The following is a 72,089-nucleotide window of genomic DNA, read 5'->3' on the forward strand; positions in this document are numbered from 1 at the left end:
ATCCTTAGAGAAGATAGAAATGACACCCGTGGCGGAGGTATACCAATCATAGCAAAATCTAGCCTTGCAATGAGATTAGCAACTCCATTGCATGTTAACCCTTGTGAATCCTTAACAGTCAAACTACCCGTTTCAGACTCACAAACCATTACTATTCATCTTATCCACAGACCTCCTGGCCCCATTGGCTCTTTTGAGGAGGATATTTCTACAATCATTTCTGACAACTTAAAAAATGCATCTCAGGCACATCTACTAGGAGACATGAACTTGGGTTATAATGATCCTAAAGATGCACATGCTACCTCCATAGGAAACTTCCTTTCGTAGCTCGGCTTCTCACAAAAAGTAACTCAGCCTACCCACGACAAGGGAAGAACCCTTGACTGGGAGGCTGACTATAATTGCAATATCACCATCACCACTATTAGTCCACAGGTTTGGACGGACCACTCGCTCATAGCCCTCACACTAAACTCCAAAATGAATCCAACTTCAAATAATATCATGGCAGCTCCCATGCTAACCAGAAACAAAAAATACATAACCACAGATAGGCTTCTACTTCTGATACTCCCCACCCTAAACACACTACCAGGCACCCTAGACCCTTCTACCCTAGTGAAAGAATTCAATAAAGTTATGTCTGAAGCATTGGATACCATTGCCCCTTTAAAAATGAGAAACAGCAAGCCAACAGCCCACCTAAATGCCTGGTTCACGCCTTACCTAAAATCACTGAGGATAGAAAAACAGGTAAGTGAATCTATTTGGAAGTTGACATCACCATCTGAGAAGAACAAAGCTAACCTCATTACAATCTCTACAAAATACAAAGTTGAGATAGGGAAAGCTAAAAAAGAAAGTTTCAAACAGGATATTACAAGCTAAATCAGGGACAAAGGAACTCTTTACAATATTAAAAGAAATAGAAAACCCCATCCCTGCACCTGATAACTGGACTAAGGATAAGACATGGCACTCTGACATTCAGAAAGCACTCACTGATAAAATTACCACTCTCCAAGCTAAACTTGACACAAAAACATTACATGTACCGACAACTACACCACAAACCAGTAACACACCTATCCCACCTAAACCAGCAATCCGATTCAACTTTAATAAAACTTCGATACTAGAGGTCGAAAAAATAATACTGTAACTCAAACTTCCAATTTTCGAGGACATCAATGCCCGGCCCAAATTATAAAAGACGCTGCAAGAGACCTTTCACCTTTTATCTCAAAGCTCATTAACGTATCATTTACCACAGGTACCATCCCAAGTAATGTTAAGGAAGCCTGGGTCCTCCCCCTCCTAAAGAAAGAAACACTTGACCCCACCGTACCCACAAACTACAGGCCCATTACAACGGTGCCATTCCTCCTCAAGATACTTGATAGGGTGGGATGTCTGCAGATTCAGAGCCTTCTGGAACACAATCAACTCCTTGGTACCCGGCAATCAGGTTTTAGACCCCAGCATGGGACCAAAACTGCACTTATATACCTTAAGGTCCAGATTGATGAGCTGAGAGATTAGGGAAAACGTGCCCTTTTTCTTCTTCTAGACCTCTCAGCAGCGTTTGATTTGATTTGGTGGACCATGCTGCTCTCTGTAACCATTTAGAATCAGCAGCACACTTCTCACAATAAGCCGAAGCTTGGATCCAATCTTTCTTAAGTGAAAGAACTATGAGAGTCTTCTCTACCACAGAAGCAGCCAACCCTATTCCTAACCTGTGTGGCATCCCCCAGGGCTCATATGTCTCCTCCACATTGTATAACATATTCACAAAGCCCTTTTTTGATGATCTGGATTGTCTTGGTGCCACCTACACTAACTATGCACATGACACTGAGATTCTCATCCATTTACAGGGGATCACAATCAGGATTTGGCCCTGGTGAATAGGTTATACCTCTTGATCCAGGCATGGATGGAACTTCATGGTCTATGCCTGAATGATGATAAAACGGAACTCATCATCCTGGGTACTACATCTAACATTAACAAACTGGGCCACAAATATACCTCCTTTGATAGAAGATGGCAAAACAAGGTGATGAAGGAGGTAAAAATACTTGGCTTCTACTTGGACTACTGCCTTATGCTTACAAAACAAGTAAATGCCATGGCATCATCTACAGCTTACACCTGTAAACTGATTAGATCTGACAAACCCACAAGTAGCTGTACCACACTGGCAAGAGCACTTGTGCTACCTAAGTTGGACTACTGTAATGCCCTTTACATCGGAGCTAACAAATACATTACCAAGAAAATCCAAATACTCCAAAATAACACCTTGAGAGCAGCGTTAGGAATGACCAAAAGAGACCATATATAAACAGCGAAGATTCAAACTAACTGTCTCTCTACCGTTGGCAAAATTAGACTTAAACTGCATTACCAACATTCAAGTCCCTCAACAATTCAGCAACCCACTACGTGTCAGAGAGATTTTACAAAAGACTAACACTTCGACCTACCAGAGCCGCTTAAGATAACTGCCTGACAGTCCCCCATTTCAAACGAGTCATCATTGGTGGGAATAGCTTCCCTGTCAAAGCTGCCCAACTATGGAACTCCCTCCCACCTATCCTAAGGGAGAACCAAACATACCCACACTTTAGACTCAACCTTATCAATTGGTTGAAAAACAATGATCAATAATCTAGATCAGACACTTGAGGCTCCACCTCAACCAGTGGAGTTACCATCAGCCACTATTACCTAGGATGTCCACTCTATACTATGATCTCTGATATCTATAATCCCTGCTATTTTCGCACGGTATTAATGCAATATGTTAAATGTCAAACGCCATGAACTGTAAAATCTGTCATCTGCTACACTGTACTTTCTATTATGTAAGCTAATAATTCTCATGTACTGTAATATGTAACCTGTAAGCTTCAAATGTTCTTCTCCTCGCACCCTGATACCTACGGGTCTGGTGCGTGTTACAAATAAAATAAACAAACAAACAAACTTTGTGACTAAAATAGCTATGTCATTTTGTCACTAATGACATCAGCACATTGCATCTCAGAATTAGACAACATCATCCATTGAGGAATTTGGGTCTGTGACCAGTGTTGTGGCACCTGTGTCCAGAAACACATTCGCTGGATAAGGTTTGAATGGTTGTCTAAGAGGGTATCTGTCCACCTATGTGGATGTCACTGGCCCTCCTTGAGGCTATCTGAATAGTGAGTTGTTTTGTGCATTTGTAACTCTTTGGGCCGTCATATTCATGGGGATGGGGAGGGGCATTCCAGAGACCCTCTCTTCAAGGCACAAAGGCAATCTCCCTCCTCCAGCAGATGCTGCTGCTGCAGAAGTTGTTGGTCAGATTGGTGAAGATGAGGTTGCTACTGGGAAAATGGCAGGAACAGTGTTGATTCTGACATAGAGGTGTGGCAGGAGCCTGGCCTGTGGCACAGCCAGGACCGTAGGAGTCAAAATAGGCAGTACCTTAGGGATCAAGAGGGGGATAGACAGTACCACAGGGATCAGTTGGAAAACCAGAACTGAAAGAGTCAGGAGAAGGCGTGAAGCCCGGTGAGAGTTCTACAAACTTCCAGGAGTACGGAGGGCAGGAATACAACCCCACTCTCTGTCACCATCCTCTCAAGCCTTAGGTAACTTTAAGGTGCCTGACGTGTTTTCATAATCAGAGGTTGAATCTGTGTAGTGCACCTTGTAGCATGGGTCAGAGACCACTAGAAGGGGAAGATAACTTCTACCCATTCACTGGGTGCCATGGCCCTACTAGATCACCTGCAGCACTGGAATCAGATTTCTATCACAATGCCACGCAAACCAAGTAATAATAATGAGACTGCAGCAGGAATATCCCAGGAGGATAGAGTGGAATGGAAAAGCCATCATTAGAAACAGACTTGTCTCAGCAGTCTGTGAGTCCTGCCAATGCAGTGACGGGTTGGTACCAACCTACGAAAGGGCAAGGCAGATGCCAGGCACCATTCCACAGAGTGTGGGAGACTGGATTAAAATTCTGTAGGGCACTGTCATAGGCAACATTGCGAGACAAATTTGGATATTGTGCCTTGTGTATGGGCACATCTTCAGCCAGAGAGAATTGGTGCGCGAGGTAATAATGGCCAGTGCACACTATCATTTTGAGGAGCACCACCCCAAATGCATTTAAAAATGCTGTGAGTTTTGCTGTGCTGATGCAGCACAGGGAAACATGTAAATAATGTTTGTTTTATTTTTAGAGTTGGAGTTTTTATGTTGTTTTAGTTTTCTTCTTCCCGCCCTAAAAAAAATGAACAAAACATTACAAAGGATTCTGGTTATGGCCCCCTTATAGTGATCACAGCACATAACTTGATAGCCTGCCTCATAGCGATGAAAATAAATTAGCGTTCTCCCTATTCAGTCCTCTTACACTCTTCATTCTAGCTGTAATCCGAAAGATAACAAAGTAGCATTTCAAGGGCAACATTAGCAGTCCATAAGAAGGGTACTTGTGTTCTAGCATAAGTACAGGACCAGTGGTCGAAGTGTACGAAAAGAAGTAGTGGTACGATGTTCCCTGCTGGCCTGCACCCACTCCTCACAAACCCCATCACCAAGTCCCCTCCCACACAATAACCACCCCCAAACACTTGCACCAGCTGTTTAAGGGAACATTCAGTGCAGGGCACTGAAAGTGCAAGTTTCAACTTCTTCCTACACTTTTATTTTAAAACGAAACCGTTCCAGAATGGTTTCTTTTTAAAATAAAAGTATAGGAGCTGTAAAAGGTAATTTAAAAAAGTACAGGAGCACCGGCCCGACCGCTCCCGCTCACTTCGACCACTGTACAGGACACGTTTCATCAATCTCAGCCACGAGGAAGGTACACCGGCCTTAGTATAAATGCATGACACAGATTGAATGAAAAAGGTACACAGAATCCAGAATAGACTGACAACTCAGATTAGCTGCCTCACAGAATGTAAAAGTGCTCAAGCATAGATGCAGGAGACCAATTGGAAGCATGGAGAAAACTACACATAGCATAGCACAGTTGATGAAGATTAAAAGCTACCTGGTAGGTGCCTGTATTCAGACAGACTGAGATTAGAAGAGGAACATGGTTTTCAAGTAGTGTTGTCATTAGAGAACAATGAACAGATGGCTGCGGTGTACAATATATCAATGTTCACTATTATTAAAGAAAAAGCAACACTAAAGCCAGTGAAATCGTGAGTGAGTTTTTTTTTTGTTGAGATCATACCCTGAGAACAAAATCACTCTGAATTATGACAATTCTGAAATTGTTTATGGACTCTCAATTTTGCCCAAGTTAGTCAATACAAGATTAAATGAGATGCCCAGGATCACACATTGTTTAAGAGGGGGCACTGGCATTTGCACCCACTCTGCACATTTTGAACTTTACCACTTTCTTTTCCAGTTCTTACCACAAACTAAAATAAACACATTTTATAGAAACCATTTTAAGATGTTAGCTTCATCGTCAACATCATGAAGAGAAGTAAACAACTAGTCGCATACTAATTGTTGTGATCTTATAAGATTTTATCTGGGTTTCTATACTGTATTTTAAAGCTTTAAATACACCCAAAACACAAATTGTTATATATACAATGCAGAAAAAGCTCTGAATTGTAAAACAATAAAACACAACTTATTTTGTGTCAAATGAGCAGATCTTAAAATATGCTTGCCAGGTGTCTGCAATATCTGATGCAGTTTCTTCTGTCCGGACCCCGTTCCATGCAAATGTCCAACATAAAATGAAAGATCATCTGAATTGCTAAACCATGCCACTAGCATAAGAGAAGGCAAACTCTTTCACAGAAGACAGCAACGTAATGTCAGTCATATGATGATTTGTCCAGGATCACTATATCGTCTATTGGCAAAGCCAGGAGACAAGCATGAACACTTTGGTTCCACAGTCTTGAATGTGGATGCCTAATCATCTTTCCGGACTACCACTTTATTGGAATTGGCTTCCTAGGTTTTACAACTCACCATCTGAACAAACCATTTCCTAGAACTTCAAAACACTGACCCAATGTTTGTTTTCATATCAACCACTATCTGGTGCAGGTACATTGCTGAAATTAGCACCTGTTGTGGTACAAAACTAAGTACATATACATGCAGGTTTATCAAATTCAGACATAGGAAAGGCTGAGTCAGCCTTTTTGGAATTTGGTATTGTAATCTTGCATGTAAACACAAATCTCTGCAAACGGTGCGTAACACACTGAGCTATCTTGTGAGCCATCATGACATTACCATTTGTCAATACGCATTCCAACTTTAACTTTTGCACATGATCATTATAATCCCAATAGAAAGCTGAGAATGCTACAGCAATTGTGCCGTAGTGAAAACACAAACTATGTATACCATAGAGAACACAGAACACATTAGAGGCTGAATTGATCAGTGCAGAATCTAGAATGTACTAGAGCATCAGCAGCATGCTATAGAATATCCTGACATGTGCTATTTAAGTAAAGTGAACAATGGGAACTGACATATTTTGCTCAGGCAGTCTTGCGGGGCCCCCCTCCAAGGTGGGGCCCTGGGGCAAGTGCTCCCTTTGCCCACTCAAAAATATATCTCTGGTTTCACCACTCACTTGTCTAGCAAAAGAGCCTGTAAATAGCGATAGTTATCTTTCCTAACACAACATACATTAATCAGGATGCCTCAGAGTCCACCCTTTGCTCAGATTTGCTAACAATGTTTTGGCACAAATCCCACAAGATGAAGACACTCAGCTCAGACTTGAGAGTTCTCCATCGAACAGCTCCTGAAAGGGGGAGAGAGAGAAAGAGAGAGACGTAAAAATTCAAGTTTTGCCCTCCACTCCTGCAAGACAGGAGGGATTTAAACATGTAGTGTGGGACCTGCCAGACAGAGGAGATATAAAAACTGCTCTTTGACAGGAGCAATGTCAAATTCAGGATGTACCCTCCCTCGTGCGGCAGGAGAGGCATGCACATTGAGCTGGAGCCCTCTCCCCTGTGAGGGAGGAGAGACATACAAAAGAGTGTGTGTCACCCTCCTGCTAGATAGGAGAGACACACATATTCGGGCTGTGGCCTCAGTACTGCAAGACAAGATGGACATACAAATCTGGTCTGTGTCGACAACCGAATTATACATGGGAGATGGAAAATGTAGGTTTTTTTCCACCACTTCAGTGAGAGAGGTGAGCCACACAAATTAAATCTGTGTGCTCTGTCCACAAAACAGCAGAGAGATGTAAAGATTCAGTGTCCGTCCTGACTCCTGCAAGACAAGATCTCTGCAAAAAATGGATTCTTTGCCCTCTTCCCTGTGAGACAGGTGAGATGTAAAAATGTAGCACTTGCCCTTGAATCCGAGTGATTTGCCCACGGCTGAAATTACCGCAGGCAAATCGTTTGCATGAGAAAGGTGAGAACTACCAAAAGTTTGCACCTTTCTCATGCCAACACACATACAAACTCACACCCACACACACAAAACACCCATAATACTCCCCCACCCACACCCTCAGTACACCCCGACCCACACCCCCAACATAAACAAACCACACTTACCTTGTCTTCACGCTGGGTTCCTGCAGCGCCAGTTCCCTTTCACTTCCGTGATTGGGAACCGGCGCTGCAGGGTCCTTTTCTTCTCATTTTTTTTGTTGAAACGGAAGGCTGCGGGGTGTCCCCCGCAGCTCCCGCTCACTATATCATGAAGTATAGTGAGCGGGGTGATGCGGGGGACACCCCCACAGCCCCTGTTTTTTTTTATATTGCTACCACCAAAGGTTCAAACTTTTGGTGTTCGAACCTTTGGTGGTAGCATTTTTATAACAAAAGGTTCATGCAAACGTTTTGATGCAGGAAAATCATCACAAACCCTTTCCCTCACCCTTGCATAAAAGGATAAATGCAAAAATAGTGTCTGTGCCTTTACAGCTGCGAGGCACGAGAGAGGTAAACATTCAGACTTCGGTCTCAACCCTCTGAGAACAGAGAAATGTGACCCAACCCTTGCAAATCAAGAGAATTGTAAGAATTCAGGTTGTGCCTCCTCTCTTGTGAGGCAGGAGAGACATACACATTGATTCTGTGCCCTCAACCCAGTGAGACAGTAGCAATGTACAACTTGAGTCTGTGGCATCACCCATGCAAGCCTGAAGAGACATACACAATGGGTGTGTGCCCCCATGCCTTTGAGACAGGAGAGATGTACAATTTGGGTCTGTGCCATCACCCCTGTGAGACAGAAGAGATGTACAAATTGAGTCTGTGTCCTCACCGCTGTGAGACAGGAGTGATGCACAAACTGAGTCCATGCCCCCACAACTGCGAGATAGGTGCGACATAGAAATAGAGTGTTTGTTCCCACTCCAGCAAGACAAGAGATAAATCAAATGCAGGCTATGCCCCCAATCATTTGAGACAGGACAGCTGTCAAAATGTAAGCAGTGCCCCCACCCATGTGTGAGAGAACAGAGGGATAAATTGAGTGTTTGCCCCCACCTGCAGGATGGGAGAGGTACACATTTATTCTGTGCTCCCTCCTCTGTGAGATGGGATAGATCTTCAAATTCAGAATGCGCCCCACCCTGCGAGACAGGAGAGATGTACAAATTGAGTGTATGACTGACTCTCTTTAATCATTGGGACGTATACAGTACATTGATCATGCAAACCTGAGTTATGCTCTGATGGCAGACCCTACGCTACACATTGTTGTAAATCATTACCATGGTCACCACCATCCATCACCACCAAAATACAATTAAAACTGAATTGTTTGAGCTAGAAGCGTCAATGTAAATCACAGTAGCTGCCAGCTGCTCTTCCACTGCCTAAGATACCCTGTCCACTTGGACATAGCAGGTTATCATGTGACTCAACAATGGTCTCTGTGGATCCTGTCACTTTGCTTGCAAAAGCAGCAGTAACTTGCCAAAGTTGAGTGAGATGTGGTACTCATTCATTTTAATCAACGTTAGTTGTTACACACGAGCTACAGAGAGGCTGTTACTGTGATCATAGACAAAAGTGCCTACAGTACTCAAAATATACTTAGACTGTATGATTATGCATGGGCAGCTTAGGGTTTCAATGTTTGCATGGACAAATGCTGATGGCCACAGTCGGTTTGGGTCATCATTCTTTCCAAGCTTGGATGTGTTGCTTAAATATGCATTCACCATCTGTGTTACTGTAGGCCCACTACTGCCTATTGTTACCCTCCCAGGCCCAGACACATTTGATGAATGCAGAATCTGGAAGTGAGTCTCAAAACGGTGCATGTTGGAGAGATGCACTCCCTATGTGGGGTGCTCCTGGATCTTACACAGTTGCAGTGAAGCGGGTGCTACCAGATGAAGAAACACTTCTTACTGGTTTTTGAGGATGCTCAACTGTTGTTGTTGCCTTCCCTTCAAGCCTCTGATCTGCAAGCAAGTTATTTTGCAAATGCCCATCAAAGGCAGTCTTGCACATTCTAAATATGTATTCTGCATGTGTCTTCCTACTGCCCACTGTCTGGAATGCAGCCACATTAATCTTAACATGGGAGCAATAAATGACTCTAAAATATGGAGAAAAAATAAAATTCATATGTTTTTTACGGTGGCCATTCTGAAAGCTTGCCAGCAGTTCTCTCAGCAACTGCACAATGTTTGACTCGACTTTTATCATGTTTAGTGCTGGGCAAATTCAGTTCCACCAGCCGCAAAAGCGAAATCTGTAAGATTTCAATCTGTTTCACTGCAATCTGTTGTTCCACCACCCCTGTGGATCGAAAACAGCAATGCAAAGTTTCTCAAGCTGTCTTGCGAAACGAAGCAAGCCGTGCATAGTTTCTCGTGCCAGTGTGTGATCCTAGCACAGATCAAAAAGAGCCACACAAAGTTTCTCATGCCGCTGCACGAACCTAGCACAAATCAAAAAGAGAGGCCTGGAGTTTCTCGTCCCACTTTGCAAACCTAGCACAAATTGAACAAAAAGTTGAAATACGTTTCCCATGCAACTGCATGCACCTAGTACGAATCTAAAAGAGCAGCATAAAGTGTTTCATGCCAATGCGTGAACCTAGCATGGTTTGAAGAAACCATGCAAAGTTTCTCGTGCTGCAATGCAAAACTAGTACAGATCCTCACAAACTTTATGTCTCTGCACAACCCTATCACAAACCTAAAAAACATGCAAACTTTCTCATGGCACTACCCAAAACAGGCACGCTTCGGAAAAACCTGGACACATTTTCTCATGTCATTGTACAAAATTAGCTTGGATTGTAAAAAAAGACGAGTGCAAAGTTTCTTGTTGAACTACACAGAACTAGTATGTGAACAAAACACCAGGCCCTGTGTGCATTTTGAATGTGCAGATGTGTGCTTTTAACTGTAAAAATGGATTTGCATCTTATATGTAAAAATCGTTTTTGACTGAATAGCCTGTCTTTACTTACATGTCCATGTTACTCTGGCAACACATATAGCAATGCACCACACCCATGTAGTGATGCTGCATAAAAAAATGCTACCTGTGCAGTAGTGCTGTACTCTGTGCTGTAACACGCCAAATATCCTTACAGCCCTCTGTGAAACTGCACAAAAAAAATAAGGTGAAATTTCAGTGGCAGTGGAACCATGATGCTGATTTCGTAGAACTGGTGGAAGCTTATTCCAATGGGGATTCCACACGTTCCGCTTAGAGGTTGAAAATGTCGCTCACCCCTAATTCGTGTTCTGTTGATCTTTTGGACAGGTTAATTTTGAACAAGGAGATTAGTGATACAGAGCTTTGGCTCACACACTGTGTGGATTCATCCAAGAGGCATAGTAAACAGCAGCAGATATTGCACATGAGCTGCAACTGAGTTGGGATGAAGAAGGACCTACCCAATGCTCGACTTTGACTGTAGCTGTAGTCACTCACAGTATTGCTCTGGTCACACAACTGGTCAAGTGAATGCATTGTTGAATTCCAGCAGGTTGGTATCTATCTATCTTTCTATTCTGGTTTTCATATAGCGCCCTATCGCCCCTAGGCCTCAGAGCACTCACAACAGAGACAGAAACAACGTGAAACACAAGACTACAAAGAGAACGAGACAGAGATTCTATTAGACTTCTCCTTCGTCTAACAGATATGTCTTAAGCAGTTTCTTAAAGATGGTAAGAGACTTGCTGTTTTTTATGGGAGATGGCATAGCATTCCAAATCATCGGAGCCCAATGAGTAAAGTTTGTGCCACCAACTCTTTCTAAGGTTTTCCATGGTTGTTGCAGATTATTTTTTCCATAAATTCGTAGAGTTCTTTGAGCAGGTATAGAACCTTTTAGCTGGTGGTGTGGGAGTTTGTGCTGCACATGCAACACTCAAAGCATTTCTGGTGCAGTCTGATTGGCAAAATGAGAGCAGATCTGCTGTGCCACAGCAAGCATATCACAGGCAGGGGAACAATTGCTGACAAAAAGTACATAAGATGTGCAAACCATAGTACTTGCATTGTGTTCCTGAGCTTTAGGACAGCAATGACATTTGAGTAATTGCCTGCTGCCACCAAGCCCAATAGTGGTCGCTTGGTAATTAACTATTCTACTACCACTTGCTATGCTTTATCCTAGATGTCTGCTCCTGAGTGACACCTACCACTAAAATCTTGCATACACAAAGTGTCTTGCTGGTGGACAACATGCAGCTCCTCATGTGACTTTCCTTGCTCAACAATAGAGGGGAAGGGACCCAATGGGTGGGCTGTTGCAGTCATTAAATCAATGCTTTGCCAACTTGTCCACATATTCATAGTGAAGTGGACCACCTTATGACCTTCCCATGCTTTTCCCACAGCAAGGACTACTGCATTATTCAGTGCAGGTGGAGCATTGCATGACACATAGGTTTGCCTGATCATTTGTTACCAGGCATCAGAATTTGCCACCAGATTTTTGAAACCTTTGCTTTTAACAAATGCTTAAGGTAGAGGTTAGCTGCCAGCATTATCACCAATTTAGCATTGAGAAGCTGTACTCCTGTATAGTTATGATGACATTTCTGACTGCGCTTAAATAACTTTCTGAAGCTGGGATTGTGCACAGCCATTGCTCCGCCTTCCCAAAGCTAAATGCACATTGACTAGAATGTACCTCAGAGCTACTGAATGTACTCATTCACTCCTTTGGAAGCGGGGAAGATTTAATGGGGCAATGTGATGTTGGCTTCCTTTTATACTAGCTAGCTAGGTCATGTTGTACTATGTTGAGATCTCATTGTAATACTAGGAAATCTGATCTGTTAACTAGAACATAAACCTCTGTTTTGACTTTCACAAGATTAGCAAGATACACTAACTACAGCCAAGGGTGAGACAGCTAGTTAAAGGTGGGATTATGGAAAGTAATTCCCATAATCACCCAGCCTTAGCCTAAGAGGATTCCTGCCTCACACGCCATTATAATAATCACCTTTAAAGCACTCTTAGGACTTGGGAACCTCCAGGAAGGATGGACTGGTGCTTCTGATCCCAAGAAGCAATGGTTGAAATCCCACCCTCATTCAAATGTGCCCGTATTTTCTTCCATATTTTCCATCTATGGAACCTGCCTGTTCGAGGCTCTGGAGAATGAACAGCAGGGTTTTGCATGTTTTGTTTTCTTGGGCATGGTTTCTACATGCCTTGGCTCACAATGATACTGTGGAAATCTGACCAGAGCTAGGCCATAGACAGGCTTGGTGTTCTCCAGCACTGTGTGCACAAGCCTAGGATTTTGGGAACCATGACATAAGTAAATGAGGAAAACAAGAAATGTGAGTTTTCTTGCTTGCTTTTCAGGGAGCCCCTGCAAAAATGGCAAATTTGGATGTCTGTCTTACTGCTCCTGCCAAATGGGATTCCTAGGGAAGTAAGTAGAAGAGCTTTGCTGCCTGTGTTTTCTTGGACATAACTTCCACATGCCAAGGCTCCCCAAGCAATGAGTACATTCCAGACATATCCTCTAGCACAGCAAACATCTCTTTGCCAGCTATCTCTCCTTTTGGTGCTGTGCACCATAGAACACTGTTGAGTCCCATGATAAATGTGGTCCAATTGTACACATTGCTCCTTCTCATGCCTTCCTGAGCAACCTATCTTATCCCTCGTCCTCATCCTAACTATTTACTTTGACTTTGCTCCTCTTTACCACTAGTGAATTTTCTCACATACTCCCCCATTCCCTTTCTGACAGGCAAAAGTGCTTTGACACCATGAACTATGGCAGTAGGGGCTGTACAAATGCAAGGTATTAAAACATAACATGACACAGTGGCAGACTCAGAAGTCTGCCCAATGTGGACCCAGTGACATGCTTTGTGTCTGCCCAGAAGCACAAGCCTGCCTAGGGTTTTGGTTAAAAAAATTATTTCGGTAACAATGACCTTACCGAAGAAATCTCCCAAATAAATCAGAGCTCTTTTGCAGTGGTCGAAGTGTACGAAAAGAAGTAGTGGAACTATGTTCTCTACTGACCTGCACCACTCCCCACAGACCCCATCGCCGCGCCCCCTCCCATGCACAATAAAAAAACCAAAACACATGTGCCTTCTCTTAAAGGAACATTCTTGTGCAGTGCACTGAAAAGTGCAAGTTGCATCTTCTTCCTATACTTTTATTTTGAAACAAAACCGTTCCGGAACGGTTTGCTTTTAAAATAAAAGTATAGGAACGGTAAAACTTAATTAAAAGAAGTAGGGGAGCACCACTCCTGACCGCTCCCGCCCACTTCGACCACTGCTCTTTTGCCACTTTTCAGGGAGCTCTGGCAAATTTGGCAACCTCGGATTTCTGACAGACACCCCTTGCCAAATGGTGGCTCGGGCCATAGGGAAGTAAACAGAAGGACTTTACTCCTTGTGTTTTCCTGGTAGGGCTACAACATGCTCAGGTACACCATGACACTGTCGCAGGCTCAGAAGTCTGACCAAGGCAGATCCCATGACATGCTTTGTGTCCTTAAGCACTTTGCACAGAAGCAAAAGCCTAGTGTTTGGTCAACTAAAATAAATACATTTTTTTTTACGGAAACTCCATTTATTGGAAGCCAACAGTTGTTTCAAAGGCTGAGCCATCACTCCCCCACCAAAAAGGACCCACATTTTCCTTCCTCTGGCAAACAGAGAAAAGACGTCTTAATTAATGGAGAAATTCCACCTCTCAATGAAAGGAAACAGCATTTTTGTCCTAGGGAAGAGTGAAGATAGAGTGTGAGGGATTGAGTCACTTCCCTTTGAAGAACCAGAGTTGTTTACTAAAAAAGTGCCGCCATTTCTATCATCAACTCCCAAGAGCAGCAGAAGACTTCAAACCCCGAAACAGTTAGTCTGGAGAAGAGGGTGTATGTGTTTATATTTCTGTGTGTGTGTTTCTGTGTGTGTGTGTGCATGTGCGTTTCTTTATGTGACACGCTACCTTTGAGGTGTGGTTTCTGCTGGGTTGCATCATTACTTGTTTGGGAAAAATTCTGTTCCTCTAACATTGTCAATTGGACGTGGCCTGCTGCCTCTGACCTTCTGCTGAGAGATGAAAATCCAACACCCCTAAAGAACATACTCTCCTTCTGCCACATATACATTGGCTGTCTCAACAGACCCTGAAGAGCTTGGATGTGTGCACTGTTGTGTTGCAACAAGGGAGAATGGGTTACATCCCCACTTTTGCCAGACACTGATCTTGTGGAACTTAATCTTTGGGCTGTCTGCACTGAAGTCTCAGAAACAGCTAAGTCAGAGATGACATTGCAAGGTCTAGTGACCACTTCCACAGTCAGAGTTTAAAAGCTTGCAGTACTTGTTGTAGCAGTCGTAGATGTACAAGTTGTGGTGATTGACTGATGAGTTACTACTCTACTACACAAGATTCACCATCAATTGAAGGCCTTTACCATCCAACCCCATTTTTGTTTTTAGCTGCATTTGTTTAGTTTTCCCTGTGCTTCTTTTGCCTTTTCCCAACTCCCCACTCCAATTCCCACCTGCTTCATGCCCACCCATCCCCCCTCCTCCTTTCCTGCCCGACCTCTGATTGGGCCGTTGGCCCAGAAAGGAAGCTTAGTGAGGGTCTAAGACCTCTGTGATCGACACTTGCCACTTGCGGGCTGTTTGACTTGGGGTGAGTGTTTCTTTCTTGAAGGCCCTTTACCATCGGACCCCATTTTCATTTTTAGCTGCATTTCTTTCATTTTCCCTGTGCTTCCTGCGCCTTCTACCCATCTCACCACACCATTCACCACCTGCTTTTGTGCTCTGCCATCCCCCCTCTTCCCTTTCCGCCCACCCTCTGATTGGGCTGCAGGCCCAGAAAGGATGCTCAACGAGGGTCTAGGCCCTCTGTGCTCCACACTCGCAACTTGCTGACTGCTTGACTTGGAGTGAGTGTTACTTTCTTGAAGGTCTTTACCATCCAACCCCAATTTCGTTTTTAGATGCATTCGTTTTTCTCCATTTTCCCTGTGCATCCTGCGACTTTTTCCCATATACCCACCTTCTCCATGCTCTCCCATCCGCCTCCTACCATCCCAATCTGGACCTCTGATTGGGCAGTAGAACCCTTGTTAGTGCATCTCCCAGGGCAGCCCCTGCCAGGGTAGTCCTCTGCTAAGGGCCTCAAGGCAAAGGGCAGCCCCTAAAGAAGAAGTCACAGGACCTGTCTGCAGGTGTCAGCAGGGGAAGCAGGCAGCCGTCAACCAGCAGCAACGAGAAGGTAGGCAAGGCACAAACAGCCTTCACTGTGCATGACATAGTAAGCTGCCCTGACTGTGTAAGTTAGCCATACATCGCATTAAGTTAGCCATATCTCGCATTTATCCTGACGGTGTAAGTTAGCCATACTTCATACTTATCGTTGATTGAGCATGTTAACCTGGTTGTGTAACTTAGATATATCTCGCATTTAGCCTGACTGTGTAAGTTAGCCATATTTCACATTTAGCCTGACTGTGTAAATTAGCCATATCTCGCATTTAGCCTGACTTTGTAAATTAGCCATATCCTGCATTTACACAGATTTGTGCTAGCCAGGTATATTACTCATTTTGGTAACACTTGATTTCAAAGTGTTACCACATTGACTATATGCACCTCATTAGGCATCCACCCCTTACCTAGGTGCCCAGACATCAGGTTGCTGCATACAATGTATTGACTCCCTAACCAGGTATCCCAAATCACATTTATGCATACCTTTATTGGTTGCTGCATTCGCTGTCATGCCCCTATCAAAATCAAAGAGTTAATGCATTGTCTATCTTCCCTCTACTTAGGCCTTTCTGACTCTTTCCAGGTGTCCCTAATCAAAGTGTTATCGCATTAACCAGTGTGCCATCCTTAGGTCTTCTTCCTTTATCCAGGTGCCCAAATAGAATTGTTATTGCATTAACTGTTGTGCCATTGTTAGGCCTTTCTCCCTATAACCAGATGTTCCAAATCAAAAGAGCTACTACATGGACCATTGTACCCTCTTTAGGTCTTTGTCCCTCAATCTATGTGTCCCAAATTGAAATTGAAGTGTTATTGCATAAACCATTGGACCTTCTTTAGGCCTTTCTCCCTCTATCCAGGTGTCCCAAACCGAAGTGCTATTTCATTAACTGCTATGCCTACTTTAGGCCTCTCTACCTCTATCCAGGTGTCCCAAATCCAAAGAGTTGTTGCATTAACCATTGTACCCTCTTTAGGCCTTTCTCCCTCTACCCAGATGTCCCAAATTGAAGTGTTATTGCATAAACCGCTGTACCCTCTATCCAGGTGTCCCAAATCGAAGTGTTATTGTAGTAACCACTGTGCCATCTTTAGGCCTTCTCCGTCTATCCAGGTGTCCCAAATCAAAAGAGTTATTGCATTAACCATTACACTCTCTTTAGGTCTTTCTCCCTCTATCCAGGTGTCCCAGATTGAAGTGTTATTGCATTGACGGTTGTGCCCTCTTTCGGCCTTCTCCCTCCATCCAGGTACCCCAGATTGAAAGACTGTACATTGTCGATTATGCCCATATTTAAACACTCTCCCTCTGTCCAGGTGTCCCAGCCTGATGTGACTGCATTGTCTGTTGTGCCCCTTACTAACTCCCCTCTCCCTATACAGGTGGCCCAGACTAAATACTGTAGCTTTGATTGTTTTGCACTTAATTTAAGCACCCTGACTCTGTGCAGGTGTCCCATTCTAGGTGTGACTGCATTGACTGTTGTGCCCCCTCTTCTACCCCCGCTCCGCTGGTCCAGGTATCCCAACCTAGGTGTGACTATGTTGTCTGTTGTGCCCCTCGTTAACCCCCTGTCATCCTATCCAGGTGTCCCAGACCAAAATACTGTTTCATTGACTATATGTGTACCTAATTTAAGCACCCCCCTCTGCCCAGGTGTCCTATTCTAGGTGCGACTGCTTTGACTGTTGTACCCCCTCTTCAGGCCCCGGTCCAGGTATCCCAACCAAGTGTGAATGCATTGACTATTGTGGCCCCCTTTAAACCTTCCCCCTGAAGACAGATGCCCCAAGACTAGGTGCAACTGATTTGACCGTTCTACCCACCCCCCTCCTGCTAAACCCAGACATCGCTACCCAACCTTGTGCGCACAGCACATCGGAACCAAAAGAAAAGGACTAAAAGGACCAAAATGAAAGAACCATGAGGGTTTACCACCCCCAGTTCAACAATCATTCAACAACCATAACCAATCCAGACACCCACACCCACTTGGGTGTGCACATCAGAACCTGAAGGGAAAGATCCACTAAAACGACCGTGAGGGTTTACCACCCCATGTTCAACAACCATAACCAAAATAACCTCCAAAGGCCAACATAGGAACCAAAAAGAAAGGTGCAATAAACAAACCAAACCACGAAGGTCCTTCATCTAAACTCTCAGCTATTTACAACCTCACCAAATACAAACAACAACAAACCACCAACAGTAAAGTCTAAACCCAGGAAAAACACTAATCAAAAGAGGACAACCACCCAAAGAAATATAACCCAAACATCATGCCACGCCACAAGAAAGACAAATAAGCCAGAACAGACAACAGAAATAATAAGAAAACCCAAGCCGTTCGGGAATACACCAACCAGCATGATCCCACAAGTCCGAGAAAATGAACAATAAACATCCCAGACGGCCCAAGGATACATACAAACAGAGCAAAGACAGACTACATTGCTCGCTACCTCTCCACATATACAACAGCGTGGCAAACAAAAACAGCATAGTAACAGCAAACTGACAGCCAACAAGCACCGCAAATACAGACCCCACCAGGACACCGAATGGAACATGACAACTATTAAACCATCCCAACCCGATCTGCACCATGAACAATACCCCAACCAGAATAAGGGACAAGTTGGAATCCATCAACCCCTAGACGCCCTACTTCACCAAATGCTGGAACAACAGAGAGGAATCTACACAATTTAACACCTGGAAGAAACCGAAACCAACCAACCCTGCCATAAACCTTATCGGTCTACTCGACAAAGAGACTGATCAACAAAGAACCAGTCCGCCTGACAGGTACAACCGGGGAAAACCCACCAGGAACGGAAACCCAACCAACATCACACTGGGCAGAACAAACAATACAAACAACAACCCAAAAGAATAACCAAACAAACTACACTGCAGCCTCATCAACGTCAGATCCATGGCGAAACACTCAATAGAAATCCATGACCTCCTAAGCGAAGGAGGCACAGATGTGCTCTTCCTCACAGAAACCTGGTTATCAGACAACTATAAAGCCATCTCGAATGAAGCAATACCGGTTAACTATAAACTAATACATACCAATAGAGAAAACCGAAGAGGAGGCAGAATAGCAATCATATACAAAGAACTCATCCGAGCATCTTAAACCATCACCACAACCAATGCAGAAGACTATGAATCCCTCCTCATCAATATAGAACTCAACAAACAATCCAACATAGTATTCCTCCTGATCTACAGACCTCCCTCTTGCAACCCCAGCTTTGCAGCAAATTTAGCAGACAAGCCTGCCATGCTATCAACCCACCACGACAACCAAGTCATACTGGGAGATTTAAACATATGGTTCGAAAAAGAAAATGAGTCCACAGCAAACTCTGCACACTCCTAGAAACTCTGCATTTCAAGCAAATGGTAAATGGATCCACCCACAATGCCGGACACACCCTAGATGCCATTTTCTGAAGGGAAGGAGTATGGACATCTGCATCACATACACCAATGGCATGGAGCAACCACTACATAATACCATTCTACATCACGTCCCAAACCTTCCTACTGTCCGGGAAGGAGACACTCCATACCAGCAAGAAAAGAAACTGGAAGAACCTGGACCTAGATGGCCTAACAAACATTCTAGACTCAACTGTCCCAAACAAAATGAAACTCACGGAAACACACATAGACAGAGCAGAAGACACACTCAACTGGATCACCAGCGCCTTTGACCAATTAACACCAGCTAAACATTCAAAGCAACACCAAAAAAACTGGCAGCTAAATGGTTCACAGAATGGTTCACAGAAGAACTGAAAGAACTAAAAAAAAACAACTGCAAAATGGAAAAATAATTGAGAGAACAATACAGCCGACAAGACAAAATAAAATACCAAAGACAACTCAAACTATACAAATAAACAATTCTCAAAGCAAAAATCAAAGCCACAAGAATAGAATCCACAGAAAGAACTTTTTCAAAATCATCAAAGAAATAAAGGTCCCTTCTTCCTGCAAAACTCGATCACCCTGACACAAACACTCTGTGACAACATCACCAACCACCTGAGAGCAAAAATAGACACAATCCAGGAGACCACCAACAAAGCCTGGGCAAATACAACCATGACTGCCGATCCACAGACATCGGACAAAAACACAGATTACAGCGAAACTCACCTGCCTAGAACCAATCACAGAATAAACCTTTGCCACACTGATCAAGGACACCAACCTCGCAGGATCCCCAAAGGACCCATAATCCCCAGACATCTTCAAAGGAATCCTCAACCACAGAGCCCTGGCGACACACTTACAGAACCTAATGAACCTATCACTCAAAACAGGAATAGTAGCATCCTTATTCAAATCAGCATAAATTAAACCATTGATGAAAAGGAATCAGAAGGCGCAGAAGACCCAAGCAACTACAGATCGATATCCAACCTGCCATACCCTGCAAAGATCTTAGAGAACTATGTCTACAAAATCCTCCTTAAACATGTGCAAACAAACTGAATACTCGACCAATCATTTTTTGGCTTCAGACCAATGAGAGGAACAGAATCAGCACTCCAATCAATATGGGACAACCCGAAAATTAACACAAACAATGATACACAATTGGCCCTCATACTATTGGACATATCAGCAGCTTTTGACACAATCAACCACACAACACTAATAACAAGATTTATGGAATGTGGCATACAGGGATCCACACTAAAGTGGTTTAACTCATTCCTAACAAACCGAACAGAAAGAACCAACCGACCCATGTTCACCTCGAACACAAAAAATACATTCTGCGGAGACCCACCGGGTTCCAGCCTCTCCCCTCTATTTTTCAACATCTACATGTGCCCACTGAAGAAAATCATACAAAGCCACGGATTTACCGCCTATAACTATGCAGATGACACACAACTGATTGTGAAAACAAACAGAACACAGGTACAAAATAACAACCTCAACAACTGCCTCACAGACATCTACATCTGGATGACAATGAACAACCTCAAACTGAACCCAGAAAAAACAGAAGATGACAACGAACAACCTCAAACTGAACCCAGCAAAAACAGAAATAATGCTTTCACCTGCAGGATTCGACAGAGGGAACCCACAACTGGACTGGCCGATCAGCATGGGAACGCAACCAGAGACTACTGATGTAGTAAATAACCTAAGCCTACTCATGGACAATGGACTATCACTAGAGCTGCAAGTCAATGCAATTGCCAAAAAATGCTTCTTCCTCTTACATCCACTCTAAGGATTGCTCCCCTGCCTCTCCTTCCCCCATATAACTCTCACAATCATATCCCTGATACTTACAAGAATTTACTACGCAAACAGCCTCTATCTAGGAATGCTGGAAAGACTTACCAAGAAACTCCAAAGGGTACAAAATACAGCAGCCAGGATCCTATTAAGTCTAAACAGAAGAGACCACATCACTCCAGCAATGAAAAGCCTACACTGGCTACCATTAAAAAAGCACATCAAATTCAAAGCACTCTGCATCGCAACAGAACGCCCTGCATAGACAAGGAGCAGAATTTCTGCAGGACAAGATTAGCCAATATCGCCTGGGAACGGAACTAAGATCCAGCAATGACCTACAAATAGTGGCAAAACATTGCACAAAAAGGAAACTCTGCGGAAGAGCGTTCTCACCTCTAATTGCTAACATATAGAACAACATGCTAAAGGTAATAAGACCCACAGAAGACCACATCACATTCAGGAAACTATTAAAAATCTGGCTATTCAACAGACAATGACAACCTAGAAGGGACACCGGCAACAACAACACCATAGAGAAACAACTAGAGAGGAGACGAGATGAGCCAAAAGACCCACAAACAAGAACTTGTCTAGATACCATCAAGAAGCATCCAAAGGGCTGTACCAGAGCCCCCAACAAAATGACTGAACTTGCTTACCCTTCCACTTCCTGCTCCTTCAACATAACTGACACCACTACACCAGATCCAGGACTAGACACACCCCACATAAACAAATAGAAACCATTACTAGGTCCACCTAGAGTGAACCACCAACATAGTCCAGAAACCATGAACATTGAAACTACACACCAAGATGCCAGACAGTCTTGCAGCTATGACAACCTGTGACTCTGGATCCCTTAATGACATTATCTAACCATTGCACATGACACACTAACACCAACACATAAAACCACCACGCAACTGAGGCAAACAATCGTAGTCATACAGTCGCAACACATGAGACCTTGCACAAACTACCACATGCAAAACAACATCCAGAGACACCAGTTCCTCCTGGTTCTGAATATATCCTCTAACCCTTCTCCCCACTGATCCCCCCCTTTGATGCAGAGCCACACGAGCACCTGGCGACTACCCCTGGGTGGTAGCGGTGTGCAGTACAAATCAACATGATATGACATAACATAACAATTGCAGCAGCTATTGTTTCAGCAGCAAACCTTGCAACAATTCCAAAGCACCTTACTCTCCCCTTCCCATGCTTGGCTGCTTGCTCTAGGGAGATCTTAATTGGTAGTGCATTTTGCCTCAACCAACACAGACACCTGCAGCCCTTTTTTAAAATGAGGTATTGCTGTATGCCCCACACCTGTCATCAGCGTCACTTTCTCCAATATTTTTTCCAGAACCGCAAATGTGTTCTGTTCCCCAAAAACAATTCACCTACTTGCTTTATTTGAGAGTGCACACGTTCAAACAAGTTGACCCAGCACAAATTCCTCATTTGGCTTCCTGCTCAATGTGCTCAAGCAAGTGGTGTGTTGCATCACACAGTTGATAAATCCGCCACTAATGCCAATTGCCTCCCAAGAACATTCCGGCATTCACAAAATATCCTCTTCCCCAAAGCGATTTAACTGCTTTTGTTATGTGTGAGTGTGGCCATTCAAACAGGTTGACTAAGCACAAATTCCTCCTATGGCTAATTGCTCAGTGGACACAAGCGGTGTCTGGTGTCACACAGCCAATCAACCTGCCACTAATGCCCAACACCCCCAACAATGTTTCCAGCTCTCCTAAAGTATTCTCCTCCCTCAAAACAATTCAACTTCTTATTTTCTGTGTGAGGTGGCCTATTCAAACAAGCTGGCTTGGTTCAAAATCTCTTTCAGCTTACTTTTGTGTGTACTTAGGTATGCGGCATGATGTGTCACACAGCTATCCAACTTGCCACTGATAGTAACTTCCTCCAAAAACCTTTGTGGCACTGGCAACATTTTCTGTTACCCAAGAACAATTCAACTGCTTGTTTTGTGTGAGAGTGCATCCATTCAAACAAGCTAGCCTATGGTAAATTCCATCTTTCACCTACTACTCAGACTGCTGAAGTGGGAAGTATGTTGCGTCACACAGTCAATCAACCTGCCCCCAATACCCAGCACCTACAATAATTTTCCCAGCACCCACAAAATGTTCTTTTCCTCCCAAAGCAATGCAACTGCTTGTTTTGTGTTTGATGGCACCTGTTCAAACAAGCTGTCACAGGGAAAATTCGACGTCCTACTCAGTGTGCTCAGGCAGCTATTGTGTTGCGTCACACAGCCAATCAACCTGCCACTAACGCCTACTACCTCCAGCAATTGTTCTGGCAGCCCCATACATTTCACAAATTGTTGAGGTGCCTGGCAGATCATTTATCATAATTCATAACGGCTAACCTGACTTTGTGTGAAATATAGATTGTTTATAAATGGTGATTGCAAACATAAAAAATGCAATTATATTCTGATGAGCCCTGCCTAAAATCACCCTACCCAAGTTCTCTCCTATATTATTAAATAGAAAACATGCAGCAATCTTTTGTTTCAAAGTTCAAAAAGCCCTAACTAAAAATAAAAGTAAAATTCTCCATCTCTTAAACAGCAACAGATCCCTATGGCTCCGTTTCCTTTTACCTATAAATATATTAAATGCGCAATCTGAAAAAGACCTACCTAGAAAAAATGAATGTAATGTTCCATCTCTCAAACAGATACCCTTCCACAGAACCATACTACCTCTCTAAAAGATCACAGCAACTCCAACAGCTTACCTATATGTAGCCAATCACATCTCTCTACCCAAACCCATTTACCCAAATCTCTTAAAAGTCCAGGAATTTTTGTGAATTCCAAATATGGTAAAAATTCGGTTGAATTGAGATTCAAACTCATTTGGCCCAGGTTTATTTGGGATGTAACATATACACGCTATTATTACGGTTATTATTTTTTTGACACTACCATCTTGAATGCAACAGTTCGTACATAACAATTATTATAAGTTATAGATTACAATATGATAATCTTATTGTTAATTATGAACATATAACTTAATATACAATAAAATAAAATAAAAAAAGATAATACATATTACAGTATATAAAAGAAGATAGATGAGCACATCCAGCTAAGTCTGGCACTCTCGACGTGAGCTCTCACAGAGCTCCTTATTAGTTATTAGTTATTTTTTAATATAACACTTTATACAGAGTTTCATCCAACTGTTAGTTTATTTGTACCTGATGGTTGATGTTCAAAGATAAATTAGAAAAGATTCTCAGACCTAGTCTTTAAACTAGTATTTGAGTGATTAGTTCCAGAAAACTGCTAGGTATTCAACAGATAGGAAGCTTTGTTCAATGTTTGTATGGTTGTCTTTAATGCCAATGCATTTCGGAGCGAATCTCCTTCTTCAGGGCGTTAACCACACTTTTACGTTTTACTGATCATTTATCAGCCAAAATCACTTCACGCACTACATAAACAAATCAGAATTGCAACCAAAGGAGTACATCACGTATAGAGGAAATCATAAATCAAATTTGGTTCTAAAAAGAACGAACATTTAGGCAATATATCAAACCATGTGTATCAAATGTCATAGTCCACCATTTTGAAGAACATTAGTGAACATATAATAAGTAAATTAAAATGTGCATACCCAATGGAGGTAATTCCCATTAAACAGAAGGATTAGGTTATGAGGAGAAAACAACAACATGGCATCTTCGTTAGATCAATATTAATGAACAGTTATACAAATACATTAACACCTCTGTAGAGTCGTACATGCCTAGGATGCACTAAAATTACCTTCGTGATATCCTCTGGTGTCTGACACCATTGTGGGGTTGATAACTCTGTGTTTTCAATGTTACAAGCGTCTGTAAAAAAATGACGAAACCTTAACAATACTATATCCGTTATTGTACAAGTCTCCTGTGAATGTGAGTCTGATGCTTACCCCTCAGAGTGTGTGCGTGTGCATCCTCTCACTCTCTGGTGGTGTCTCTTCCACTGACGTTCTGCAATGTAGCGAAGGTTGCAGCAAGCTCGTGCTGTGCTGAGAAACCATTGTATACCCGTTTCCTTGGGAACCCTGTACTGCGTGCGCTGTCACGTGGTGCGAAGCCCACGTGACCACGCTTGGAGTCCCACGTCCCCATGGATACGGGGAAACGGGACAAACACAGGGCCGGAATCAGTGTAGTTCAATCGGTATCTAATATGTTATTTTACGATTATCTATCAATGTTCGGTGAAATAAGGCATTGCGCATAAATTCCGATTGTGTAGCTAATATCTAAATGGTACTTGGTTTTATGTACATTTTCAATGGCAACCCAAATCTGCATATGCTATTGCCAGGCATGTGACCCGCATAGCAACGCCTCGCGTCCCGTGTCCCCATGGAAACAGGGAGACGGGACGGAAGGGGTGCACACATGAATTCTCTTACCTCTGATTGTAATCACATTTCTGTCATTCTAGACGAAATCGAGCGTTAAACTCGGAATGTGCTTGAGGATGTTGCGATTCACTTTAACGTTACTGGACTCGCAATCATAATACATAGTACAACAAATTGAATTCATACTCTGAAATAAGTAAACAATCATAATGAGAGAATACTGCATTATACATATGCTACAATGATCTGCTTAGTAAGTCCTGTACACTCATAGTTATCTTCTACATTATACCAATATTGTGCTTATTCATTACACTTTAATAGAGTAACAATAATCCTCGGTCAATGTGTCCATGTTGGTGTTAACCTCCAAACCTAACGATCTCGAGCGCGTTTTACAAAAAGCACTCCCAGTTGATCTCTTCATTCATTCCTCGTGGGGTTAAACACCCCAAGTTCTCAATCCAGTAACATTCCCTTCTGTCGAGTTTGGTCTGTATATTTTCATGAGGATCATTGCTCTGAACTACTTCCAACACCATAAATCGAATCTGAGTCAAGTTATGTCTCTCTTTAATCCAATGTCTTGCGACAGCTGAATTCAAGTTCTTGTTTCATATACATGAGCGGTGCTCATTCCAACAAAGCTTTGCTTTTCTTTGGGATTGTCCTTCATAAAATTGCCCGCAGGGACATTTGATGCCGTAAATAATATTCATTGAGTCACAAGTCGCTAATGATTTCAGCAAGAGTTTCTTCCCAGTGTGAGGGTGATTAATGGTCGATCCTTTCAACACATAAATGCAATTGCTGGACTGCAGACACGGAAAAGTTCCAACACGTTTAGTGTCTGGTTGTTTCTTGGATTGTCTTGTTTGCACTAGACTGCCTCGAAAGTTCCTGCTACGTTGATAGGCAAATGTTGGTAAGTCTTTAAAGAGTGCCTCTGTTTGCCGGTCACAAGATAACACCTGCCTGTGCTTCTTTATAATTGATTTGATACGAGTGCTTTGTGTTGAGAATTTGGTGATGAATACCAATGGGGGTTCTGTTTTCACTTTTTTTGTGGCTGTTAGTAATTCATTTCTAGTCTTTTGGTTCACCTTCTGTTTGGCTTCTGCTATTTCTTCCTGTCTGTATCCACGTTTCCGAAACTTCTCGCCCATTTCACGGAGTTCTTTATCATAATCCCTTGGATCACTGATGATGCGTTTCACTCTGAGCATCTGGCTGTAGGGGAGATTTTTAATTAAGCTTGGTTCGTAAAAACTTAGTCTGTGTAATAAATTGTTACGATCTGTTGTTTTTGTGTATATATTCGTCTTGTATTCATGTTCCATAGATTGTACATTCACGTCCAGAAAATGGATGTTATTCTTAGAATGTTTGTGAGTAAACTGTATCTTTTCGTTGATTGTGGTCAAATATGCAAAAAATTCCATCAGGTCTGTCTCTGTGCCCATCCAAATGCCAAATATATCATCTATAAATCGGACCCAAATGGCCAGTTGTGGTTTCCATCTTGGATGACTTAATATATGGTCAAACTCAAATTTATACATGTATGTATTGGCATATGCGGGGGCCATCGTGGCTCCCATCGCCGTTCCTGTTATCTGCATGTAAAACTGATTTTTGTATTTGAAGTATGAATTGGTCGAGATGAAACATAATAAGATGATAATAAATTCTTTGTTAGCTTCTATATCGCCTGTATTCAGGCGTAACCATTCAATTGCTTCGATTCCTGAGTCATGGGGAATAGACGTATATAAGTTCTTCACATCAACAGTAAACAGAATCTGTGAGGTTGAATGTGGTACTGTGGCTAACAGTTGCAAAAAGTGCGTAGTGTCTTTGATATACGTGGTAGTTTTCTGGATCGGGGGTTGTATGAAGTAATCAATGTACTTTCCAAGTTGTTGTAATACACTGTTTACTCCGGCCACTATTGGTCTTCCAGGAGGGTTAGCAAGATCTTTGTGTATCTTTGGCAACATATATAGATTAGGAATACGTGGATTTCTATTCATCAGAAACTCATGGGTGTGGTGATTTATCCATGCGTTCTCCTCAGCTTCATCTAGTAGTCTCTAGATTTTGCTTGATTCTTATTGTTGAATCACTGTCCAATAGTTTGTATGTGATAGTATCTGCCAGTTGTCATGTACATTCACTATCATAATCTTCAGTATCTAGTATCACTGAGGCTCCGCCTTTGTCTGCGGGTCTGATTGTTATGGAAGCATCGCTGTAAAGATCCTTCAGTAGTTTGAACTCGTGAGGTTTCAAATTCTTGTGATTCGTGCTTTTGAAATTAATCTTGTTCAAATCTCTCAGGACTTGTTTCTCAAAAACTTCTACTGCTGGCATGTTGATTTGTGGTATGGACTTGCTTTTCGATTTAAATTCTTTGTAAGGGGATTCTCCTTGTGTGATTCATGGTATTTCCGTTTCGTTGAAAAATACTTTTAATTTAATTTTCCTAATGAGCTTGTATAGTTCCACTTTTGTTTCAAACAATGAAGTATCAAATGTGGGGACACAACTCAATCCCTTTTGTAGTGTCTCTGTCTCTTTTACGCTGAGAACTCTGGATGATAAGTTGATCACTAAGTTCTCTTCTGCTGTAGGCGTGTCTGTGGTCCTCCTCGTCCTCTTTCTCTTACCCCTGCAGGTTCTTTTCCTCTTCCTAAAAAACCGCTTGTTGATGACCCTGGTCTTGTTTCTGATGGTTCTGTACTCGTTGTTGGTGGATTTCCTTCTGTCGACTGAGTTTCACTGGTCTCTGAATCTGAACTAGTTGGAGTGTTTGAATTGTTCTGTCTCGGTCTTCTTCCGGTTGGAGCGTATTTTTCCATCCAAGTATACACTTTGTCGTTCACATAATCGTAAGTGTCCCGTTTGAATTTCCTAATTTTTTTGTTTTCAAGCTTGGTTCTGTATTCCATCAATTTCAGGTTAATGTCTACCAATATTTCTTCTATTTCTTCTTTCTTTAATTTACATGAGCTGGAAAGTTCTTTCTCGATCTCTTTAATCTCTACATTGATGGTATGAAGATTTACTGTAAGTTCTTGAATAGTTAACAAAATTAAGTCCAGCGAGCATCTGTTGAGGATTGCCTCCCATTTCTTAACAAACTCTTTATTCTCTTTACAAAGTGTTGGTCGGAGTTGTATCCGTAATCCTCTCGGTATTCGTTGATTCTTATAGTATCTGCCTAAAGTAACTGCGTGTAGCTTTTTGTTAATTTATTTTCGTATCAGGTACTCCAATTGTTTAATTCTTTTGGTAGGATCTAGATCTGTGGTAGTGTTCTTATTGAATACATTTTCTCCAATCAGTTCCAAGATCTTGTTTGCTTCCTCTGTAGAGAAACCTAGCGTTTCTGCTCTCTTTGTGGTGAGTGATTCTATATCCTCATATGACATTTTATTCCGTACACTTCCAAGTGATTAAATCCAATATCTCTTTCTAGCATTAGTGGAGGTGTGCCTCCGCCTTATTGGTGTCAGAGAACAATACTGTTGAAAGAAGGCAAGAAAAAAGGCGGGCATCACCTGTGTGTAATTCTTCTTTTATTTTGATTTTCTGGTTCAATCCTTTCATTCAGTGTAGCAGCCGGACTGTTAGGAGGTCCTGTGTCACCTGGTCCCCAAGTCAATACACCATATAAAAGAAGATGGATGAGCACATCCTGCTAAGTCTGGCGCTCTCGACGGGAGCTCTCACGGGGCTCCTTATTAGTTATTAGTTATTTTTTAATATAACACTTTATACGGAGTTTCATTCAACTGTTAGTTTATTTGTACCTGATGGTTGATGTTCAAAGATAAATTAGAAAAGATTCTCAGACCTAGTCTTTAAACCAGTATTTGAGTGATTAGTTCCAAAATACTGCTAGGTATTCAACAGATAGGAAGCTTTGTTCAATGTTTGTATGGTTGTCTTTAATGCCAATACATGTTACAGTATCATAATTTAATTGCAAACATAAATACATTAATACACAAATTCATTAGGTTGTATTATTTTATACCCTCCAGGATATTGTGGCATGAAGTTTGAAAATTTTGTGGCATGAAAAAGCACAATTTGCCGCACAAATTTGAATTTATAGTAGCATTTTTGTGATACATGTTTTATTGATTGGGGGATGTAAGATTGGCAGGTTGCAAGAAAGAGGCAGTGTGTGAAGTTGCCTCTTGTATCAATTTAATGTGATAAGCCCCAGATGTTCCTGGCTAGACAGAACAGTGTTTGCTTTATTTTCCTTTTTTTGGTTTATTGTGTCTGCCTATTTTATATTGTCAACATTATTGCTCATTATCAGTTATAATGGTGGAAATATTCCCCTTCTAGTTTCCCCAACGCACAGGTACCCACACACCCTCTCACCAACACCCCTCTGACTCACCACACTACACTTCCAAACCTCTCACTCTGCCAGCCATGCACATTTTCATATGCTCTGTCATTCTGCCAACTCACAACTCACCTGCTCGAGTCCCTGTCAAACCAGAACCATGCTCAAAACTCACAATGGACACTCCACTGTTACTCCTTCAGTCTATAGTCCTTCACTCGTTCATGCTCCTTCTGCATCATGCACTCTTTCTCACATTCTATCGCACTCTTCCCCATCCGTTCTCCCAATATTTGGGATTTTCAGGATGCACTTTTCTATGCATAGAAGTGCTCCCAGAAAGGTGCGAAGAGGTAAAAAAGGCAATTTGACTGAGTTCATATAAGATGCACCCATTTAGCTGGCCTTTGTGGATTAGGTTGCTCCTTTTTTGGTGCACGTGGTGATATGTTCTAGTGCATTTTTATTACTTGAACCCAAAAATGTTTTCAAAACCTGGTCCTTTATGTCTTATTTTAAAAACTTCCATTTTACAGGATAGAGAAATTGCGATAAACTGAAAGGTCTGTTTAATAGGGGAAAGGCAGTTTGTGGAGAAAAAGTCAAACATATGGCTTCTGCAATTATTGAAGATGTGTTGTCACCAAAAGAAATATAATAAAACATGAGAAAAACATCAGAATAACACTAGTAAGTAACATTGTTAATTACAGAACTACAGTCATGTAAAATGAAATATTTTCATAATGTTAAAATTTTACACTTTTGCTTTTATGCAATTTCACCTTCAAAACATCAACATCACCAAAGAAACACCACAAAGAACACCACACACAATACCATACCCCGAAAAAACCCATAAACACTTCAAAAGGGAAAGTAAAGAGAATTCAATAATACCCTTGCATACAATGGAGAACCAAACAATTGTGCAGCTTTTGCCAGCACCAATGACACCAGAACTCTGTCAATTATGACACCTTTACCACCCTAAGAGAACCCAGAGAACCAAAAAATTGTGACACTTTTACCAGCCCAAGGAGAATCAGACTACTAAGCAAGTGTTAAACATTTACCAATCCAAGAGAAATCTGACAACCAAACAATCGTGCAACAGCCCAAAAGAAACCATTAGTTCAAGATACAGCTGATGGTAAGTACTTTACATGAAATCATTACAAACCAAAAATAGTTAAACATTATATGTATTAGAGTTTAAAAATGTAAATCTTTACTGTACAAACATAACATGTTAGTACTATAAAAATAACATGGTAAACTAAGTAATATTGTAAAACCTTAATTTTAGTACCAACTTGTTATAACATAATTACATATGTAGACACACATATATATATATACATTTTATTATGTACAATATTTTTAGATCTTCTCTAGAGTCAGGTGTTAAGATTCCTGAAATTATTGCAAAAAGGTCTAGCCTTTTCAGCGCCTTTTCAAGGAGACACATATGTATCTCTGTATATGTATTTCAAATATGATACTTGGATACAATGTTTCCTGACATTGTATCCATAAACAATGGTATTGTGTCACTGTGTTCCAAAAAGTGTACACTGCCTATAAGGCATGTATAATGACTATACACATATTATTGCAATGGTTCTTTCCAATGTCCAAATTCCATTTCTCTACACATATTATTACCATGCTTGTAGCCAGTGGCCAGATTCTTGGGTGCATGGCCTTATTATGCTGTGGTGGTTGTGACCAGTCCCTAGTCACAGCAACCACAGTATAATACGGCCATATGCCCAAGATTATGGCCACTGGCCACAACCGACACACAACAATTTGCCCTTAACTTCTCAATTTAAACACCATCTGCAGATATCAAAGTAGACAGCCAATCCTATTTTTCACCAATGGCAATATCACCATATCATCTAGATTCCACTCTCCTACTCTAAAAAGCCCTCTTGCAGTCTCCAAATAACCACAAACATGTTTCTCCAACTACCCACCAAACACTACCTACTACAATAGTTGTGGCCAAATTATTGATTGTATTGCCATATGATACTGCAGTAGTTGTGCCAGTGCCTAAATTCTTGGGTGCATGACCTATGTTTAACCTATTCAAACATCCTCATATCATTTGCATTCCACTTCCTTACCCTAATAAAGCCTGTCTGCAGTCACAACATAAGCCGTCTGCCCAAGGCCCTGTCTGCGGACTACCGTGGTGTCCACGGACTACTTCTCAGCCCCTCTTCCCAACACCAAGTGCCCCAAAACAAGTTTCCCAGCCCTGTTCCCCAGCACGCTATTCGCGGACAGCCGCAGCTGTCCATGTATAGAACATAGTGGGCGTTTCTGAAAAATATGAAGCACATCACGCTTTTCACCAGCCAATCAGCAGGCCGGTTGTGTGTCCGCGGACGTCGCGCTGCCCTCTGGACCTATCGGAGTCCTGTCTGCAGAGCAAACAGGGAAATGTGTCCACGGAGCGGACCCAGTTATCACACATTTTTTGGGAGCTACATTTTGCCTGTTTTAAAGAAAACTACTAGACGGATTCACACCAAATGTACAAAAGCATGCCTTCGGGCCGAAGCTGCAGCTCCTGCCTGGTGAAGTTTTGTCCAGTGGTTTGGGTTGTAGGCATGAGCATAACATTTTTTCCATTGCGTCTATGGAAAAAAAAAATACTTTGCCCCCCCTTGACGAATCCTCACCAAACTTGCCAAAAAAATTTGGAGTGTGCCATATACTTTTTTTTTGCAAAGTTTGCTAAGGAATCGTGCAGGGGGAGCGAAGTCATAAGGCACCCAAAAAGTGCTCTTCCTATGAGTTGAGCAACTTAACATAACTACACGGCCGCTCAGGAAAGAAACTTCATTTGCAAGGAAATTAAAGTGAAAATGTAATGATACAAAACCTCTGAAATTCAGGCATAGCCACCTTAACTTCATGCGCCGGTTGCCTGTCCTATGACCACAATGACATCACTGATGACATCACTAATGACATCGTCTATGGCATCACTGATGACATCACTAATTAGAAATTCTATGGATTTTAGAATAGTTCACAAGAATGAGTACATTGTTTAAAACATTAGACCGCTACACATGCATCATATCACTGCTTGTCAAGCTTTCATTTCTACTACTTTGGTAAAAGATTATATTTTAATTAGAAATATCTAACATTTAAAAAATATCTTTACTTTCTTTTAATAACAATAAACAAATAAAACTACTCTGTTTAGAATGTACCTGATTGTGCCAAATATATCTAAGATATGTGTATCATAATATAATATGTATATACAGTTTCAAAATATATTAGTAGATATAAGTACAGAGAGACACATGTTGAACCCTAATTGTTTTGTACGTTTTAAAATAAACTTAAGTACATACAGAATTGTTTTATTATATGAAAAATCTGTACATGTACCATTTTCTAATAAGTGCTTTAAAAGAAGCAACATGTATTTGTTAGGATATATTTTAGTAATTTATATATGTAGAGAAAAGAAATGAAGTTTTTAAATTCTACACTTGCTTGAAAACATGTGCGTAGATGTGTGTCTTCTCTAAGTAATTAACAGGTTAAAATTAAAGTAGAATACATACAATACAAAGCAAGACTAATGTCACTTTTTAATACATTGGGTTTTGTGTGTACTTCTAACTGTAGATCATACAATACTTTAAGAAAATGCAGCTTTATGTACTGCATGTTATATTTTCAGCAAAATACACTGTAACTCCATATATTATATATCTGTATTTTATATGCAGCAAAACAGAAGTAAAATGTACAATTGTTATCTATATAATCAAAGATTTTATTAGCTAAGTCATAAATGATGTTATGCCACCAGTGATGTCATGTATGGGTCAGGACTGTCAAATACCTGATCACTTGGTTGTCGGGTGCACAAGGTCTTGACCATTGGGCTGGTGCATCGTGAAGCCAGGTTTTGTGACAGTGCCTGTACAGTAGGAGAAACCAGCCCCCTGCCATCCAAAAATGTTGGTACTCAGGAGTGAATGGACACTGGCTCCCCACGCCACTGGCTCGCTTTTACAGTATTTCCATGGTATGAAGACAGTGCGAACATTGAACCGGAATGTAAAAGGAATCTTGTGTGTATTCAATGGAGCCTTTTAAAGAATACACAGGAGGCAAAAAGGGCCACAGTAAGAAACAGGAATCAAATGGGAGTCAAATGGCCAATAGGGTAGCAGGAGGCCAGGCAGCAGGAAACAGTAACAGGAAGCCATGCTGTATGAAATGGGGACAGGAGGTCAGGCAGTAAGAAATGGTAACAGGGGACCTGGCAGTAAGAAATGGTAACAGGAGGCCAGGCTGTGTTAGGCTTTTTTGGAGCTCTGTAGCATTGCCCTGGAATTATAGCTAATACATCCATTTCTTATACATTATTTTCCTTTTTTAAAAAATAATGTACACACAATGTGCCTTCTGTCTGAGCTTGCAAGAATCCCATTGGTTCCCATTGGTTCCCACACCCTTTTAGCGCGATCATTTTAAAATAAATCCCCATTCTATTGGCTACATTGGCCAGTACCAACCTTGTGTGCAAATTACAGGCCCAAGCAAAGGGAGCACCCTAACTAAAGTTCCTGCTGCTGTTTCTGGATCACTGTAAGCCAGTCAATGTGGAATTAATGGTATTGGTATTGTATGGTAAAGCCCAGACACCAATAATATAAAATAAATCAATGAGCCAATAAAAAATGCACAGGATCAAGAAAACACATTTTATTACACACAGCCGTGGGTGGGAACAATCAAAATTCATTCAAAGAACATGACATAATAGCTGTGTTTTATAGTAGAAAGTGGAGTGACACTTCACACATTGTTTCAGAATACTTTAGAAATAATGTTTGCTGATTGAACAGCCAAGATTCTTCTTTAGGGGTATCTATGCAATGCCTTACTCTATTGGCCTATCCAAACCCTTGTGACCATTCTACTAATTACCTCATAATAATGACTTCATGGTGGTACCATTTAGTTTCTCAGGATTGTGGTTGGACAGTCAACACATTAACATGTTTCATATACACTTTGACATTTGATCGGTGTAACTACTTTGGCAATCCTGGGTTGGGCTGCTTTCGTCACTGTTGACCAAAATAATTGTGAGGTGTGAACAGTGTGGCAACAATAGCATACTTCGCATACTTTTTCCCATGAGAGCTAAACAGTGGCACCATTTTACTGTTCTCAATATTCAAACTGCTCAACCGGAAATATAATATTGTGACTTCTTATTGGAACCATGTAACTCCTCTCCTTCCTTTCCCATGGTTTGTTTTTACAACCTCATATGGTGTGCTCCTCAGCCTACTGCTCTGAGACCATGCACCCATCTAACTAATGTGTTTTTCTGAATGTGGATAAATGCATGGTCTTGTTAATCTACATATTTCTATAATTCATAGCTGTGTCATACATCGATGTACAACCTTTATTACATCCTCGGTTGTGAGCTAGTGCCTTTTGATTCCTCTTAGTTATGTATACCGAGCGCTTACTGGGCTGAGGGCTCACGCTATTCACTGTATTTCTCTCATCTCCTAGGTAGATGTCTTCCTACAGGGGGGATGTGCCCCCTCTGTCTAAATGACTCTGTCCCGTGCAAGCCTTTGTACATAGACTTGTTCCCACCAGAGAGTGACCTCTGTTATGACCTTATTTGTTCATTTCTGAGAACATGAGTATTTATGTTTAATTTGTTGGGTGCGTGGGATCTTGCTGCACCATTCTATTTGTAACCAATCCCTACACAGCATTCTATATCTTCCCCTCGTGGGGTCTGCTTCTAGTAGCAACATCTTATTCAGTCACGTTTCTTTGTCTTGTGCCTGGGAACGAATTTGACATCATTCTCCTAATCAATCACAACACAACTTTACACCGTGCTGCTAGCCTGGTCAGCGCATTTCCCATGTGTGAGCTGGAATTGAATGCACTTTACTGTGTGGAATAAGCCATGAGGTCTTGAGGCCTTCCAAAGTCTAAATGACCTATGAAAAACCTTTATTTTGAGGCCTACTCTATGTTTTATGCATATATATATATATATATATATATATATATATATATATATATATATATATATATATATTTATTGTGTGTTACATGTCCTACCTCTCAGTGTTTCTACTGCACACTCATATAACTACTTAAAACACTACTTTCTAATTCCTTTAGGTATTTCTGCCATGCGTGTATGAATATCTGGTTAAGTCTGACATCTGCCTATATGTTATTTTGTTGTTGTCATCACTTACATGGCGTTAGGCCTACCTATAAATGAGTATAATTGTGTGTGTATCATGCTGGCCACTATCTATCTCATGTCAAAGGGAACTAGTAGAAATGCTAGTGCATCATGCATGCTGCTTGGATCTGTTACTGCTTGCTCTATCTAACCAATGCTCACCCTATTGTCAAAGTGCTCCCTATGTCTTGTAGTCTATTCTGTGTACATGTGTGTGTGCTGCTTTCTGCTAAGTTGATTCTAATTTTTTGCACAAACTATGGGCTCATAGGCATAAAGGTGCTAACAAAAAGATCTAAGACATAAAAACAATTAAGAGGGCATTTACTTGCTATATGTGTCTGCCTTTGTTTTTCCATATCTAAGCTCAAAGGGTATACGTATGTGTCTTGTTTACCTCTCAGGCAAGGGATACAGGAGGAATGACAGTGTGATATGTTTGTGGTCCGAGCCACTGGCCTTTGGTGTAGGTTCAGATCCATGTTTTATGGGTTTTCTTAGTTTATATTTTCTCTCACGGGTTGGACGTTGGACGTTAATCTCAACATCCCCCCCTTTCATTCCTTCCCGAACAAATTCCCTCATGAGATCTTTTTCTCTTCGTTGTCTGTGTGCCCAATCATATTTATCTTTTGGGACCCATATCTTGCTAACGTTTCTCAAATGTCCTCCCTCCTTTGAATAATCCCAGATGATGCATCCTAGAAAACTGCAGTCTGCATCTCCAGTGCGATCTGCAAAGCATTGAAGGTCATTTTTGGAGTTTGGGGAGGAGCCCAAAGGGATCCTGGCGTGCCTATTGGACGATCTATGGGTTCCATTTTTGGTTAGAGTTTTACGTCTACCTTGTCTGTTTGTTTGTTCTCATGTTTCCAAGGAGAAGTGGCCTCTTCTACCTTAACTGCAAGTTATTTATAACATCTCCATGGGATACACAACAGGCTATTATTACTTGATAAATGCTCCATACCAGAATTAGGAAGATCAGGATTGGCAGAATTATTCTGCACATGTTCATCAACTAGTTTGGCATCCAGGAGAAGATTTATGTTACCCAATCGCTTTTTTAATTCCTCCTTCATCTTCCATTTCTACTTTTAGGTGGAGCAAAGCCCTTATTTCAACAGAGAGGGATCTATTGTCCTTGTCATTTGGTGGTACATAGGTACAACATGAACTTCAGATCTTCCAGCAGACCCTCTCTTCTATGGCTGTGAGGAGGTTGAGTATCATACGATTTTGTAAATTCATGATGCAGAGCTTCTGCATCTCTTCATGCACAGCATTGATGCCATGCTCAGTTGCATTTGCAAGCTGGACCAGGTTCCAGCGTACGGTCTGCAGCCACTTGATTTTTGTGGCTGCTTGTATTCCAGGGGCGAGGGAAGATGTGAAAAAATTCTCTGTCTTTCAAATAAAAAGAAACATTGTTTCAAAACTTCTTCTAGGACTTTGGGCCTCATCACGAGTTGGGCGGTAACACCGGTGCTAATAGCGCTGGCATTATCTGCCCTACCGCCAAACCCACCAGCGCTATTAGCGTCGGGTCATGGGTTTGGCGGATTTGGAAATCCCCATTACCCATTGAGCCCATTCGGGTATGCCCCATTCCCCATTGGGCTCAATGGGGAAAGTTTGTGCTCTTACCACCAACGGATTTCCCGCCAGCGGTATGAGCGTGAAATTTTGGCGGTTTTACCCCCATCTCAGAGCTGGGGGGAAATCAGCCAAAGCCCTGATTTGGCAGACCTTATATCCGGCGGTAACAGCGCGACCGCCAGATTTAAGGGTGACCACCAAACTTGTGATGAGGCCCTCTGTCTGCTTCTTTATTAAAGCAATTGGATTGCCTCCTGTGTTTCAATGTCTGTGAGTCATTTTGTCTCTGCACTGCTGGGAGCACAGTACGGGGACTGGGAGTTACTCTTATGTATCAATAAATGTTCTTTGTATATCAAAAGTACTGGGGCATGCAAGTTCACAAGGGAGCAGACTCCGTTACATAATGATGGTAAATGGAAGTAGGCATTGGTTCCACACTGCCAGAACAGGTCCATAACAGTGGCAATTCTAACTTGCAGTGCTGTCATGGTCAGGGTCTTGTTCGAGTGAGTATCTCTGCTTTCACTGGTTGTTCATGTTGTTGCAAAATAGTTTTTTTTTTTACATACAATGCCCAAACCTCTCGACACTTTCCAACTACTTTCTTGATAATGTCTTCTGTGTACCCTACCAGTCCATCTGCTTTAAATACTCTCACCCCTTCACCCATTGTTTAATCCAATATTTTGCCCCTTTGATGCACATCTGGGGTTTTATTGAACATTTGTTATAGTCTCGTCCTTTTTTCGCTTTACACTTGCTTCTATTGATTTCTTCAAACCTTATTTGAATTGTGTGTCCCTGGAACTGCCCCTGCAACTTGCAGAGAGTTAAAAGTACCAAGCAGCAGCCACATGATGGATAAGCCGAAACACAAAACATGAATCATTGTACTCAGCTCTGCCAATTGATTTCATGGCACTAAACCAAACATTGTTCCCTTCTGAATGATGTTCATTTATTACATTGGCATTTACATTTCCTTCTTTTGTCTCTGGTTATGAGTTCACCTCTAATTCCTGTTACATTTATGATTTCACTCTCATTACTATTCCCATCTCTAGTCCCTACAGTCGTTACTTTTTTAATAGAATAGAGAGAAGAGCTGTTTCATTCTATTTGTTTTTGATACTCAAATCTCTAAAATCTGAGTACACCTATCGGCTCGTGTTCGCCTAAACGGTCGTACTCTCCTGAAACATGATCTCAGTCTTTTTTCTACTCAACTTTGGTTAATGGTGCTGGTTCCAGCGTCTTCTTCTCGTTGAAGTTCTGTTGCTGTGCTGGTATCTTTTTTGATGTCTGAAAGGTGGACCCATGCCTTGTGATTCTTCAACTTTACTGCAGTGGGAGTCGACTGAACAATCTCATATGGTCCGGTAAACTTGGGATGGTTCTATTTGCAATTGTGCTATTGCATGTATAACTGGTGTCCTGGACATTGCTGCATTGGCTGTGCTGCTTCTGTGTTGTTTGAGTTTGCTGGGGACCTTTGCTGTGTCTTTAAATGTACCTGATGATTCAGAACCTTTGCACATGTTGACAGATTCCTGAACCTTTGCACATGTTGACAGATTCCTAAAATATACAATGAATTATGGACCAAGATTATCCTCGCTCCTGTGAGTGTCTGTCATTGCTCACGTTGGAGCAACCAGTGTGTGCATTTGCCTACCCGTCAACACCTCATGCACTGACAAGTGGTGGTCCTTGCTTGGCTGGTTGCGCAAACTGAACAGTGCCAATGGTAGGCAGTAAAGCCAGCTCTTTTTTAATGTGCACAGATCTTAGAAAGCTTATTAAAAAAAAAAGGTTATTTATTTCAACAATACCATCGGCTTGTAGGTGTACACTGTGCATAGATTGTGTTAAAGACCTAGTAATTTTTTTAATTTTTTTTTATCTCATTACATAATTAATTTTCGAAATGAGCCCAATTGTTGGACCTCAGTATACTGCATATTACCCACCTTGAAAGTATTGCCCTGAAAACAAATGTGGCTGCAGATTTTTCATCATCGTTTACACAGCCTCAATTCAACTGGAAATGGGCATGCAACAATGATCATGCACCTATAAGTATTCCACCTGTTCACCATGTCGATAAAGACAACATGGAGTTCTTTGAAGGGTCCTGATGGGCGGCTCAATGTTGCCTGTAAAGTCTTCATGGTATAACCTGGGTTATACATGTGGCACATATCCACTTGTTCTCAACCAATCTTCACTCATGTCGGCAGCAATGTAGGTGCATGTGTTGGGTGATGGAGCTGTTTGAGGGGGACATTTATGAATTCCAGGGGCATCACTACTTTACCTGTGTTGTTTTGTCTCTATAACATGTCTGTGGGTGATATGTGCATCCTCTTTTCACCAACAGAGCTTTCTCCGCTGCTGGTGATTTTCCCTGTAGTTTACAATCTGTGCCATGGACAATGAACTGTATAATTCTGGTAACTGTTGCTGTTGTACAGCTATGACAGGCATGCTACTTTCCATTGGAAAGGGAATATAAGCTGCCTGTTTGGCGGCAGTGTCCACAGCTGCATTTGCGTGCAAAATTGTTTCTTTTCTCTTTCCTTTAGTGTGCACTGAACACTTCACGATTGCTACATGAATAGGATATTTCAACGCATCTATTAAACTGGCTAATAGTCCAGTATGCTGAACTTGTGATCCATATGATCTCCTGTAATCTCTTCTTTTCCACATTGATAGAACTGAAAGGACTGGGGATGTTAGATAAACTGAGTCTGCATATATGGTAATGTTATCATCTGATGATGCTTGAAGCGCTTCTATGAGTGCAATGAGTTCTGCGGCTTATGCTGACATGTGTGAAGGTAATCTTTTTGCATTACTGTCTGGTATTCTTCTTCTGGATCTTTTACATATCTTAGCATTGCTGCACATTTATGCCTCTGACCATTCTCCTGGTTTATCGTTGATGACCCATCTACATAAAGTAGTACTCCTGATTTGAGTGCATCTTCACCCAGCCTGTTGCTGTCTTCTGGCTCATCTTCGTACACTGCACAGTAATGTACCTGATCTTGTGATTCAAAGGGCTTTGCTACAAATAATGCTGTGTTTACAATGTGACATCTCACTATTAGGATGGGTTAGACAATAATATCTTCTCTTCGGATGCACTCTGAGTGGGAAGGACAGACTTGTTTCTTTCTAATATGGTCAAAACTGCACGTTCAACATACGTTATTGGGAATCCCTTTGAGATAGTGGCAGCATTTTGAATTTCACATATGGTGGCTGCTAGAGTCTGTTCCCATGGAAAGTGTCCTCGCATGACTGGATCCAAGACTGGATCCAAGAGCCCACTCGAGCAGACTATGGGTTTGTGTTTCTGAGATGATTTCTGTGTGAGGACTGCTGTCATTACATGCCATTTGTTTGTGAAAACAAATAGATCTGTTTGTTATAATATGGTGTTGCTAACACTAGGACATTGCTTATGGCTGTTTTTGGGTCGTCAAAGTATTCTACCATATTGTCTGTCCATTGAAGGGGTTTCTTCTTTTTCTGGGAATCCTTGAGTGCTTACAGCAGGGGCCTGATGTATGTGGAATAATCAAAAATCCATGTCCTGCAATAATTAAATAGCCCTAAGAATTGTTGCATTTCTTTTACTGTTTTGGGCCTTGGTGTGTTTCTGGCTGTGGTCGCTCTGTCTGGTGTCACTCTTCTCCCTGCTGAGGATAGAATCAGCCCTAGGTACACTACTTCTTTTTGGCAGTATTACAATTTCACTTTGCCCACTTCTGCAAGGTGTTGTATGAGTTTGATGGTGTTTGTCTGCACTGCTCTTCTGTGGTGCTACATTCTAGGAGATTGTCTACATATTGCAGTGCTGTGCTTGGTATCTATATGTTTCCTAGGTGCATCTGGAGGACCCTGTTGAAAACACTAGTGGACTCACAGTAAACCTGTGGTAACCTTGTGTGCTGGCACCTCTGCCTGTGGTAGGCAAATCTGGGAGTAAGGGCACAGAGACATTTCTGAGGTCAATCCCTGTGTAATATGAGGCATCTGTGGGAATGTTGCAGAGTATTGAAGCTGGGTTAGGCACTAGCAGAAAATCTGCTTCTACTTTATTGGTAAGACACTTGAGATCTTGTATGGATCTCCAGGATGAGCCTTTCCATTTTTTCACTGGGTATATCACACTGTTACCTGGTGACATGGTTGGCACTATGATGCCTTGCTCAATTAATGCTGAAATATTTCATATATCCCCTCATCTGCTTCTCTGGACAGTTGATATTGTTTTACTATAGGGAAGGGAGTATTGCACCTGGTTTGAGTTTGATTTTCACTGCTCCTATGCTGTTCCATAATCCTACATCATGGGGATTGTCTGTCCATATTCCAGTGACTACTGTTGCCAAGTCCTCATCTAGTTGTGTGGGTTGTGCTGTTGTAACTTATATTGTCTGTTGTAACTCTCTGTGTTGTGTTAGTATGTGACAAGGTATGCACAAGTCAAACAATATTTCCCCTTCAGATTGTGTGTGTCTGCAAATAAATGTTCATCTGTTATATCGCTCAATGGTAGTCTGGGGTCTATGCATAATACTGTGTGCCATTCTATCCCTTCTTCATCTGTGCCTGTTAGAATGATGGCGTCTTTTCTAGTGATTACTGCATCGATGTGTAAAGTGAACTTTGTTCCTGGTGCTCTTTCTTTTGGGACTGGTCTGAATAGGAATTTCGCTGGCAAGCGGAATATCATGTTTTCCACTCCTGGGAGCCATCCAATCAGGATGGTCACTGCATACATGAACATCTGTTCATGCAATGGTAGATCATAAATTGCATCATGCTGCGGCTATTCTGGTGTAATGTGGACCTGGTATAGAGCATACTATTCCTTTGTCTGTGAATGTGATTGTCATGTTTAGTTTACTCAATAGATCTCTGCCCTTTAAGTTTACAGGTATCACAGTACTGTATAGTAATGGTTCTAGTATCTCATGTGTCCCTTTAGTGATAGGCAAGTATTCTGTAAAAGGAAACTCTGTTATAGCCCCAGAGGATCCCTGCATGTCCATGCATTTGTTGGTTGAAGAGAATCTTCCTTCTTTTAGGACATTGAATCCACCAAGAAGGTAAGAAGGTAAACATTTTGTCTCCTATCTTCAATACCAATTTAAGTAATTTTCTGAGTCCAGGGTGACTGATAGGACTGGACATGTCAGGGCTCCCTGTGTGCTTTCTTTTTGTCAATGCTTGTCCTTGGGAGTGGGAATGTGTTTTCTCCCATGACACTCGCTCCTGTATAGTGTGTTAATGTCCCTTGCAGCAGTGCGTTCTGCTCCCAAGGCGGAGTAATTGCTTTGGATAGTGCCTGCTGTGTGGTGTTCTGTGCAATATTTAGGTTTGGGTACTATATGGGCCGTCCCTGTGTGGGGGCTTCTATCTGCTGTGATATGATATGGCATTTATAACACGCCTATACACAAGTGTTTCAAGGCTCGAGAAGGCAAGGTAGGGGAAACAGAGGGAGGAGAAAAATCAATGATCTTACTAGGCCTAGTGACATTCAGATCACGCAATTGCAAGGGAGTGGGTAGGGCAGAAGTGCCGGGGGGTGAACACGTGCTGGAATCAGGAAACATCAAGTAGTGTAACCAACGGGTGGCAAGTGCGAGTGTTAGAAGTGCAGACAGCAAGTGTCTAATAAGTGCAGGACAGGGGACTGTAAGGTTACAGATACAGGCCACAAGTCCCGGGGGTGCCAAGAGGCAGTACGGTTTTGCAGCTGGATAGGTAGGGACCTTGGCCCGAATTCAGAGGGTTGCCAGGTGACCAGTGCCTCTATCAGATAGGAGATCAGCAGGGGAGAGGAAGAAAGAAGGCAGAAGAAAAAAAGGGGAAGGTTTTGAGGTGCTTCAGGAACCAGAGATGGTTCCTCTCTAGTTTCAGAGAGGCAGGGAGGCACCAGCCGAAGAAAGAGATCTGCCCCCAACTCATTGCTTGGAGATGTGACTGACCCTCAAGGAGTTCGAGGTGGAGTAATGAAGGGCTTGAGTAGGAAGATATTTCAGTAGAGAGTCCTGTGGATAATGCATAGGTTCTTGAACCTGATCCTTGCCGCCACTTGGAGCCAATGAAGCAATTTCAGTGCTGGTGAGATACGATCCCTGGGCTTGAGGCCAATGACAAGTCTCACAGTCTTGTTCTGGATGAGTTGTATAGGACGGAGAATAGAGGCTGGTATATTTAGAAAGAGGCTGTTGCAGTAGTCCAGCTTAGAGAGAACCAGAGCTCTGGAGACAGTGAGCTTCTGGCCGAAAGTGAGGAAAGGAAGAATACCTCTGCAGAAGTGCAACTGGTAGTTTGACTTCTTAGAGATGTCAGAGATGTGAAGAGAGATGGAGAGTTTGGATATGAAGATGACCCAGAGGTTCTTAGCCTCACAGGTAGGTGCAGGAAGAGGGCCCAGAGTGGGCAGCCAGATAGTGACAGGAAAGGAAGGTGCTGGTGAGCCAATGAGGAGGATCTCCATCTTACTGGTATTCAGGCAGAGATTATTGGTGGCACATCTTTCCTGGATTGCGGACAGACAATCCGGGATGAGAGAGGGAGAAGAGGTGGCTGAGGGGAGCCTGAAAGCAAGCTAAGTGTCATCCACATAGCACTCAAAGTTGGAGCAGAGAGCAGCTATGTGGTGGGCAAGAGGTGCCAGGTATTGGCTGAACAGCCAAGGAGAAAGATTAGTCCCCTGGGGAACATCACAGGTAGAGAGAGAGATAGAGGAGAGGAAGGACCCAAGTTAGACCAGGGAGGGTCGGTCAGAGAGAAAGGAGGTCAGCCAGGCCAGGGCCAGGTCAGTGATACCCAGGTTATCTTAGAGCCAGTTGAGCAGGATGGCAAGGTTGACAGTATCAAAAGTAGAGGAGAATCGAGGAGGATGTGGACAGAAGGATTGTTAGTATCAAGGTTTGAAAGCATGTCTTCACGGATGTTCAGGAGAGCAGTTTCCATATTCTGGCCACTCTGAAGACAGACTGACGGTCATGGAGACAACCAACAGATTCAGTGTGAAGGTTAAGCTGTTAGATGGCCAGATTTTCCAAGAGTTTGCCCAGAAAAGAAGTAATGGAGATCAGGTGATAGTTAGCCGGACAGGATGGGTTGGCTGAGGGTTTCTTTGGAAGAGTGTGCACAAGAGAGTGCTTCAGAGGGGAAGGGAAGGTTCCAGTGGTGAAAGAGTGGTTGTAGAAGTCGGCCAAGGCTGGAGCGAGGGTGTCACTATGGTCCTTCATGGTTTTGGATGAACAGAGAATAACCTGTTTTGATGAGAATGTCATAGATCGGACTTGTCTAGAAACATCATCAGGGGTGAACAAAGGAAAAGGAAGAGAAGGGAGGAGGAGAGGAAGCACTGGAAGGCCAGAATTAGAGGAAAAAGTAGAGGAACAAGGAGAAGAGGAAGAGAGGGTAGAGAGAAGGTCCTGAGTTTTAGAGATGAAATGTGAAGCCAAGGACGTGCAGAGAGTCTGGGAGGGGACAGGAGAGGTAGAAATGGCAGCAGGATTGGTCAGCTCCTTGCATTTTTAAAGAGTTTAGCCAAGTTGTTAGATGCCGTAGAGATGCAGGCTTGGATGTGAGCTCACTTCTTAGTGTGGACAGAGTCGGTTCTGCTTTTGGAGCAGGCGGCAAGCCCGTTTGTCAGAGGGTGCACATGATGCCCGCCATTTCCTTTCAGGTACCCTACACTTGAGTTTAAGGGTGACAAGGTCTGAGTCATACAGGGATAAGGAAGGAAACCCAGTGGACACTGTATAAGTACAAGCTTTCGGTGTCCGTTCTATCTGTTCCGGGAAGGAATACACTTTAAATATAAGAAAATAGAACCTGAATTGACAGGTCTTTAGTGAAACATTTAACAAACAATAGTTTTAATTAATGAGTAAACGGCTAACCTTCAATTGGAGCATAGAAAAAGGCAAGAAATTGTGAATTATTTTCAATCATTAGTATCTTAACAATTGATGCTAGTGTTGTGACTCTGTTGTTATGCAGAGACATCTAGTCTCGACATGTTTCAGTTCTAAAATGTCATATATACAGAACTTTCATCAAGAGGAAGTAATGTGCATCAACTTCCTATTCTGCATACAGCTTGAGTGAAGGTAAACAAACACACAAGACCTGTCAAGGTTAAAAAGAGAGAGAGATTCTGTAAGGTATCACTGCTATTATCGGTCTCTATGAGTTCAATAAATGAACAAAGAACCAGTCTAACAGGAGAGAAAAATTTACCTCGGAGTGGTTCAAAGACCCTGGGGTGTATCCTCCATATGCTGCTTCCCTATATGATTAGTCATAGGCTGGATACTGATTTGAGCGAGCACCTGAATGATATTGCATGGATGGCATGCTTCTGCAGTCCCATGCTGCATGTCCCACTTTCCCACATGTCCAACATGCCCCTCTAAATCTTGGTCTTAAACCTCCAAAATCTCCCTCTCGCCCTCTTTGGAAGATACCTCATGCTCCTTGTACCTCTCCATGTTTCTTCTATCATATCCCATAGTATCTGTTCTGCCTTGCTGGGGTTCCTAATCGTGTCGCCCATCTATGGCATTTGTGACTGCTGCACCTTCCATTCTTAACTTTGCTAGCTTTTTCGGGACTCATTTTGCTTCAGGGTGCTGCACTCATTCTTCCTTTTCTCTATCTTTCTTGCACTTGCATTAGCAATAATGTTCTATATGTGCTTGGATTTGCCTCCATGATTTTGCTTCAATGCCCACTTTTTATCTAGCTCCATTTGTACTTCTGTGGGAAGACCCCTGCATAATACATGGTAAAATATTGGTATGTTTTACCCCATGCTTTCCCTCTTTATTCCCTCTACATTTCCGGAATCGAATGACTATATAGTGCTGGGTCTTCATCAGCCTGCATAGCGCATGCAATGATTGATCCTATGTTAGGCTTGTTTGGGTATGCTCTTCTGAAAGCGTACCATACATGGGCTCTGCAGTTATTAAATGGAGCACCATCATGTGCGTCATTGTCTAGTTGAAATCCTGGCTACCCTGCTTTTTCTCAAATGATGTTCGTCTGTTCCCCTAGTACGCTGGTGTGTAAACGCTTCATGTCTCCCACTGCTTATGTGACTCCCGCTTTTTGCCTTTCAAGTGTGTATATCCATTTACTCGCTCCTGCAGTAAGAGTAGGAAGCATCTTTATCAAATTATTTCTATCCATATGTGGCCAGGTCCCGTGTTGTGATCTTCCTATCCCCTTCTGTATCAATGGGATTGGGTCCCCTTTTTTCTCTTGCTGTGCATTCTAGGCCATTTCTTCCCTCTTACCACTGCTATGGTTGAAGGGTCGGGCCTAAGCCACCCCTCCCATGGGGTTTTCTCCCTTTGCTCTCCCTCCATTTCCCAGTCTTCCTTGTCATCCTCCTGATCCTCGTCACTTTCTATTGCTGCTGAGCCTTAATCGAAAGTGTGTTACGTCTGTCCTCTACACATTGTGCTTTCCTCACTGCTTCCATTTGCTTCTGACTGTATGTCATCCACTGTCTCCATTTTCACATCCTTAATAGCGGCTCTATTCAATTTCAACAATGCCTCCCCTACTGTCCATGTATCAGCATTAACCATAGGGCATGGTCCCTCCTTTTATCCTCTTTTGTTACCCCTTGCATCTCTTCCTCTATTTTCTGAATAACTGCTTAAAAGTCCCTGTGCACTTTATTTTCTAGCTTCATTATGATAGGTTCTCTGTCTCTAGTGTTTCCAGTGACTGCCTGTGACGTTGTTGGTTCTGGTTCTGCTCAGGGTTTATACTGGGGATTTGTTTAACCCGCAGAAAGTTTTTACGGCTTAGGTTCCAACTATGGGTGGAAATATCGACTGAGCAGGTGCTGGAGCCTGTCCAGGACTGGTACTCTCGTCTGAGAGAGGGTGGGGCAGATGACTGCCTAGGCGTTGCAGCCTGCATTGGTATTGTCTCTGGCCAATGAAAGGGCAGAGGCTACAACATGTGTTTTCCGTTCAGTTTCATCTCCTCCCTCCGAATCCCCTTCTACCTCATCGTAACGTTTCCAGAGCTCTAATGTGCTCTGTCTCCATTTCAGTTTTTTGCCATTGTGCCTCATTATGACTGTTGCGGTAAGGCAACAACAGCGCTAGTGGTACCGGCGCTGCTGTTGCCATGTCGCAACATTACGTGTTTGCTTGTGGGTGCCGCTATGGACTCCTGGTCAAATAATGTGGAAATTGTACTTTTAATTGATGTACCACAGCGGGCACAGATTGACTTTGGTTGTCCATGGTAATGCAGGAGAAATCTTTGCTTCTTTCTCTGTGAAAAAAACAAAGCATAATGTGTTACTTAAGGTAATTCACAATGTCGCATTGCATACAATCTCACATATTCATGTACTTTTTAGACCCTCATAATTAGTACATTACAAGAACTATACTTCAAACAACATTCCTGTGCATTTTGCACAGTTTCTGTGTATGGTTGCATAATCATTGGGTCTGTGGGGAAAAAGAATCCATGTAGGATTTTAAAAAACCTAGTACGTTCATTTGACGTTACGTGTCACTTTATGTTCGTTTGAAGTGCAGTACTTACAGGAATATTTAAGGTGCTCCAATAAGTTCATGTGCTGTTACGAGCACTGCTGCAGTAGGAGGAATTGAAATGGTGTATGTGTTTTGGTTTTCAAAAGTGCTGGTGGTATGGCTGTAGTTAGATATCAGCGTATTCTAACTGCTTATAGTTTTGCAATTTTTAAGAATATCCTTTGATGCAGTTTGATTTCTGTTGGTGCATTCTAAGTGTTTTTCTATTGGAAACTAATATTGTAGTACTATGGGTGCAGTTAGATACCAGTTGGCGTGCTCTAACTGTTGATAGTTTTACAGTTTTCAAGGGTATGTTTTGAGGCACTTTTATTCCTTTTGGTGGATTTTAGCTGTTTCACTATTGGAAGTAATATTGCAGCACTATGAGTGCAGTTAGATACCAGTTGGCGAATTCTAACTGTTGACAGTTTTACATTTTGCGGGGTATGTTTTGAAGCACTTTCATTCCTGTTGGTGGATTTCAAGTCTTTCACTATTGGAAAGTGATATTGCAGTTTTATGGGTGCAGTAAGATACCAGTTGGTGTATTTTAAAGGATGCTACTTTTTTAGTTTTGTAGGTATGTTTTGAAGCACTTTCATTTCTGTTGGGGGATTGCAATTTCTACACTATTGGAAACTAATATTGCAGTATTATGGGTGCAGTTGGATACCAGTTGGTGTATTCAAACTGTTTATAGTTTTATAGCTTATAAGGGTATGTTTTGAAACACATTCATTCCTGATGGTGGATTCCAACTATTTCACTATTGGAAAGTAACAATGCAGTTTTATGGGAGCAGTTAGACAGCAATTGGCGTATTCTAATGGTTGACAGTTTTACAGGTTAGTGACTAACGTTTGTAGACCCTCATAATCAGTACATTTTAAGTACTATGGGTGAAACAACATCCAGGCGTGTTTTGCACAGTTGTTGTTTCTGTGTGCATAATCATTGGGTCATTGGTGAAAAAACTGTTTAGATTTATCAAAAATGTACAGCAGCATTGTAGCGCTATGGATGTAGTTACAAACCAGTTGTTGTATGCTAGGTTTTTATAGTTTTATAGTTCAGAAGGATATTTTCTTTTAGCACTTAGATACCTCTTGGTGTCTATCGTGCACTAAAATATGATAGTTTTACAGGTCAGTGACTAAATCTAGGTTTAAGGAATATTATGTAGGCATTTGTTAGATTTGCAAAAAATCTATATTTGTGAGTAATGGAAGGGCCATTGCATTCAAACCAACCACATCTTTGTTAATGGATGGAGTGTAGTGACCTGCATTGGCTGTGGCACCAGTGTGGTAGATCATGTCAAATGTTGTGAAGGTATTCTTGCCAAGAGATACTTGCCCGTGTGTAAAGCTAGTAAGTTTGCAGTTCTTTTGGTACCATCTGTGTTGTACCTTAGAAGCATTACTATTACATATTGGCTATGTGAATTTATGTGTAAGGTGGAACGATTGTCTGAATTGCAAACAGTACATAATATGCCATGATTTGCATTTTGCACCAGCCGATGAAATGGAATGGATTCACAATTAGGTATAGATACATACACAAATCGTTCATTAGGGACTTGCTCATGTGCAACATGGTTGCAGACAGTTCATCTATGTTTCCATGTATATGAAATCTGGAAGTTTTTATTTATAGGTATATTTTGCTTTCTAGTACTTGCAGTAAGTACATTAGAAATTCTTGTGGATCTTCCTGTTTGTTTATGGTGAATTGTACCATTCCTGCACAGTAGTCCAATGCTTGCCTTATTCCTGAGACACTGTAAGTGTTTACTGGATAATTTGTTGCATTTCTATGAAAGAGGAGCATTTGTAAATACGACTGGTCTGAACCGTTCAAGTTAATGTTTTGAACAATTGGTGGGAATTGGAACACAATATTAATTGATACATTTGCATAACAATTTACGTTATTTGTGTTGGAGAATTTAAATGGTGCAGGGAGTGCTGTGTCTGTGTCATTTGCTGGACCTCCACTTGTTTTAGAAGACATATTTCTCTTTATTTGTGCTGGTGGAGGTGCACTAGCGTTTGCACTACATAGTTTTGTGGTTGTGCTGCTTGATGGAGTAGCAGTTGCTTTCACTTTCTTTGGTGGTAGTGTTAGGAGATCTCTTATAAGTTCTGTTTGCATTACTTTTCTTTTAACAAGTTTACCTTTTTGAGGAACAGGGTTCATATCGAGATGGGGTGTGTAGAATGCACGTAGTCCGTTGTACCTCACGATGCAAGGAATATCAGCCTTGACTTTGTTTGGATCAAAATTCACTAGAAATAGTTCTTTGAGTGTACTTAGATGTGACAGTGCTACATAACTCATACGTTCTTTAAAGACTGTGCTGCCAATGTCAATCAATGCCTGATCTAGGTTTAGACCTTGTGATTTGTGAATAGTGACTGCATATGCAAGTGACAGAGAGAATTGCTCTCTGCGTACATACATGTCTTTGATAAGACGGAATTGTGCTGTTGAGCGTCCTATCCTTATAACTTCTGAAAGTTTGTCAAAGTGGATGTTGACAAACTGAATGTTGTTGTCACGTGGATATGTCTGGAAGCCAACAACTGTTACAAATGCTCCATTAACTAAACCTTACTCCACGTCAATGTTACGTTTCAGAATTACTCTACAGTTTAAACACAATGTTAACATTGTCTCATAAGCAGCTGTGTTGGAGATACAATTTTCTAAGTTATTCAGTCGTGCTGTTGCTTGTTGACACATATGGAGTGTCATGCTGTGCACTTCCAGTTTGTCTGTGGAGTTAATATGTACTAGTGGTTGCATTTATTTTTTTTAATTTTGTCTCATTGAATTGTGTACAGCTTGCTAGGGTTGACATTAAGGAAATACATTTCACATTTTTGTATGCAAATTGTTCCATGATATCAGGAGCAGATGTGTCATGCCCATATAGCTCATGGATGAGTCTACTATTTAAGATAGATTGCACATCTCTAGAAAGAAGACCAATCCGAATGCTTTTTAAAATGTTAGCATAGGTGAGGTCTCCAGAATGACACATGTTTTGAGTAAGTTCTCTGTATTGGAAATGTTGCCAGAGATTTACATTTCCTATGCTGCCAAGTGCGTTACGGCACAGTTTGTGTCCTAAGGTTTTAAACATAGGTACGCCTTTCACTGGTGTTAATTGTAGGAGATCTCCAAAAACAATAACATGTTTTCTCCAAAGAGTTGTTTGTAGTCCGTTTTAAGGTCATCTTGCAATCTGAGGTGAATCAAAGCCAACATTAGGTTGGAGACCATGCTCACCTCATCTATTAGTAGCCTTTTCATTTGCTTCAGAATTCAGTGCAGTTCAGTAGCAGCTTCTGTTGATAGTTTGTAGTACTTTAATTTGTTTTGGTGTTCTACTGGAAGGAGCAGTAGTCAGTGTAAAGTAAGACCTGCTATGTTGTAGGCAGCTAAACTTGTGGGGGCTGTTACAACAGCTGAACGCTTTTTGTTTGTTAACATTTGGAGGAATTTGCTGATGATTTTCAATTTGAATGTTTTGCCTGTACCAGCTTCACCACTTACATAGAGGAGTCCAGGTTTATCATTTTGACAGCTACAAGCTTTACTTTCATGCTGCAAACCATGTTCAATTTCTTTAGTTACTTCTGGGAAAATGATACGTTGCTCATCATTGAGTTGTGATTTCAGAAGTGGCAAGTTTTCTTTTGATTCCTCATATTGACACATGGGGCTTTATTACGAGGTTGGCGTTCCAGTAACAACGCTACCGGTATGCTTGCCTGGCAGAAAGAAAGGCACCTGCGTGCTCAGCAAGCCTGTAGCACCGGCACCATTATGCTACAGGCATCCCCATTCCCATTGATCCCTATTGGGTTCAAATGGGAATGGGGATATACCGGCACTGGCATCCGGAAAGGGCAATTACCAGGTCAAGCGGGGTCGGAATATCCTGGTAATTGCCCATTTGCGGTGGCGGATTTTCTTGCTGGTATGGAGGTAGCCTTGCCGGTAAAACCAGCAAGGCTACCTTCAACCTTGTAATGAGGCCCATGGTGTTTTCTACTTCAGTCATGGCTAATCCTGCTTTATTTACTATGCGTGGCTCTCCAAGTGGTTCTTGGGTACCTGTAACAGAAGGTTGACTGCCCTCAGGAGTGTCTTCATTTAGTTGTGCTTGAACTTCTTCCTTTTGTTGGCGTTCATTGTCCAACAGGGCTGTCGGAAAACCGCAAATGCTGATGCACACTGCATACCTGAACTGAACTGCCTGGCATGAGAGTTTGGTACGACGTCCTTTCGTTGCGGGATGTTTTTTCACAGGGTTTTTACCGCAAATTCTTTTTAAAAAAACCATCAAATCTTTCAGAAAATGGTTGGATTGGGGGAACCCCGCCCCCCAAAAAAATTGCAGTAAAAAAACACACGAAAAAACATCCCGTGATGAAATAACATGGAACCGAGAGTTCAGGGGGCGAGGACACCACTTGGAACAAGCATGGCACAACAGAAGGGTACACCCACCTCATGGCAACGACTCCAACTCACCCACATGAGAATGTACTGCAATACACCCACACACCCACTGCGGATGACTCCACTCCATAAGAGTGCTCCTCCCACATCCCTCAACCCAACATGATAGCCCATGATCAAGACATTAGTAGTGTGAACATCAGTGCACCTTCCTCAACAGTCATGACACAATCCTAAATGGCCTGTGGTAAAGCTCCACAACACATCAAGCAGTAGATTGCAACAGGACCCCTGCATGGACCACATGGAATGACACATCTCCCCAGAACCTGCATGCATTCATCACCTCTGCATAGCCACCTGGCATGCACTTGAGTGAAGCAGCAAGTAGCCTTGTGTGCAGAGGAGCAGCAGCATGAGCAACAAACACCATGTACAACACATAGACAACTCCATGGCTCCAGGGGCAACTGTACACTTTATTGCAAATCTCACACATCGTATCACAGAGGTAGTACAAGTGTGTTGGTCATCATACATAGCACATCATGTGGGCAAATCAGACCATTAATGTCACTGTACATGATGAACAGGGAGCTGCCAAACGGCAGTTGAATGGCCGTCACTTCTTCTTCTTCTGGGACAAATATTCTGCAACGGCGACTGACAGCAACAATGTATCTGAGGACAAGGAGAAGGATTAAACAGTCAGAACCTTACATGGGTCATCAGACCACAACCTGTCCCACAGGTTGCAGCAAGGCACATGCATGGAGCCATGCTAGTAAAGACGTGTGCTCACATCAGGTGCAGAGGTATCGAAGGATAGACTCTGATGACATCCCTGTCCTCTGCCTGGGTCTGACGGTGGCCCTGTAACACGTACAGGCATATGTTCATAGAAGGGCTCACAATGCAGACAGTTTGTCTTCATGGGACAAACGGGTGCACACATACTCACAACGTACCCACCTGTACGCCGAATATTTCCTGAAGCAGAACAGTCTGATATTCATGGTAAACCCCTTCCAGAACATATCTGGACAAGAAACTGGCTGACTTGGACAGGACTCCCATATTCATAGGAATCCAGAGAAGGACTTATGCCCCCCCACACATTCTAAAAAGCCTTGAAATGCATGGCTCCTACTTCTCTAATCAGTAGTGTTAGACTGCAATAAACAGTATCTCCTTCACTGCTGCAGAAGAGCCTTTCAACCCACAACCCACAAGGTTGCTGGAAGCAAGGGCACATTCACCTTATTGCAGGCAAGTACAAGGTAAGTGTGTTGCCCCAGGATGTAGGCATGTCATGGCAGATGTGCACAGGAAGGCATGCCACCTAACTAACCCATTCCCACCCATCAATAATCCACCCGCCTGGAATACCATGAGCGTGACCTATCCACTTGGGACCCCACCATCGCTGCACACACTGTCTTGCCCATGCATGAATGCTCAGAAGATCTGGATTTGATGAAAATACCCATCCATGGGCATGACAACCCCATGCCTGCTCCTGGCAATCCCAATGGCTGTATGGCCGGACAGGCACATTGTCGATGGAGAGGGTACACTGCCTCTGGTGCAGGACTACTCACCTGATACAGGTGGATTCCCATTTGCATCATGACACAGTTGCACAGATGAGCCAAGCGAAGGTGCACAAGTCAGGGAATGAACATACATGTCTCCCCTGTGAATGAGTTACATACCATGCTAATGGACTCACCTGCCACGACCATGGGCAGGGTCAGGTCTCACAACATCCCACACACCACAACCAACATGACCACATGGCAAACACACTTCATTAACTGAACAGGAATCGTGGCTGGCATATGGCAAAATAATGTATTGATATGTACAGCATGGTGTGCAAATCAATCGAGGGAAAGGTGCACATGTACATGGGCAGTGGAGGAATGATTGAAAGGAGGATGCAACGGAATCAAACTTTAACAGTGATGGTGTAGTACACAGAGGGAGTCAGTGGTAGATGTGGTCAACTGAAACATGAAGAAAAAACAATATACAAGGCACACTAGGCAGGGCGTGTGAAATGGGATGGACACAATAGGGTAAATATAATACGATCACAGGTCTCCCTCAGACCCTTCATGTTCACTGTCCGCCACGACTACCACCACCATGCAGGGGCCACTGGCTTGGTGAGGTGTGTAGGATAATCAGAAGGAGGGCCACGCTGTGTGTTTCTGCTGGCCACTCCTGAACATAGGAGGATTCAGGGTGGCTGAGTGTGCATGGGACCTTTGTTGTGAAGGGTCTTTGTCTGCGAGAGATGATGTTGGATGCCACAGAGAGTATCCTTGATTGCCCTCAATTCCCCCCGTCGGCTCTCAGACCTGCAACCTTCTCCCTCAATGCTCTTTGTTCCTGGGACTGCCACTCCCTTGCTTTCCTCACCACCCTTGTCACCTCCTGAAAGGCCACCCTGATGCACTGCAGGAACTGCAGCAACTGTTCATTGTAGTGCACACTGCCATCTCCAGGTGTGTGGAGCTGAGCCATAGTAATATGAGGCTGGTCCTCTGAAGGTGCAGTTGCAGCAGTCACTGGGGTGGAGAGAGTGCCCTCCATTGGCAGAAGAGCTGCATTTGCCACCTTTGGTCTAGGTTGTGCAATGGGCAGTGTGGGCCCCTCACCTGAAGGTGGTTACAGACATGTCCATGTGACTGGTGGTGTGGTGTTTTCTGTAGAGTCTGGAATGCATATGCCAGTGGTGGTGTCATGTACCATGTGGCATGGCGACTTGTGTGTGTCATGTGCAATGTGTGTTCTGTTCATGTGTGCATCCAGGTTCATTTGTGGCATTAGTACTATGGTGTTTCCTTCGTGCCATAAGACGATGTGGTGTGATGACAATGGACATGGGTCGTGACCTGTGTGCGTAAATGTTGTGTTGCATTTGAGCCGGTTTGAATGGATTGTTCATGTTCTGCCTCTGTATTTGGGACACGGATATGGGTAAGTGCGCATAGGTTGTGTGCTTACAATGGAAGTCTGTGCCTCTCTCTGTGCCTTGTAGGCTAGTGCACACCACTTCCGGGATCAGGCTCATGGTCTTCTCCTCCGTGGTCATCAGTCGCAACTCGGGGCTTGGTGGTCCTCTTCCAGAAGCATTGGCCAGATTGTACTGTGTTTACCTCATTTTGACCCTCCACTTCTTATGTAACCACTTTTATGCCCTCCTGGTGGGTCGCTCAGTGCCCAGGGTGTTGACATGCTCGGTGAGCCTGAGCCAGTGTGAGTGTTGCTGGCTCTGCGTGATGCAGTGTCTGGGAATCCGGAGCATGCAAGTCTGGTGGCAGTGGATGAACTCCACCATCAGTTCCACTTGTGTCTTTGACTTAATGCCGTTCTTTCAAAACCTATCAGGTCAATGAGCTAGAAGCAAACTTTGCAGACTTCCCCACTACAGGGAACATCTTGGCATCCTGAAATTATTCAGCAACTCTGCTATGAAACTGATGGACACTCATACCCCCTAAAATCCAGCCAGGCTAAAACCAAACCATTTGCCCCATTGTACACCCCAGAGCTAGCCACCAACAAGTGCTCAAACTGAGCCCTAGAGAAACAGTGGCACAAAAACAATTACTCGGGAGACCACACAAACCTCAAGTCTCTCCATGCAAACTGTAGGATTCTGATTACCGAGACCACAGTTGCATACTACTCCACCACCATTGTAGCAGTCTCTAATAAATGCAACAGAATCAACATATTTTTTATTGAAAAAATAGACAAAATCCAAGAGACCATTGATTTAACCTCTCCCAGCATTAGCGTCCTCTGCACACTGGCACGCACACACTGCACCTCTGGAATGAATTTGCTCTCCTAAAATTGATTACCTCCCTCACACCTACTTCTTACTCCGATTATATAATTTCAGCCTCCATCATTAAACAAACGACGCGGCTGTCGATTAATGCCTGAGCCAGAGTCAGTGTTGCTGGTCTAGTGGCAGTGGATGAACTCCACCATCAGGTCCACCTCACCTTCAGTGAGGTTCATCTTGCTCTGGACCTCCTTTTCATCTTCAATCTTGCTGGAAACCATGACCTATGCAGCGTTTTGGTCAACTTGTTTATTGGTATTTATAGATTGTAGTGGAGGTGTGGGCGTTTGACTCTTATTTGGATGTGTGTGTCATCCACTTGTTTGGTGCTGGCCATGTGTACGGCGCCTTTTGTGTGTGTGCACAGGTGTTGTGCCTTTCACTTAATGCCACTCATTCAGAACCTACGCGGTCAATGAGATAGAAGCAAATATTGAAGACTTCTCCACCACAGGGAATACCTTTGGGAGTTCTGGAATTATTCAGCAACTCTGCTATGAAACTGGTGGACACTCATACATCCCTACAATCCAGCCAGGCTAAAATCAAACCATCTGCCCCACTGTACACCCCAGAGCTAGCCACCAACAAGCGCTCAATCAGAGCCCTAGAGAAACAGTGGCACAAAATCATACCTCAGGAGACCACACCAACCGCAAGTCTCTCCACGCAAATTGTAGGATTCTGATTACAGAGGCCAAAGGTGCATACTATTCCACCACCATTTCAGCAGCCTCCAATAGCCTCTAATAGAAGCAAAGACCTCTTTGAAGTAGTAAAGCATTGCACCAAACCCTCACCCGAATCCGAGGTACCTTTGAAAAATCAACATATTTCTATTGAAAAAATAGACAAAATCAGAGAAACCATCAAATCAGCTTCTCGCAGCATTAGCATCCTCTACACCCTGGCATGCACACTGCCCCTCTGGACCAAATTCTCTCTCCTAAAAATGATTGCCTCCCTCAAACCTACTTCTTACTCCGATGATATCATTTCAGCTACCATCATTAAACAAATGATGCGCCTGGCGCTTAATGCGCTTGGTAGCATCATCAATGTCAAATTACAAAGCATATTATTACCATACAAAGCATATCATATTCTGCTTTGTTTTTTTCACAGAGAAAGAAGCAAAGATTTCTCCTGCATTCTCCTGCATTACCATGTACAACAAAGTCAATCTGCGCTCGCGGTGGTACATCAATGTAAAGTACAATTTCCACATTATTTGAAATGCGCTGCTAAGGCCTTAGACAAAGATTGAAATTGTATATAACAGGAGACAAAGGCTCAATGTCAAGTCTATGTTTTACACACCTGTAAAGTGTTTATATATACTGATACTGAGCATATCTGATGAGCACCAGATTGTTATAACGAGTATAGATGCATATTTTATATACAAGCATAGGCATTGTAACATGGCCGACAGCGTATACTGAGAGGCAATGGTCCTACCTCTGTGTTTAGAGCATTGCATTTGTTAATGACTCCTCCTATACGTACACACCTGTTTTCACAGGCAGCTCATGTGAACAAATGACGCTCTAGTCGCGAAACACGTTATGATGCTGCTGCACTTTCGGTTTTAATTCTTTAATTACCGGATCTTCAAAGGGTGATACTCACTCTACTGTTGGTTTGCAGCAGTGAACGAACATTTATACACGTTGTGCCACAACGCGGATTTGTCACCAGTGGAACCTGCGTTGCGAGAGGATGGATCTTCGCAAAGGAGACACATGTCCCTTGGCAGCTCGGGTTGTGTGATTGGTTTGTTGCATTCATCGCATGGGCTGCACACTGGGGAACAAACACCTGATGTTGCGGCGGACTTGACCGTTGGATCCAGTGTGCAGTGGCACAGTGAGTAATGCCTAGTGTTGCGGCCCGCGCTTATGCCATATACAGATTAGAGCATTTTGCTCTATGACACAGCCCTATCATTTTTCCATGGCCGGCGCACATGATTTTTCTGTACGTGTCCGGTTTTGAAGTTACATGTGAATGATAAGATTGGCTACCTTACGGAATACAGATTCCTGGAGAGTCTTGTCTTCCTTTCTTGAGTTTGAAGAGGTATGGACCTTTACTTGGGTTGACCATGACGAGTTCCATAGAAAATAGAGATGCCACTCGAAGAGCACAAGCTCATTCACTCTTCAACGAGACGCTCACCACAAAGAATACTAGTAATAACATTGTGGCCACTGTGGCAGATAATGATGAAATAACACTCCTAAAGGAATTAGAAAAACTTCAAAAAAAAGAAGTGAGCAAGTGGTGGGAACAACATTCCCTACAAAATTACATCGATGTAGGCAGGATACCATGTGGACTACGGATCTTGACAATCCCATTCTTTGAAGAACAAGATCCGGAGCTTTTAAGGAATTGGTGTTGCCACTAATGGCTGCTCCACGACTTTCTTGAAATTACTGGTCAAATACGCCGGTGGTGACCACAAGAAGATTTTGTTGAAAATGACAGATATAGAGGCCAAATTGAAACCTATACAGGAGAGCGAGGCAGCTAAGAAAATCAAGGTGAACATGGAGAAGAATCTTTTAAATCATAAGGAAGAGATTAAGCAAAGTAAGGAGAGAAAATTCTTAGGAGACAAAAAGGACTATGAGACAGGGTGGGTTTATACATTTGCCCGCAGATTCGATCAATTACGTCTTACCGCCATGAGTAAACCTTTGGGACAAATGTAAGACAATGAGAGTGTGCTCAGTGACCATCCAGCTACATCTGAGTCTGACGTCACAGGGAGTGAGAATGAGGACCCCGGTGTATGTTTCAATTATTTAGACAAGAGGTGGTTGCTACGCCAAAATGGCAGAGCACAAAAACAGGGATGAGGAGGAAATGCAACACTTGGCGAGGAAGAGGAACCAGAAGAAAAGCATGAGGGGGGGCAAACACGACAAACAATACATCAGCCAGATCGATGCGCTCTGGAAATTAAATAATTCTATGGCAGCTATAAAAAAATGTGATGAATTTTTGCCCCAATGCACAGTATAATTATTTACAGACACATATAGACTTTGATCATTTTATAAGCAAATTAAGACGTCTCAAGTTTTTTGCCACCAATACCTATTTGAAACCCATCAAACCCATTGCCATGGGTAAGACAGATATTACTATTGCGAAGTTATACACCTTATCCACCTTCGTGGGCTTAGCAGAAGGACTGATGATGGCAGGTGATGGCAATGAGCCACTAGATTTAGCAGCTCTCGACATCACAACGGATTGGACGACCAAAAGCTTGTTGAAACTTAAATCAAGGTTCAATCCCATTGTCTGTCCCGGAAGCAATATTGAGGCCTTCCAAACATCGGTTATCGAGGACCTCAAATATATTCGCAAGAAGAAGAAAAGATGTTCACTTGATAATATGTCAACGGCCAACAAAATCGCACTTCAAGAAATACGTAATCTACCCAAATGTATCATCAAGCCGTCAGACAAAAGATGCAACATTGTCATCATGAATAGGTGTGATTATGTTAAAGAAGCATACTAAAAACTAAACGATGCACAGTGCTATGAAAGGATCCATTATAATCCCATCAAAGAATTGGAAATGAAAGTGATGACATTTACAAAGGGATGGGAACACAAAGGTATGTTGGAAGAAGAAAACTGCAGATTTCTCTTCACTTCCAATTCCATCATGCCCACTGTCTACTTTCTCCCCAAAATCCATGAAAACATGACAAAACCCGCTGGCAGACTGATCGTCACCCTCTCTGGTTCCCTTTTAGAAAATATGTCCAAATACATTGCAAAAATACTTTTTCCGTTTGTTTCCTCCCTTCCTTCTTATGTGCGGGATACCACTGATTTTCTCTCCCATATTGATGACATACCATGGGAAAGTTGTTACATACTGGCTAACATGGATGTGGTGTCATTATACACGATCTGGAACGGCACTGACTCAGAGGTAAGTGGAAGGAAGATGCCATTTTGTATATGTATGTTGTATGTATCAATGCATGTGTCAATGAGCAAATATTTCATGTGTGAGTGGTTGGGTGCATCCAAATTAGCGAGTGAATGCTGTATGAAAGGTGTTTGAATGTTTGAATATGTGTTTGAATGTGCAAGTGAATGTTGTGCAAATGCTGTTTGAATGCGGGAATTTGTGTTTGAATATGTGAGTAAATGCTATCTGAGTGCTGTTTGAATGTGTGAATGTGTGTTTGAATTAGCAACACACTGCTGTGTGAATGCTGTTTGAATGCCGAATGTGTGTTTGAATGAACAAGCAAATGTGTGAATGATTTTTTAGATGAATGCTGTGTGAATGCTGCATGAAGGTGTGTTTGGATGAGTGAATGAATGTGGGTGACCGTGTGTTGGGTTTGCGGCGCTTGGGAGGCTGATTTGGGCAGGATGGGGGTTGCAGAGGAGAGGAGGGGGAGGAGGAGAGATGTTTACTGGGCATTTGTGATACAGTAGAATAGATGCCCAGTAAAAAATGTCATGCCACAGTAAGATGGCATGATGGCATGGAAATCATGCAGTGAAGTGAAGGCGGCTTTCTAATGTACCATATTCACAAAGACAAGCCTGAAGAGTAGTATTTGTCTGTATAAGCCAGACAGACTGGATGCTCCAGATGAAGAGCTACTTATTCAGAGTCAACTTGTTTATTTAATTTTTCTGAGGCCTATAATTCTTTGCAAAAGTGGTCCACATTTTAAAGTTACTGTGGCCTAGATTGGCTCATAGCCAAGTAAAAGCACTCCATGTCGGACTCCTGATGCCTCCTGCTTTTAAACACTGTAAAGAAAGGTGTTATTAGCACAAAATGTAATAGTACTTAGTCCATTAACCTTTGAAGGATGAAGGACTGATTTAGCCATGCTTGAGTATGGCTGGCACATGTCAGAGATGAGCTTTTATTTGTTTAGCTATACAATTGTGACACATAATGCTGTTTAATCAAGTGTGCGGTTAATTATTAATTATTATCTGTTTTACTTGTGGGCCATGGCATCATTACAGTACTTAGAAGCTGTAGTGGTGGGTTAATAAGAAATGTAACCACCAGAGCCAATGCATTACTAAATGCTGTGGTATTCACATTTTGGAAGAACTAGCTGGTAATATACTGCAGTAGGTTAAGTGCTCACTGCTGGTTTTATGTGTGTTCTCCAGGTCACAGGTGTGAATGGTTGGAAGATCTAATCAGCCGTACATGTCACTCACCATATAAGTCAAGAATGTAAGGTCAACAGCATTTATGGTCAGTGCCATATAAGAATAGAATGCTCTGATGTCAGCCTCGTGGTCCCCCTAATGATGAATCATGTAGGCGCCTAAACATCTTGAGGTGTCATGGGTTCCCTTACAGATTTTTTGTTATGAACAATTGGAGTAAACATGATGAAAGTCTATCTGTGGTAAGAAATGAAGGGTTCTTTTATGCGTATTACAATGTTTGGGGTTGTGTGTCAGTTGGCTGTTCCTCTGACCCATAAAAGGTGTATGGGGCATTAACTGACATTGGGTGGCATTACTGGACATATAAGGATGCACTTGGCATATGTAAGAAGCAAATGGATATACACAGCTGTGAGTTACATATTTTGACCAGCCCTAGGCTGTAAGGCTATAACAGACATGAGATGGCCGTATCCCCAGGGGCTACATTAGCCACATTGTATTATGGCAGCACCTGTGAATGTGGGGCTTTACCTGGCATATCATTACTATACCTGGCACGTGCAGCAATCATTGGTATACAATGAAAGAAAATGGCCATATGAGACTATATTGGCATATGCATGTCAGTGTTCCTGGCCTATGTTGGTTCTACTTTGTCCACCTATGTCATAACCTGACCCCCTCCATGGCATGTGAAGCCAGTACCCTAGTGAAAATGTGGTTGGTTTCTAAAATGTTTTATGCAGGTTTGGTATTTTATTAAATGTAAGATTGCTTATGTTGTTGCGCTTGTCATTCATTTCAGGTAATGACATCAGGGTTAAATGTAATTTCATGCGATGTCCTGCAAAAGGTTTTTTATTTAAACATAAACACGGTATTTAGTTTAAAAACACGTTTTTAAAAGATGTCACTGGAGTCAAAGGTCATATGCCACTTCCTGTGAAGTCATCAGATGGGTGCTGTCACTTCCGCAACCCCTGGCATTTTGGTGTTTCACTGGCTCTGGTGCCCCGCATAAGAGAAAGGTTGAGGGGGAGCCGGCCCTCAAATGTTGCTTTCCCGCAATGCTGAACCAGTGCCTGGAAAAACAAGGTGCCTGCGGGAAAACAACATAGATCCAAATATTCTGGCTTGTATGCAGTGTCTTTGGTATGAATGATGGACAATTTTGTATGCTCCAACGAAACATTTGACTTAAAGAAATTGCACTATCTTTAATAAAACAATCGGTGCCTGCGTGTTTTCTTTCCGGCTAGTTCGTATTGTGCTATATTTTAAAATCTCAAAAAAACATAACTGAATACCGCGCGGACACACGAATAATTATGGGAAGGAGACGTCCTTTACGGAGGGTTCCTTTCAGCGCCTTCCAGCCGCGTGTTTGTTTCCTTGGCCCCCGCTGGAGCAGGTCTTTGAACTTCTGCTGCGAGACTTTATCTAACTCCTGCAGTCGATTCCCCTTTGTTGGGAGTCCTGCTGGCTCTGCCCTGCGGTTTCGTGAATGGAGACGTCTGTTCCCGCACAGTGCCCTCCTCTCACCCTGCGAGGAATATCAGATGCGTTTGCCCACATTTTGTTCCAGATATTATATACAAAGACGTGGCAGTAGATCGATGATAACAAAATGCTAATCGTATGCCCCCATGCCGTCTACAATACCACAACAAGAAGTCCTGAAAGGAGACTTGTTGGGGAATTCATAAGTATTATAATAGATGTAATAATGATATGCATAAGGACATGATTTTTGGAAAGCATATCACTGCCAAATTACTTGTCACCTGCAATTGACGAATAGTGTTACGCCTGCCAGCCAGTGCTTCAAGTGGGGTGCACACTTTGGCGAATCACTAAAGGGTTTGGGCCTACGAAGAAAAGTTCATGGCCTAATTTCACTTTTTCAGCATGGTGTAAAAGCAACAGTATACAACCGACCATAACCTCAATGCCCTTTAAGAGTGTGCCCCTGAACATTACTGGGCCCAGACGGTCCCAATAGAAATCTTGCTTTATGTAATGCAGGCAGAAAAACGCATACCCACTTCAGGCAGAGCACAAAGGTCCAGTTTCAGTTACATTTCATTCTGGTTTTATAGTGCTTGCTTTGTGTGTTCTCCCAATTGTGACAGCTAAGTGCACTGAGTTTCCAGAAGGTGAGGTTATTTACTCAGAATAGCATCATTTTGGCGATGCGAGCAAACCGGTAGGACTGGGTGAACTTTACTGCCCACAACTCTAATCACCCAAGTGTGAGCTGATTCGATCAGATTGAACTTTGGTAGATTGTTTTAAAAAATGTGACCGCATTTGAAAGGTCTTAATGAGGGGCACACATGGTGTGAGATCATTTGCAGCCGAAGGCAGCTTCCTGAGAGGCAGGAGGCAATTGCAGAAGGTATGTTTCGGAAATGTAGGGAATGTTTAAAAAACTGTAGTGGAGTTAGAATAATTGATTAGAAAGTAGGGTGGGACAAGTATTAGTGACCGGGGTCACTGTCAGAGAGATAGAGTAGGGTAATTTATATGGCGCTATATAACAAAAACATTGAATAGGCAAACACAACTAGTGTTATCTGGTGTGAGTTTATGGAGAGTGTAGCCGTGAGAGGGAATGCAGCTTGGGTAACCGGCGAGAGACACAAGTACACAGCACTTGATTTTGTGTGACACCTCTAGATGTCTGCAGAAAATAGATTGTTGGCAGAAGACGAAATTAGGCCCTATGTGTCTGTAAGTGAAGCACGGGCCACCAACAAAAAGTGTGCTTCAGGCTAGGGGGGAGCAGAAGGAAGAGGGAATCTCTGAGGGGAACCTGTGTGAGATTCACTCTGGCATAGTCTCTCTTTGCAGTAGGAAGCAGGAGAGAATCAGGGAGGTGAGTGGTACATCAGTCAGTGTCTGTCTCTTGAAGTGAGTGGACAATACATGTGCCATGAGGAGACATTGGAGGAGCAGGAGCAACGGATAATCCTTTGGGCAAGCTTTGGTCAGACTCAATCTTGTGTGATTTTTGTGGGAGCAAGTGCAGAGATTTGCAGAGGTGGGTGATATGCCGGTTAGTGGCCACCTCTTGAAGTGAGTGGATGGAACAAATGCCATCGGGTGACTCCTGGAAGGAGAAGCGGGAGGACCAGAGAATCCCTGTGGGCAGCTTGTGTGGGACTCTAGCATGCATGATTGTTGTAGGCTTAAGTAGCATACATTCAGTGCGGCAAATGATGCACCACTCAATGTCTGACATGTGCCATCGGGTGACACCTGGACGAAGAGTCGAAGGAGCAGAGAAGTCCTGGGTGCAGTTTATTTAAGACTTATGCTTGTGTGCTTTCTGTTGGAAGAATAAGCATACATTCAGGCGAGACACTACTCATTGCTTGCCTCGTGAAGTAAATGGACAAGACAGGTGCCGTCGGGTGACAAACGGGAGGAGGAGCACGATGGGCAGAGAATTCCTCAGGGCAGTTTGTGCAAGACTCATGCGCACATTATTTTTGTAGGAGGAATCAGTAGAGATTCCGGGAGGTGGGTGATCCACAAGTCAGTAAGTGCACAACATTTTGGGACAAGATGTCACCACTGAAAGGTGCTAGAAGCAGTGGGAGGTGCGAACATCATGCTTCTTTCTTTTTTGCAGTGGCACTGGCGGTGTGCACCGGGGATGCTAGAATTGCATGTGGTCAGTTGAAGATAACATTCGACTTAACTTCAACATCCTGTAAAGAGTCACTTTGGAGTTAATGCATCAGAACAAGTGATTGCATGGTTATTGCACCATGACAATGAACATCCACATAGACAGCTGGACGTGGTTACACTTTAAGTTCCTTCCACTACCTGTGGGTGAGGGTGGGGGCGGTCAAAATGTTATCAACCAAATAAGTCAAGAACAGCGCACAGCATAGTTGAACAGTGATAGCAGATTTAATAGTTCAGGTTCCTATGCCCGCCACCCTACCCACTGACAAGTCATACAGTAACGAGAATGTTGAAAATGTGGATTTTGACCAAAGATTATGATTCAGACCGGAAAATGCATTGCTGCTGGAAAGCAGTGATACTGAAGAGGATAATGTCATCACTGATATAAATGGTGTAATGGAGCTCACCCCCACACGTGGAGAGTCACTTCCAGAAACAGCCTTCCTGTCACAGATCAGAAAGTTCATTGCAGCATTACATGGCATCTAGAACACCAACACTGCAAACACCATCGCTCCCGGATGACAACCATCCTGTATGTTGTGAGCCCATGACGGAAGTGTAAGTGTAACAGAACTTCAGACGGAATAAACAGCAACCAAATAGCCCCATGGGCTCACTCTATGTGAAATCAGTGTGCTGGGGGGAGGCAGGGACCAATTTGGCGGCCACTTCTGTGTAGACCCATATGCTGCCGACAAGGCGAAAAATTTAAAAGATCTGTAGTTAATCCATTCATCTCCAAACCATCAAAGACATGGCATATCACCAGCAGTCTGCACAATTACTCCTGAAAATACTGCAGCGTGTCATTGCTTGGGATAACAAGCACTACCCTGTATCATCAATACATAGCAATCATCTTTCATTGTGTCAGGGCAGTATTGGAAGAGCATTTGCACATGCACACACAATCAGAGGTCACACGATAACATGTTCTCTATGCTATCCTGGTCATAATGTTGAGAAACTGCTTTTCGCTCTTCTCTTTTGTGGAAACTCGAAGATTCCGGCAGCTTATTGAAAATGCCAATTACTGCTGGGAAATTCCAGGATGTCATTATTTCTCTCGGAGGTCAGTGCCTGATTTGTCTGATAGGTTTATTGCAACGGTGGGGCAGAGACTACAGCAGTCAGTGGGTCCAAAAATCCACTTGATCTTGGACATTTAGACTCACTTGCCAGAGTGTAGACTACAAGGCCATCACAGCACACTTCCTTTCTTTACCAGCAACTATTTGTCTTAGAGTAATACAGGGGGACATAGGGTGTACCTAGTTTGGCATTATGCTATTTTGTGCATGCAAAGGTTTCAGGGCAGAAGCCACATGGGAGGTAACATCTGGGAGAAGTTAGAAGAAGTTGAGGCAAAGTGGCTAAAGCCTGATCATTGAATTCAGGCTTTGTTGAAGCAGATATTGGATCATATGACCTTGCTGCCAGGCGAACTGGCAAGACAATACATGTCAAATACTTTTCACATGTCCTCCACCTCATGGTCACACATGCTGTCAGTCTGTGAAGGAAATCATGCTCAGGGGCAATGCAACACATAGCAACACAGGTTTGAATCCCAATCTCGTGCTCAGAAACTGGTCTCCAGTACTAAGCAACTTATCAAAGAACAATTGTTGCTGTAGCCCAGAGGATCAACTTATATTTCAGCCACGCTTACCATGTCAAAAATGGGATCTGCCAACTACAGGTGCACCACAAGTTGCCACTGCACAAGCGGAAGATCTCTGGACCAGCCCTGGAAATCTACTTTGCACATGTTGGGCATGCCATGTGAGCAGTGCAATAACATCAAATATTACTGCAAGACTCCCATCAAAGATCTAGAAGGGGACTTTTTGAAACTGTGCCAGTGGCAGCTCCTGTCTAATGTCTACTCTGTGATAAAACCTTTTGAGGAAGCTACCAAATGGTTTAGCTGTCACAGTACGACTCTCAGAGAGGTTCTCCCTCTGGCGTGCCTGATTTAGCTGTCCCTGTCAGAAATGGTGAGGGCCCAGACATTAGCAGGCGCTGTGGATGCAGAACAGATAGTGTGTGATCCGATTTCTACTTTTCATGACGATCCACGAGTAGTTCATTTTGAAGATAATTATGTGTCTCTGACTACCTTTATGGACCCACATTTCCAGGTAAAAGTGAACAAATGTCATCTCCTTCATTGGTGGGAGGAGGACTAGCAGTACATATAACAAGAAAAGGGCCCTATGTAAATGTGTTAAGGAAGCTTGGCTGTCGTCAACACTTGCAAACATCAGTTGTAGAAAGAACATAGCTATGACTCTCAGCCAGCCCAAATGTTGCCAACTTCACTGGGAATGTCAAGATATAGATTGATTATATTCATGGTCAGCACATCACTGATTTCTGTTGAAAGATTTGTGAGCAGTGTGGGTGCCTCTTACGGGGAGGAGTTAATGTGGGACACCCTCCTCTATGACTCGGCATCTTGCATACAGATGGGTTATCAAAAGGAACAGGCAGTGGACCATCAGCTGTACAAATGCTTGGTGCCTATGTACTGGACATGCTACAGTTGAGAAGGGATGAAGACACAGTGAAGTACTGGTACAGAAAGTGGTTTAGTACTTTTCCAAGTTTCAGCTTAATTGCTAATCTGCCCACACAAATGTATCCAGTCCACAAGCATTTTAAGTGTGGCTAAGGCTATTGTCTCTGTCCACATGAAAATGTATGCATTGATGCATGTTGAATAATTTAACTTTATACAAATGAACAGGCACTTAATTGTGGAAATACATCTATTGAAATACATCTACCCAAAATCAACTACCTGGCAGGTACGGTTAGGTGTCCCTTTCAACCTGGTGTGGGAGGGCTAACAGGAATAACACCATGGACTGGCTTTCCCAGTGGTGAACTTTGAGAGTTGAAAGGGCCCCAGTTCCTGCCCCGTCCTTCTGTACCTGTGTGCATGACAGCAGTACCACTGTCTACCACCCCTTGCCTTCACATCCACATTCTGGCTAGTATCGTTCTCTTTGTCTGCTAGAGACAACACATCATCCGACTTAACAGCAGCCACACAACCACCAGACCACTGTAAGGAAAGAAAGCCAAATAACCATTAGCCAGAAGAAACAAAGAACCAGCCCATGAGCAGCCAGCCGCCAATCCAAGGTAGAATGCTACTGCAGAGAAAAGCAGGAAAGCCAGACTCTGCTGGGAGAGTGCATCACAAGCACACCACAACGGTGGGAGATAAGGCAAGGAGACCCTAACAGGACCTGCCCATTTCAGAACATGCTTTACACCCATGCAGAGGCCGTGGTGGCACATTGTCCTAACATGAACTGGGACATTAACTTTAGTGGGAGACTGGTGCACAAAAACGAGGTGAAGCATAAGCCACCCATTGAAAGCTTTGATGTGTGTGCCACATTTCTGGGGCAAAGAGAAGTCAGGTGTTCGACCAAGGATCCAGCATTGGAAGCTAGCCAATGAAGGGGTACGCGAGTTGCTAAAAGGGAGGACAGGAAACAGGAAGGTGTGGGTTATTCAGGTGAGGTCAAGGGTGGAACAGGAGGACCAAGAGTGTAGGTGCAGGAAAGATAGAGCAGAGTATTGGGGAGGAGACTTTGGGTGCACACACTGAGGTATTGGTTTATGAGATTGAGTGGTACTAAAGTGAAGTGTGCATGAAAGGTGAGTGAGTGATTTTAGTATTGGGAGAGTAGAGAGTAAAAGGAGGGTGACTAGGAAAAAATAAAAGAAGGGCAACTGAGGGAGAGGGTGTGAGTGGAGTGAGTAGGATTGTAATGTGGAGAGGGGAGTAGTAGTTGTGTGGAGAGGGGAGTATTGGATGTTTTCGTAAAGCGCAAACCTGGCAACAGATGCATCACATAGTGCAGTAGTAGTAGCAAGGGGAGTGGAGTAATAGTGTGCACAGGTGGGTAGAAGTGTGGAGGAGAGCGAGGGATTAGCATGGAGTATGATCAGAGGGTGGGGTAGATAGTCGAGAGTGGAACATCAGAGGGACAGAGTGGAGAGTATCAGGGAGAGGAAGGAGAGATGGTGGGTGGAGCAGGAGAGAAGAGAGCAGGAGAAAAGCAAGAGATACAGAAAGACGCAAGGAGAGGAGCAGCAGAGCATGGAGGGATACTTTGGGGCCTAAGTGTCAGAAAGGCACCAAGCGTAACTTACATCACCATGGTCAAGGATACTCTAGATTGTCCCCTGAGGGGATTTTGGAAGATAGGATCGTTGCCTTTAGGCCATCACCTTCAGCTAGGCAGTTTATTTTTAGATATATGGGGTTACCTATCTCTAATGGCCATCCCATGGTTGAGGAAGACCTTGGTTAGGGAGAGAACTCCCATCTTAAGATGAGAGAGAGTGAAAGACAGGTCTTAGAAAGCCCCTTGACTACTATCACAGATGACAGATTAAACAAACTCAAGGCTTGTTCAATGGTTTGTATTGACTTATCTGAGGTGCCTAGGGCCATCCCTCGCTCTCTCGTCCCCCTTGGGATGCCCTCCCTAGTCCAGGCATCTCCAATTCCTGGTTAGTACTAGAATGGTAACCCTTACTGTCTGTGGTCTTCTCTTATCCTCAAGGTGGATACATTCTGGAAAGCTGACCTCCCTCGGGGACTTCCTAACTTGTCCTACTCTTCCCTTTAGTGCATTAGTGAGCTAGTGGGATTGGGATAGTGTCTTGCACTTGCACTGTTTTTGTCAATCACGCTCACTCACCTCTACTCTTGGCACCATGCCCTCCACTTACTCCTCCCTCAAATCCTTCATCCCTCTGGTGTTTCATTCATTTTACTTCTTGCCTCCACCTTTTGTTGTAACCACTCTTCCCACTGCACTCCACTATGTCTTCTCACTAATACACATCCCCTCCTTTCACTCCTACACTCCTCTGTCCACTATTACACTCCTCTGCCCACTGCTACTTTTTTTTCTCATTACAACACTCCACCCACAACTACACTCCTTCATCTACTACTATTCTTCTTCCACCAGACTACACAAACACCCTCCATTCACCCAGTATCATTCATTTTATATTAATTTCTTACACTTGGGGCACAAGAGGGGTTAGCCCTCATCAGTAAATACAGCACTTCTTCAGTCTTAGTGTGAATAAAGTGGGAGATAGAGGCAGAGGATAATGGTAGAGTAGGCAGAGTGTAGAATATAGGAGGAGAGAGCGTGAGGAAGGTCAGGAGAGAGTCCCTAATTTTGGAAATTGTTGCAGCTAAGTATTCAGTTAGGTAATTCACTGTGAGAGCGGAATTGATAGTCATAGACTTAGGAGAAGTGAGGAGTGAGTTTAGGGTGCCCTGTAGCCAGCGTGGATGATTGGAGTGAGATTCAATGAGGGTTAGTTAGAATTCCCTTTTCGTTCTATCAAGAGTGGACTTGAGAGAGTTCAGTGCAGAGAGGTAAAGTTGCAGGTCTTCTTGCGAGTGGGTACACCTCAATTTACGCAGCAGCTAACTCATGTCTGTGCAGTGAGAGCGTATGAATGGGTTGACCCATGTTTGAGGATGTTGAGATTTAGGGGTGAAAGTATGCAGTGGGCAGTGAGAAGAGAATGAGTCATATAGCAGGAATTGGAAAATGGAGAAGGCTGTGTTGGTGGAAGAGGCAGGGGGTGTGAAGGGGGAGAGTGAGAACTGTAGGTCAGAGGGAAAGAGGGGAATGGCAAAAGGTTTAAATTTAATTTTCGTAATAGATGAAGCTAGTGGTGGGGAAAGGTCAGAGAGTGGAAAGGAGATGGTGGTGGAAACAATTGAATGATCAGATTTGGATGGTGCAACAGTAGAATTAGTGGCTGACAGAGAGGTGGAGATGAATAAGAGATCCAAAGAGTTACACCCTGTGTCATTAGGTAAGTTATGGATAGAGTGGAGAGCGTGGTCTGTAAGAAAAGACTGAAGTTCAGATTTCTGATAAGTGGTTGGAGAGGGAAGGTTAAAGTCACCTAAGAGAATGAGGTGATGTTTAGTGGAAAGAGAATCAAGGAGTTGCCCAAGATCATCAAAGAATGGTCCTGTGGGAAAAGCAGCACACGATGGAGATGGAACGAACCGAGTGAAGATGGTGATGTCAAAAGAGGTAGGAGAGGATGTGGCATTGAATATTTGTGAGGCATTAAGGTGGGAAGAGAGCAGGTGTTCACCGGCTCCACCTCTGCCAGTCATTTGAGGAGAGTAGATGAAGAATAGTTTGGAGTTGTGTAGGGCCGCCAGAGTGGCAGTGTCAGATGGAGAAATCCAGGTTTCAGTGATAGCAAGAAGGCCTAGGGGAGGAGAGCTTGAGTGAAAGTAGTCAGTGATAAAGACATTTTGTTTCAAACAGACTTAGCATTCCACAGTGCAACGTCCAGTTGATGAGGTAAGGAAGAGGAGAGAAGTTGAGTCTCAGATGAGGAGAGGTGAGGTGGGTAGGTGTTAGAGGAGGTATGGTTAGTTCCTGGGCTTTGTTTGTTGAAAGGAAGTGGAAGAGATATGGAGTAGTGGGAGTTTCAAGTTG

This window comes from Ambystoma mexicanum, chromosome 6p (genome assembly GCF_040938575.1).
Source record: "Ambystoma mexicanum isolate Mex_15411 chromosome 6p, UKY_AmexF1_1, whole genome shotgun sequence".
Lineage (NCBI taxonomy): Eukaryota > Metazoa > Chordata > Amphibia > Caudata > Ambystomatidae > Ambystoma > Ambystoma mexicanum.